This window comes from Chanodichthys erythropterus, chromosome 19 (assembly GCF_024489055.1).
Source record: "Chanodichthys erythropterus isolate Z2021 chromosome 19, ASM2448905v1, whole genome shotgun sequence".
NCBI lineage: Eukaryota > Metazoa > Chordata > Actinopteri > Cypriniformes > Xenocyprididae > Chanodichthys > Chanodichthys erythropterus.
The window spans coordinates 33,515-102,545 of NC_090239.1; the positions used below are offsets into that span (position 1 = coordinate 33,515).

The window sequence follows — 69,031 nt, forward strand, 5'->3', positions numbered from 1 at the left end:
TTATTTTTAGTATTAAACATGAAAATTATTAAAATGAATTAAATTAATTAAAAAAATGAAACATTATAAAACTGACCAAGATCAGTTAAAACCATTAGAATCCTTTTCATGAGTTGCAATATCAAGCAGCATAACAAGCTTTTTTGTACAGCCTAAAACAACTGGAACAGATGACACCGGAAGAGTTACACATTCAACTTACAAAAGGCCATGCCTGCTCTTACTTTAAAAATAAAGACCAAATGGGCTAAATGACAGGGTTTCTTAGGATGTGACAGAGCAGAGAATATCTAATTTAATAACTCTAGGCCATTTTATGTGAGTTCTTCCGTTTATATGTAGCACAGTGTTGAAGACAAGTAAATCACAGCAGCACAATGATATATTCAGAGCCCTGTGAGGATCATGTGATGCAGGAAATCAGATGAGAATGATCTGTACCTAAGCAAGCATGGAGTAGCTGACTTTAGATCAACACTGAGCAATTAGTCAGGAAAAAAATGTCTCTTTACACAAACTCTGTTGGAGTAGCAATAAGGGAGTTAATGACGTGTGTGTTGGTTCAGTACAAAAACATTCAAAAACCCTCATTGAGTCATTTAGAAACTTTAATAAAATCATTTGGGTTATGATGCTGAACCTGCTTTGCTTTGATTTATTTCTGAATATGCCTAGAGTCAAAGCTAATCTCTTCAGGAGCTCAAAGATAGTAATAAACAGACTGCAGATTAAATGCATTTCAGGGACAGGGGTTTTTCCTGTGTTTTAAAAAATCTTGTCCATTTGCAATAAACTGAAAGTTAGACAAACAGTGAGATAAAATATCTGTCTGTTCACTAACTTTGGGCATGGAGTAGCCACTAACACACCAAGCAGTGGCATGGCATTTGCCACACACACACAGGAATGTGAAGTGTTTGCAGCAAAAATCTATTCTGAGCAAAAAGACAAACAGAGAGTCACTGTGAATGTATAACAGAGGAAAAAACAGCAAAGCCACTGAAAAGGAGGCAGATATATAAATGCCTTGACATGTCTGAGAGAACTGAAGAAGAACTGCAATTATAAGCAGAACAAAATAATGTTGATGCATAAAAAAACATTTGTGGTTTTCATACAGTCTGATCCGTGTCATTGCTTTTGGCTGCTTTTGAGTTTTTAATTCTTTTAGTTAAAACTTTATAAAAAGGACTGTTTTAGTCCAAAGAAAACTCTTGTAAAAGCAGGTGAATCAGTAGTATTGTTTATATGCTCAGTCAAGCTCAGGTACATGTGGCTATTTTCTCTCTCCAGTTCCCTCATTCTCAGACGCGGTCGTGAGGTTTGAGATCCCTTACTGTACAGCTGAGGACAAATGTGGGAATGGAATGAGAGTAAAACTGGACTGTAGCTCTCACAGTTGTTCTTTGTGAATCATTACAGCGTGATTGGATCTGGATTGGATATGTTCCAGAATTGGATATGTACAGTTACTGTCTTTCATGAATTATTCCCCTTAGTTGTAAATGAGTCATGGATTCAGGTCTCACACGGTTGCAAGTACTCTGAGTCTGTGCCAGAATAACAGCTGCTTTTTTGTTAACATTCCCATCAACCATAAATGAAGTTCCTGAACATAAGTTAGGAAGGAGCGAGTCCATCTAATCTAATCTTTCAGTCGACAGCCAGAGTATAGCAGCTCCTTCCCTCTCTTCAGCCTCTGCTGTTCCAGCATCCCTCCACCTCCCTAAACTCCACCTTCATCTCAGGTACCTTGCCCTAATCATATCCTATATTTAGTCGCTATATAACAGAGCAGAGCAGAGCTGAAGCTGCTTCATCGAGCCCCTCATCAAGGGACAGCAAACCAAATAAGTTTAACCTAAAATCTTAAAGATTACATGGGCAAACAAAGTTGTTAAACCAAGGTTTCTGCATTTCACTTCACTAGCTTTGTTTTGTAATCTTGATTTTACTTTTAACTCAACATTGTGTAACAATAAATATTGTGACTTTTCTAACAAATTGCTTGTGATCTTCATGTGTGTGTTTTGGATAAAAGCATTTGTTAATAAATAAATGTAAAAGTATCAATGGTCATTAAAAACAAGGAGTACAGATAAAATGATCACTTCATCACAATCATCACTTCGAAATGTTACTTTTTTTCTTTTCTTCTTTAATTACACATAAATGGATACAGGCAGCATTTGGAAAAATACAATTTGCCTGAACGACAATACTCTCAATGCAAAAAATGAAAACATGCATTAGTTAACTATTTCTACCTGATTTAACGCATAAACCTTAGTTTTGTTGATGTAACCTAAAAAAATGAGTTGATTCAGTAATGTTAAATAATATTTTGGACAAGCATAAAATCATATTAATTTTTTTTGGTGCACTGACTCATTCTTCTCAAAGGAGTTTATATTACAGCTCTCTTCTTATCTGATGTGGTGGTCTATCTGCAGGGTGGAGCTTAATGGCCTCATTTTACTTGCAAGGAAAAAAGGGGCCTCTGAGACTGTGGAGAGCGGTTGGGCTCATCTATATTTGCTTTGACCATATACACATGCTCCACCCTCTGCACACAGCCCACACAAACCACGCAGTTCCTTTAGACCTCATGAAGCTTAAAATGTCTTTGAGCTATAAATTCCTCAATGCAAGATGCACACATATTTTGTCACATAAGCTATAGATCAAAAGCAAAAGTTTGAGATTGTGTATGCTGTACCTAAGCTGGCATCTCCACACACTTGAGTTGAGTGAATGGAGGCATGGGGCCATTCTTCTGAGAGCTGCCTCACTGTGTGTGGGTGGGAGGGTGAGGTCAGTTTGAGTAAATCGTCTGTACCACATACAGGAGGGGTTCTGCGTTAATGAGCATGTTAGAGTTTCACTGGCGCTCTAAATAGCAGACGGCACAGTAATAAACGCAACAGCTGATTAGCTGCTGCTACAGCAAGCAGGTTCTTCCTCCTCGAAGGCAGCACGATGCTAAGTGATAGCACATGACTGGAAGAGACCCAGGAGTATGAGAGACCTAGAGCACAGATACAAGAAAAAGAGTTTGGTTAGAGCAGTGCCATACTACTGAGTGTTTCAGGGCCATCACTGAGGTTTATGTGTATTCCTGGACTGTAGACACTAATTAGTACTTGCAGATTTAGATGCAACTTAAAAACTCTGTGTAGAAAACAGTTCCTGCATTTTTGGATTCATGGATTCTTTTGCAACAGCACTGAAAGAGATCTTTGTTCACATGTGCCTTGACATAAATTATGTTTAGGCTTTCAGCTATCAATAAAAGTAACTAAAGCAACTGTTTATTATTTGCTTGATAAAATCTTTAAAACATAGAAAACAAAGAATTTAGGGTAAGGTAAGAAACACTTTACTAACCCCGTAAAGGACATTTTAAAGTTGTATTACGAGAGACGACATGTTCCTCTAAACGAATTGACCTAAAAGAGTTTGTATATAATTCAGAAATTACTCATTTTAGTTTAATTACTACTTTTTTCTAACAACGATCCCTTGTCAAATAAGACAAATCTATGAAAAAGAGGGGGTGAAATACTGCATGAGTGCATTTAAATCCTTGTGTCTTTGATCATTTTAAAGTTCTTTTATTCGTTTTTAAGTTGTTAAATGGGTTAGCACAGTCTTACCTTTCTGATCTGCTGACAGTCCATCAACCTGCAAGAGCTCTTAGGTCTGCTAATTTGAAGCTCTTGGTGGATCGTAGATCTAGGCTCAAGACTAGGGCAGATCGAGCATTTTCTATAGCTGCTCCAAGACTCTGGAACTGCTCCTACTCTGTCCATTTTTAAATCCAGGTTAAAAACCTTTTTATTTGATATGTCTTATAATATATGACTGTTGATGTCTTGTAGTTTTTATTTGTGACTTTGTTTTATTTTGTTATTTTTTGTACAGCACATTGGTCAACGGTAGTTGTGTTTAATTGTGCTTTATAAATAAATTGAAATTGAAAAATTGATATCTCAGCAGCAGGTAAGAGGAAAAAATATTTGAACACAAAAGTAGCTCAGAAACATCTGTTAGCTCATTTCCCCCAAAACAAACACACATACAGTATATACAGTAGAAAAGACCTCAAACACCTGCTGTGTCCTTCAACTCGATTCTCTTTTCTACTTGTCAAATAAACCATGCATTTTTACCCAAAAAATTAACATGGGCACATCACTTTTGACTTATTAGCCATCAATACAAATTAAAAAAATGTCATCGTTCAGTACTGCTTAAGAAGTTGTCATTCATTTTTCGCATAACATTTCAATCGTGTCACGAACAACTTCCTAAATCTCACCAGTCATCTTCATGCAGTGTGTGTAGTATCATAAGAATGTTCTCTCTTCGATCAGGCTCACTGATTTATCGATCAACATTTCTTTGTTTTCAGCAAACTTGTAGCCGAACAGAGTCATGGTGGGGCCGCATACTTTCTGCACCAGCTGAACCAGCTTGAAGGGAATGCTGAACCTCCATTTCTCCACCTGTTCAGAAGAGTTTTTCTGGGTGGAATAAACTCCACTGACCTCCTTAGATGCCTGAGTGTTTTTTAGGATCCACTCTTCCACCGTTGCAGTGAAGGGAATGCCTATAAAGCCGTACATCTCTGCAGCTTTGGCCATGGGGAATCGTGCGATGTCCTCATAGCGCACTAGCATGTAGCGTCCGCGAAGCCACGGTGGCTGCTTGAGTCCGATCTCAGCAGACATGCGGATGTTGTCGCAGTTTCCTTTGAGTTTTCTCACTTCATCCTCGTCCACTGGAAGTTCTTCGTCCACGGCCCACCTCTTCCAGATCTTGTACTTGCTGGAGAAGGCAACCATTCGTGAGGCGAGAACGGCGCGAGGGTCCCTGACCAGCTGGATGAACTTCATGTCGAGTCTGGGATCCTCAGCCAGCGGCCGAAGCGTCTCCAGCTGCCGCACACGGACGGACTTAATCGCGTGATGCTCCTTCTGCATGCAGGACTGAGAGGCCAGCGTCAGGTTGAGCGGCCCGCAGCGCCGCTCACGGCAATGGTAACGCTCAAACACTTTTCTAACAAACGGTGTGCAGACGGATTCTTCACACAGCGACTGGCTAGATTCACGGCGGAAGAGCTCAGCGGTCACATGATCCTCCGGCGGTGGCTCGATGAAGCTCTCCAGCAGGGAAAAGTTACAGAGCAACAGCTGATGCAGAACGTCTCGATACGCCGGTCCAGCTACTGTGGCGTTCGTCCCGCCAGTCTCGACCGATAACATGCGCTCCACGTGCCACAGCGGCTCGAACAGATAAAACATATTTGATCCCTGCTGGTTAAAAAATTCACCAACGAAAGAGGAGCCTGTGCGAGTCGTAGCCAGCAGAAGGATGTGTTTTCGTCCTCCCGCTGAAGACGCAGCCAAGACGCTCTCCTGGATGGACCACGTTGAATTCACCATATGATGATTCATGTGTTGTTCGGACGAGACGTCGGCCGAGTCATTGTGTTGCGGAGCAGACAGGAGAGACGGGCTGAGCAGGGCCAGCGGGGTCAGCGGGGTCAGCTTATCAGACACCCTGAAGAAGAAGACACAAGAATAGTTAGTTGCTATTAGTGCTAAAAGGTCAGTTCGCCCAAAAATGTTAATTCTGTCATCATTTACTCTCCCCCATGTCCTAGCTGAGAGATAGGGGACTAAGTCGTACAGATATTTTGAAAGATATTGTGAGGGGTTTTTGTCTATACCAGGGATCTCCAAACTCGCTCCTGGAGGGCCACTGTCCTGCAGAGTTTAGCTCCACTCCAATTAAACACACCTGAACCAGCTTATCATGGTCAAACTAGGCATACTAGAAACTTCCAGGCAGGTACATTGAGGCACACTGGAGCTAAACTCTGCAGGACAATTTGCCCTCCAGTTTGGAGACCCCTGGTCTATACAATAAAACCAATTTTGTTTGGTTTCCAGTGGCCTTCAAAATATCTTATTTTGTGTTCCACAGAAGAAAGAAAGTCAAACAGTTTTGGAACCACATGAAAGTGAGTAAATTAAGAGACAGAATGATCATTTTTGGGTGAACTACCCCTTTGTCTCATCTTTTCTCAAAGAAGCAATTTCTCCAGCAACAGAAATTGAAAATGAATAAGACCATTTTTGATTTTTCATTTTTGATGTTATCTGGCTGTTAAAGGAGAGTGAGAGAAGTACATACTTTGAAATAATGTTGTTTTCCTTTTCTATGATGACCAGAGCCACAATAAAGATGACAGATATGGTATATTTAATGCGCATTCTTGTGTGTGATTGTGTTCAGCTGGTGTTTCACTCTCAGATCATTCCTTCATCTTTTTCCTCCGATTTGGCTCTGAAATAAAACACACAACACGTGACTTATGACAAACACAGAAACACCACGCTCACCTTGAGTTATTCCCACACTGATATGAGTATTTTCCAAATTTATAACATGAGCTTAATCATTAATTCATCTAAACCTGGTGAGACACAGTCTTGTTGTAGTTCTGGACAGTCCATGTGTGTGTTTTGCTTGTCAGTAGTTACTGTAGGTAACTGATTTTTGGCAAGTTTGTCTCTCCAGACATTGACTATAGTTTATATAGGAGGAGTAGCATTCATTTACATATGCTTTATTACAGATGGAAGTCAAATGTAAAGTATGCATGAGTTATGCTTCACAATCTGACATCTTACAACAGGTTTGGTTTTCATAAATGAGCTAATTAAATTTTGCCTCGAGGCAGAAAGAGTCTATCAAATGGAAGAAAGCTACATTTTATATTTTATGAGGAAAATGTCAGTGGAGTTTAGAGTTTAGGATGTGTAATGATGCTGTGGGGTGCTGTGGGTGATTGCCAGGGCGTCGCTATGTAGTTGCTAAGTTGTTCCGAGTGGATTCAACTGCAATGCAATGGTGTTACAATAGTAGGGTGACCATATGCGCCATTCTCCCAGGACGCGTCCCATCCAGGATTTCTAAATTGCCTAAAATGGCTGGAGCCTTTGCCTCTTTAATTGTGAAAGTGGTCATATCGATGTGCCCCCGTAATGCGATTTAGGAACGCGATTTCTACACGGAGGCCTGTGCAAGCCACTGTTCTTATTGACATTCTTAATGCAATGCATTAAATGTTGTTGTATTTGCAATGCTTTGACCGTTCTCTGTAGATCCAGCCTTCTTGCAAGCCACGATCGGTTGATTATGTATAATGCATGCTATTGGTCACATTATTTTTCAGTCGTTACCTTCCGCAAATATGAAAACAAAACCAAAACTGGGACATTTTATGCAACTTAGAAATCCTGGACAGGACGCGTCCTGGGAGAATGGCACATATGGTCACCCTATACAATAGGCCTCAATTTACTGTGCAAAATTTGAGATGTTTTCACTGCATAAAACGGTGTGAGAAGACTTACACTCCTAAGGGTGCTCTGGAAGCCAATGACAAAAAAGTATTATTAATAATAGTGACTCTTGTTTTAGTAAAAACCACTAATTAACCTGACTGTGAATCAAGCACAAAAACTGATACCAAAGCAGAGGATGTTGGGTTGTGCTTAAATTAAAAACTTAAACTTATTACATTACATTAACAGCAACTGTGATGGAAATGTTGCCTGATGTGAAATGGACTGAATACACCTCTAACATCTGAGTTGGCTCTTTGTTGCTTCATGCAGGTGGTTGTGTTGACATAAGAATTATCTATAAGTCTTTACATTTCATGTCTCTACACATATATAGAGTAAATTTGTAATTATACTTGTGAAACAAAAAATGTTTGGCAGCAGAGTTCACCATATATCATCCCAGACACATTAACTCAAAACTTAAAGGTTCAGAGAGAGTAAATCTGAAGCAGGACAAAGGGACTGTTGGCAAAAGAGACGGCGGGAGAAAACTCCAGAACTGTCCTGCTTTTGTATGGGAGCACATGGCCATGAGAGCGAATCAGAAGAGGGAGAGACTTAGGAGCGCTGATTAGCATCACGCAAACAGGCATACACAAAACATGTACAAGATTACGCACTGAGACGTTACTCCCCCATGCTTAAATGTACAAATCCACTCAGTTGTAAATAAGTAACTTTAACCCAAAGGACTAAACACTCTAGATAAAGCAGCAGCCACCACATTTTCAGAGCATTTTAATTTAGGTTGGGTTGTATTCCTGGATTATATTAGAAACCAACTGTTAGTTAACTTTTGGTTGGTATTGTACCTCCTGGACAAAAATATATGTGGGTTGTGGCAAAGTCCCTTTCATGGAAAGCTTGTTCCCTCGTCTGCCATATTTGCCTCCGGGCAGCTGTTTCAGGCATTCAAGATCAAGTCCTATCTATCTGAATCCTTAAATCTCAAAAACTGTTCGCCAAACTCACAATATTTCAAATCAGCAACAAAATCTATGCCAACTATCCCATGAATGTTGCTTCTTACACTCTAATAGCATTTTAAAAAAAGATTTCAATGATACCATGTTATCATAAAAAATAAAATTTTCATACCGTTTCATCTCTAGTTATGATGCACTACAAGATCAACTATAGGTATGTGTTTTTACAGTATAATATGCTAAGAATTTTTTTCCATAAAGAACTATATTCTTTAATTCTGTTCTTTTCTCTGACATTAAATGGTGATTTATAGGCCTACAAAAACTATTTCAGCTGTAAAACATTTTGAATAGCTGTTAATATGAGAGTTATGATACATTATTTGAGATATATAAGTATTGTATAACATGAGTAGCTCTCAGCCACTTTCATTTTTAAAAAGTAGCGCTCAAATGAAAAAAGGCTGGAGACCCCTGATCTGAGAACAGGACGAGGGCCGTGAGAACGAGGCGAGACCAGTGTTCATGAGCCACAGAGTTTTCATGGACGATCTTCAAGAGCATAAAAGGACGAGCGACGACAGTGAAGGATGAGAGAGGAACAGGCCTGGACTTTATGTTATGTTTTGTTTATGTGTGTGCGGCAGTCGTCCGTGAGGGGTTACAATAATGTTACATATTACATATTACATATTACATACACTGTTAGCCCGGATAAGTTGAATTTACTTAAAAAATTTGAGGAAACTGGTTGCCCTAAAAAAATTAAGTAATGATTAAGTAATGTGAACTTAATAATTCGAGTTCATTTAACTTAAAATGTTTTGTAATATTAATTATTTTGTAGTTATTACAACTAGTATATTTAAGTTCAATGTACTAAGCAAGTTAACTTGCCACCAATCAAAATTCATCCATGCCTCCCATCATGAATTGCTGCATGAATAAATTATGAGCTGAATTGTCTTAGTAATTTTCTTTATTCTCACTATTTAAATTTTGCTGTTTTTCTGTGACTTTTTAGTAGCTTGTTTTCTAATGTTCAGAGTTGATCAGTTTATCAGAACATGTTGCTTGTCACCGTTGTTGAGATTCACAGGCTGATTCTTGATGTCTGTGTGTGCCTAATATATATATATATATATATATATATATATATATTTTTTTTTTTTTTTTTTTTTTTTTTTTGTGATAAGGACAACTTTAAAAAAAAATAAAAAAAATTGTATTGTAGAAGTTGATCCTCCACTGTAGAATCACAGTGCTGCTGTAATCAATAATGTAAATCTAACTCAGAGATTGGGCTCTAAATGAGTTCAGTGATTCAGATCAAATAATGATTATGTGAAAACATAACCAACATCACCTAATCATCTTTTAACTTTGCTTGTTTGGTTGGTATTAATGCAGTTAAAACTGCCCAAACAAAATCTAATATTAAAAAGTCAAGGGTCAAGAGCTCAACTAAAACAAACCCTGACCTCGATGATGGTAACTTAAAAATTGTGATTTTCTCCTTTGGTGAAAAACTATAAAAAGGTAAATGTTAGGAAAAAATGTCTGTAGAACAGCCAAAACAAATGTTCCAACTGCTCATCAACAGCTCCTTGAATTCACACACACCACGACAAAATGGCGTCATTACCTGCCGCAAACCAGTGTGTAGGAGGCGTGGCCAGGAGAAAAACTTCATAATTTAAGTGCATTTAACTTACATTTATTAACACATTCAAATACACCCACAAATTAGTAGAATATACTTATATTTTATAAGTAATGCAACCAAACTTAAATATTTTAAGTATATTGTAATTATATTTTTAAGTAAATATAAAATCCGGGCTAAGAGTGTACATGTTACATATGTTACAATAATGTAGTCAAGCCAAAGGCTGATTATATTAATTACCATTATGTGTCCGATGTTGTAGAGAGCGATAAAACGCATTACCATTCTCATACATCGACTTAGACGAGCCGGTATAATTCACTCTTACACTTCTTCTGAATCAGTTTCTGGTTCAAACATATATGGCTGAATTAAACCAGTATTTCCACCTGCCATTGTACAGCGTTTACTACAGTAAAGTTGAACGAGCGGATTGGGTATTCTGAGCGGAGGCGCTCTAAATGAAGCAAGGGTGAAGAATTACATTCAAGCTATTTTAAGGAATTCATTATTTTTTCATGTATTTTTTCAATATGTCGTTTTGTTGATCAAAGATGAGTTTTAAGGGAGAAAATTACTGACTACAGGGGAACTTTAAAGAAGTCAGCTATTAACAGTAGGTTAAATTCCTCTAAAGATCCCGGACAATCACTGTATTTTAGGACTGACATTAGCACAACAATACATAAAAACAAACAGCAACAATAAAAGTAAAACAGTATTCGAATTATGTATAGTAAGGCTATGTCCTTAACTAATGAGTCAGGGTTGATAGATGACAAAACTTTCAAACCTATTCAAATATTTCAGACTTCACCTTTAAGAATTTGAACATTAGATAACAGGCATTCAGTCATAACCTGTGATATATGTGACCCTGTAAAAGTCGGCTTGTTGGAGATAATTACACAGCGAGATAAGAGGCTGGAAGAGAAGGTGTCCATCCAGCAGATGGTGGTTAGGAAGCAAGTTCTGTCTTGCATTATTAAAGTGAGCCACAAACGAGACTCCGGAAACTTTTTACATCACCACCAAAACTCAGATTTAAAGAAATCAGTGTATGTATTTATCTGAGTGTGTGCTCATTTTCTCACACTGTCTCTTCTACTCTTTTGATCTCTAGCCATCTATTCAAAGTACAAACTAATTGTAAGCTGCACCATAAAACCATAAATGATCATTGACTGACATGAAGTAAAATCACCTCAAATCTCTGGTGCATTTCTCTGATCATCTCACATTAGTGTCACATTCCACACAGACAGACTGAGACTGACAGCAAACAGCAGCAGAATCGCACAGACAGGTACTTGATCAGCACCAGAAAATAATCATTTAAGGATCTGTGATAAAAACATGATCCGCTTCAGACTCATTTCACCAAATCTCCAGTAAATGCAGAGATTGTTGGTGAAGGACCTTCCGCCAAATCAATGTGCATTCACTGATATACAACGATAAAATAATAATGATTATTGCGAAATAATGTTCTAGTGATGCACATTTAAAAAAACAGATGCGTTACAGCATCAGTCAAAATCACAGATGAGGGTTACACTGATTCGGTTACAATATCATCGTGTCAGACCATTATATCAGACAATGACAGACAAATACAAAGTCATTCATGATCATTTTAAACGACACAGTCAAACAGAATAAAAAAAGCATCTGCAGATGATACTGTACCATTAGGTTTCCTCGTTCACTTGATGGAGAAAAAAAAAACAGTATCCTACAATCCAGATCACGGTGTGTAAAATTCAATGTTCAGTCGTTTTAAAACATTCGAATCCATCATGCAATAATTATTCACGGCCGGCATTGTAACATATTGAAACTATTACATAAAGGAATGACCTAAAGAAAAGGACAGAAATTGATCGGGAATACAAATAAAACTCTCACATATATGCTACTATAAGCGGATCGAAATGCATTTAGTTTTAAACGCAAAACGGGTTCTCAGAGACAGAGATGCGATTCACATCCAGCGCGAGCGCGTCTGACTCCAGATCCAGAGACACAGAAACACTGAACAGCGCCGAGCGTCACGTGAGCCATGACGTCAGCGAGTCTCCAAGCGCAACAATCTGACAAACAACACTTATTGATTTATTTTATTAGCTTCTTACAGGAGCACCGAAACATTTCAAAAGTCTAATCATAATGACAGCTGGGTATTTTCATAATTGTTTCAACAAGATGAACTAGATCTGTTGTTTACAGAAAAACAACAGGTTTCATTATTACATTAGCCTCAATGTTAATGAGTAAACAATTGTATTTAGCCCTATTGTGTCTTTATCATAGAATACAAAGATTCATTAAAAACTAAATGTGTAATGGAATTTAAAGATTATTTAGTAATGATGTTAGAATATAGGCTACATATATATGGCTCTAAGCTTTGTCGATTAATGACTGGTGTAAAGAAAGACAATTTTAAAATAGATTACATTTTTTTACTTGCTAAGAGTTAGATCCATAAATCAAAAGGAAAGCAGTGAAAACACGGGGCATTTGTAAATAATTTCTAATAAATTATTTGAATTGATGTTCATTCTTAACCGCATCAGACCAGTGCTCTATTTATTTGTTTCTTCTAAATGTTGGACGTCCGAACTTCAAGACCCATAGTGCACTGCGTGGCTGTCGCGGTCGTGTGACGTCACGCAGGAAGGTTCAGGAAGGTGTTTAGTGTGTGTTACATCAGTGGTGAAGACGCATCTCAAAGGTGAAATTAGAAAACAAACCAAGCGGTGAGTTTTACTTTTAAACGTAATGTTTAACAATAATTAAAGTGTAAACGTTGTACTACAGGATTGTTTTACATACGAGCCGCTGGACTCCAACATTCGTACTATTGAACATGAGTTTGTAGTTGAGTAAAATCATTCTGTTCTCCTGTCTGACGTTTATACAGAATGCCAACTGTAGTGACTCTGTATCTTTGTTTATAAGGAATGAGTGTTAGCTGTAATGCGTGTTTTCACAGGAAGTGATGCTGGTTTCACGGCTGTCATGCCTGCGGTCAGTCTCTGCTGCCGGGCTGCGGTCAGTCCTGGGTCAGACTCCTCTAACCCTGCGCAGCTCAGCCCTCATGAAGTCCTGCCCGCCCCTGATGAGACCGCAGCAGGTACCAACCAGACACCGGCATCCCATCAGGTCTAGCAGTCTTAAGCCAGTAATGCGTGTTTTGTTTTATATGTGATGCTGTTTTCGATCAGGGTTATTCCACCAAGACCAGACTGGGGTTCCGCCGGAGCAAGACTTCCAAAGAGCAACTTAAGGATGCAGCGTTCGAACCTGCTACTGACACGGCAATTAAAAGTGAATTCTGTTAAGATGTTCTTCTATAATGTTTTCTCCACCTTTATGTCTTATTATTGCTCATGTTCAGCCCTGGTATTAGCATCTGTCTCAGGCGATCTGACCGCTGTAACACACTGGCATTATTACCATGATGAAGAGAGGGCTGATGTCGTTAGGCTCGTTAGAGATGAGGCATATGAGGTTAGAAATAGGCTGAATCCCAAATGGCACACTTCTACGCACTTTCGGTCTTGTGGATTTACAATGGCTGCCATGAGCGCGTGTCCATTAAGTCCATGAGACCGTAGAGTGTCCCATTCATCATTTTAGGTCTCAGAAGGGTGTTTGCAAGCGCCCTCGATGCACAACTTCAGTTGAGCCCGTAAGTTTGCGAGCTACGCAGAGGACTTTACCTGGCAGTCAAAGCAGCATTACGTCATGAAGGTGTGAACTCAGAGGAAGACCTTGAGGGTTTGGGATTCAGCCGTTAGTGTGCTGCCGTGAGCTATAGTAATCTGGCTACAGCATTTACACACAGCAACAAAACACCCACAGAAAATTTTCTAAAATGGAAGTAAAGTGCCAAACGAGTGTTGAATAATGATAAAAGTATTTATATATTAAATAAATATAATCATTTACACTCTGTTATTATTGCATCTTGTTAATGTACAACAATACTGAGGTGCAAATAGTATGTATCTGCCAATATAAAGTATAGATAGCATCTACTATTTACACTTGTTGCAAAAAACTTTTACATGCTACTTTTACATGGTAGATAGAATATATCACTATTTTAGCATCTATAGCTGTTTGCACTTACTGTAAATAGGATCTATCGCTAAGAAATGATGCTAATTCCACTTAGCGTAAATACCCACTGCCATATTTTTCTTCTTAAATTATTATATTATTTTATATTTTTTGCCCGTGGGATACCATGAAAATGAATAGCCTGTCAGTTCAATAACCTACCGTTCTACCAGTTTTCACCTGTAAGAAAAACGTGTATTGACTTGGAATTATGCAGACATCGTTTTGTTGGGTGCTTTTGCCATGGTGAATCGTAATATCGGAGCTCCATTGATCAGGGCTCGTGGTGAACGCGCTTAATTCAGAGTCAACCTACTCAGACTTGATTGAACTAACTCAATTCAGCTGTTCTGAAACCGAAAACTCAGAGTTCAAGTTTTAACTTGGAGTTGGTTGAACCGCCGTATGGAAACGGGCCCCTGGATTGGCTGGTTCAGGTGTGTTTGATTCAGGTTTGTGTGTTGGAGCAGGTCTGTGGTCCTCTGCTTGTTTGTCAGCAGATAGTGCAATGCCGTGATCACTCCGATCTCTGGTCGAGAGTCGAGAGGTGAAAGGTGTCTGACCCGATGACTCTTTATCACTCCTTCCCTTGACTGCAGCGCCACCTGTGGTTTGAGTGATTCAATCACAAAATGTTTTCGCTGCTGTTCACTCCTGTATTATTAAGCGCTTGTGATTGGATCAGCTGAGACGGATGTTAATGCCAGTCTGGGCTGCATTTGCCAAAAGCATCCTGAGCCTAAGGAGATCGCAGAACCACAGACACCAGTAGTCTATATGATCAGTTGAGCTCAAGATGTTTTTGAGAAACCCCTGAACTTCATGTAGCGAATGAATGCTTCAATCCTGAATCCTTCAAACTCTAAATTAGAGATTTAAAGATTTAAAAAATAAGATTACATTTTGACCCCTTCTACAAAATACCCCAGAGCAACTCAGAATGGCATTATAGATGATGTTTGTGAGTGTCCTGCTTGAATTCCTCTCCTTTACAGTTGACAACATGGGCAGGATCATCCTGGCAGGAGGCGCCGCCGTCGGATTGGGAGCTTTATGTTATTACGGCTTCGGGATGTCCAATGAGATGGGAGCCATAGAGAAAGCAGTGTAAGAGTCAGCCAAAATGCATAAAAAGTGTTCTGTATTTAGTTGTAATCTGTGTTGTGTAAACGGCTCCTGAATGACATAATGATCTCATTATGCCAGCAGAAAAAAATGATCTGAGTAACAATGAACTTCTCTCTGAATCATTGACTCGTGTTTCTTTTGTAGCCAGAGCGCGAGCAGAAGCGCTTTGCTCTTGATGAAAACTGAAGCTGTGTGTTTTTTACAGGATCTGGCCACAGTATGTGAAGGACAGGATCCACTCCACATACATGTATTTCGCAGGCAGCGTGGGCCTGACGGCACTGTCCGCTGTGGCCGTCAGCAGAACGCCGGCGCTCATGGGACTCATGATGAGGGGCTCCTGGCTGGTACACAAGAGATCACATGAATAAACAAGCATGTTTTAGTGCTTTAAATACATTTTACATGACAGTGATTCTTATTGGTAGAACATACTATAAGTTGTACTATAATTATATACTGTACCTGATCCAGCTTGTAGTTTAACATTCATATTGAGAGGGATATAAATTTTTTTTTAAAAATTGCATTTCCTGAATTTTGCTGGACTCTCGATCAGTGCTGTGACAAACTTATTAATGGTCCGCAGGCTATTGGTGCGACATTCGCTGCTATGATTGGCGCAGGAATGCTGGTGAGGTCGATCTCATACGAAAACAGTCCCATGCCGAAACACCTGGCCTGGGCGTTACACGCAGGTAAAGTGCTGTCACAGTTCAGTCAGAAACTTTGTGAGGCCAGAGATGATCAGATGCTTTAACTGACCCCTAGAGGGCACTGTAGTCTGTTGATGTTCTGCGGGGTTTGCTTTCCTTTAGTGGAGCACTGCAGAACATTTCAGAAGGCAGATACATGCTCTCACATGAAACTTATCACTCCTTGAGTCACATGCTGCTTATGAAGTCGTGTTCCCCTGTGTGCAGGAGTAATGGGAGCCGTCATTGCTCCATTGACTCTGTTGGGTGGACCATTGATGATTCGAGCAGCCTGGTACACAGCGGGCATTGTGGGAGGTTTGTCGACGGTGGCCATGTGTGCGCCCAGTGAGAAGTTCCTCAGCATGGGCGGGCCGCTCGCCGTGGGGTTCGGAGTGGTGTTCGCCTCTTCTCTCGGTATGACTCACTTACGGTCCGCCTCAGATTTTGAGTCTTTTTACTAAGAGACTTTGCAGGGATTTTAACTCTTTGCCTCTTCCTTCCGAAGGCTCCATGTTCCTGCCGCCCACTTCAGCGTTCGGGGCCGGTCTCTACTCCGTGGCTGTTTATGGAGGTCTGGTGCTGTTCAGCATGTTTCTGCTGTACGACACACAGAAAATCATCAAGCGTGCCGAGACGCACCCTCTTTATGGCGTTCAGAAATATGACCCCATTAATGCGTAAGTCTTTTCTGTGGGTTAGGGAAAGAAAATGTCTCTTTCACATGTACAGTATGACTGTCCACATGCTGCCTTCTGTAAACTACTGTGACGTACTCTTCCTCTGTGCTCTGACAGATGCTTGGGCATTTACATGGACACTCTCAACATCTTCATACGGCTGGTGATGATTCTAGCCAATGGCGGCGGAAACAGAAGGAAGTAGATTTAAGGAGACAAAGACATGAGACTGGACTGGAGAAGATGATGTTGCTAAATAAAGTGTTGCTCATTTATTTTGCATTTGTTTAAAAGCAGAAAAAAACATTTGGATTATTTTCAGCTGAAAGTGTTTCAGACAAAAAAAGGGCAGAGAGTCAATGTTTCTTATCAGATGAGGGTGAATGCAGATCTTCACTCAGTTCCACTTTGGTGTAATTATAACAACAAACATTTTTGTCTATTTATTTTACAGATGATCTCACAGCAGACCAGAGTTATTGCACAGAGAATGTTTGTGTCACTGTGATTCTTGTGTTCTTACAGTTTGACACTCGTGGTTCAATAAACTTTATTTGCATCTACATTTTACCACATCTTAATTGTACAGTTTATTTGCTTTTCAACAGACATCAAGCACTAATTTACCAACATTACACAGGACTGTTTTTAGCTTTGGCTCAGTGATATCTAAAGACATTAGAAATATCACTGAACTCTAGAGCAGAATGATGTTGAATGAGCGGCTGATATTGAATCGCCCGTCAGCACAGACCTGAATTCAGACATGCTCTCAAACATTCATCTCATGTTCTGATAATTTGCCCTTTCACTGGTTTCTTTGAGTTGAATTCAGTGGTATCATTTTACACATCGATTATGGTCAGTGATCCAGATTATGAAGATGAGACGGACTGTTATTTTTCAGACAGGTCCGTGCAGCAGCTGTGATAGTGAAGCCCTGTCCGTGATGTTTGTGTCCTGCCGTTACGAGAGGATCTGGGCATCGACAGGCATTCTTGTTTTATTTGTGCTCTGACCAGCGGCAGATGACAGCGAGATTAGAGAGTAATCCACGTGTCTGCCATCTGTATTCTGATGCTGATTAAATCCTGAAAGGAGGCCATTGCCAGCGGATGGGAACATCAGCACTGGAACAGGTGCAACTTGCTTAAAAACTCAAAAATTAGGAAATATTCAATAGTGACTACAGGTCACATTCACTGCCAAAACACTTAATATGAAGTGATTGTCAGTAAAAAGAAAATGGGAGTAGCCTCAAAAACAGATGCCTATCAAGCTTTTGGCAGCTGGTGGATTTGTGTGATCATGTGATCATGCTGTTGCTTTGACAGCTGTAGACCAGCAGAGGGTGTCATGCAATATTACATGCTGAAGCTCAGAGGAAACACACTTTTTGCCTTCACAAGCTTGTCCGAAGATCCTGCTTTCCGCCACTGAAGATGCAATTACACTTAAGATTTTTCACAGTGGAATGCACAATATGTAACATAATACAGATAAACATATATAAACTAAGCAAAAAAAGAAGCTTAATTTTTTCAGGATACTGTATTAAATAATTTTGTAAAATCCAAATAAGTTTTATATATCTTCATTGAAAAGTTTAGAAACCGTTCTTAAGACACTAACGGTTTACAGGTGGTAGACGATTGAGGTCACAGTTCCAATAACTTGGGACACTTTATGCTCCTAATGTGTGAGCAAATTCCAATGTGTTGCCATACTTGGCCTTCATGTCACTTTAATTCACTTTCAGTTTTCAACTGTAATGCTGACTGTATGTCCCTGTTTGCTCAGTATGACTGAAGATGCAAAAGCAAACAAAGTATCTGTATTTTTGAAAAACACTGACCAAACCTTCATTACCGAAACCGTCCCTGATCTCCGTTGTGCTGAAAGGTTAGGGTTCATCTCAATTTGGGGATCAAAGGTAACTCTGAAGTTATCCTGTCATAACTTCAAGATTAGAGGTTGTTCATGTGCAGCATTTCAAGTCTTCAACTCATATTTATAAACTCTGAAAGCATGTGAAGCCAATTCACAAAAGATGAGAATTTGAGATTACAACAACCAAAGTGTTCCTTTACAAATAGTTAATGAGACAAAAGTCACATGCAAAAGTAGCACGAAGGGTAATTAGCAGACCACATGTTTCCCCAGTCATATAGGATGGCAGTTGCTCTGCAAAGAAGTGCACATGCAATCATAAATAAAACAAACAAAATTTCACTACAAACTCCAAAGTAAAACAATCTCAAAAATAAACCACTGCACAGAGTTAACCATATATAAGAAAATGGGAACCTGTATGTAGGTCCAAAACAAAACAGAACAAAGAGAAAACAACTATATAAAAACAAACCACACAGTCTCACAATAAATTCAATCACATTTCCACTTTCCATCATGCAAGGCCCAATTTTTACATTAAAATAATCTCTTAAAACAACCATTAAGACACCAATGCTCTCAATGCAGTTTTTTCAAATTGCTTACACAATAAAAGTGGTACTTGATGCCCAATCAGTGAAACATTCACTCATGTACCGAATCTTCAGACCAAGACTGCAAAACTACAAGCACATTACGTGCTTTAAACTCAGTTTGTTATTGTCATTCCAATTTTTTTTTTTTTTTTGCTAAACTTTAAACACAGTTTTCTATACATAACACAAAAACAACAGTTTTTGTGGTTACTTTGGGAAACGCTTCCATTTAAATACCACATTTATTTCCTGATTACCTACACCCAACAATCATGTGTGAAAACTCACTAAGAAATAGTTTTTCTTCAACATGCATGTCTCCAATCTTTTTGATCTGTTTTGATGTGGTCGTGTTCCCAACAACCACCCCTAATATTAAATAAACTATGTGACCCGAGTCGTTAGTTTCATGGGATTTTGGAAGGAGACTTAAAAGTTTACAATAGGTTTTTCAGACCACATTTAATTTAAGAAGTTTAATACGAGTGTTCGAGGAAGCTATTTTGATACGAACTGTTTCTAGAAGAGGAAGCTTGGATGGGATATTTGTAAAAAGTTGTCACTTGTTCAAAAGAGCAATGTCCTTATTTCTGATTATTTGTTTTTCTGATTCAGAATGAAGTTTTCCTCCAACATGTAATTGCATTTAAATTGCTTTCTTTTTTTAAGCTCTTAAAATTCTAGGTTAATGCTCACTAATTTGTTCACTAAGAAATAAATTATTCACAAAGAAGTAAATTATTTTTACCCTGTTGCATTTCTGTTTATAGTGTAAATATATATGTATGTATGTTAGGGTTAGCATACATTATTTATATATATATATATATGTGTGTGTGTGTGTGTGTGTGTATATACTGTATGCATGTATGTATTCTATTTTTATGTTTTGTGATGGTTGTTCGTGAGTCTCTTGTTTGTCCTGAGCAGTTAAACTGAGCTCTGTTCTTCAGAAAAATCCTCCAGATCCTGCAGATTCTTCAGTTTTCCAGCATCTTCTGCATATTTGAACCCTTTACAACAGTGACTGAATGATTTGAGATCCATCTTTTCACATTGAGGACAACTGAGGGACTCCAACACAACTATTAAAAAGGTTCAAACATTCACTGATGCACTTTCATTGCTGTTTGCAGCTTTAATGGAATTTTTTTCGGGTTCATTGAGATATATTGTTTAAAATGTTACTTTTCAAAGGGTGTGTACTCATTTACACTGTATAAAGCTGAGCAATTCTCGTGACCGTTCTGCGTTCAGTCAAATGTGTGACGTGTGAACTACTTAAAACCCCAATGTACGTCACATTCACCCCTTAAAATAACTCAGGGAGATGTTACAAATGTACACTTCATAGGAAAATGATGGATGTATTGAAGGTTCTGTCCTTCCATTTCTTTTAGTTCTGAAGGTACAGAACAGATTGTCTAAATCTACATAAGCCTCAATTATATCTCTAGGTAAAAAGCAGGTATTATGGAGTCTGACCTTAAAATGAATGTTAAGTTTAAAAATGAAAATTTGGCACTGTGTTCCTAACCCCTGCTCCTTTCTTCTTCGAGTCTTGGTGATGGTTAGATGTGTTTGTTGTTCTAGGTCCGTCTTTGAGTCGTGAGCTGCAGTGAGTCACAGGATTACGGAGGCTGCTTCTCCTGCGCTCAGACGTGTTTAAAGACGTCTTCAGATGGGCAGCGGCTGCATCTCTCACCATATGATCCTTCAGTCGGTTCACACTTTTCTGCAGGATGAAGAGTATGAGGGAAAAACAGACTGTAATTCTTCTCATGTCACTGTGGATGTCTATGGGTGAGTTACTGAGTGTTTTACTGGTTAGAGACGAGACTGTAGTCTTTGTGTAATCAGCTTCAGAACTGTGACTGTCTCAATAATCCTTTAAGTATAATGTGAGTGTTCGCAGGAGAGCAGAGCTGTGCTACTTGGTTATTTGTCCTTCAATATACACATTTAACTTAAAACTTGAAACAATTTACAGTAAAACTATTGTTTTATTTTTAGAGCAGTTATCTAAAATGCATGTAATTCTCACTAAGAATTGAATTTGAATAACTGAATTTCACATGCATTGGTCCAAATGATTTCTGTGTCAGTGATTTCGCTGAATGCTTTTGTCAGTCTACCAAAGATGTCACAACCAACACTTTATTTCATTCTGATGTTTCATGTTCAAAAAGCTTGATGTGTATTTCCATGTTATTTGATGCTGAGTTCGAAGTATCTGTGTTTTCAGGGAAATCTGACTTCGCACCGTATTTCTATGATAACGGAGCTGGCAGCAGGAATGGAAACATGGCACTTTTCAGTATCGCTGAAGACACATCTGTTGGTTAGCACTCAAATGCACCTCACTTCTGTGATGACACACTGATATCATGCCGTCAGACTAACAGAAAACATAAGAACATCAAATGCTGTATGCTGGCGTACGCACAGACCGAATGTGTCATATTGAACTGATCACAGAACAGAGATATAATGAGCCAAATCTCTGATCATGCTGAATTCATTTTTGTTGTGTGCCGAAATTCATTTCTCAGATATTCAGCTAATTTTGATGCAATATGAGTGACAAAGAATTGCTTCCAGTGCGTTTCTGGTTTTAGGTCATCTCAGTGTTGAGGAGCACATACTGTATGTACACATACTTTGAGATCATTTGTTCATATTTGACTCGTTCTTCCACAGGGACTCATGTGTACACGCTGAACGGCTCCGATCCGGAAGGGGAACCCGTGACCTACGGCTTGACCTTTGATAAGGGCTCCAGAGAGTGTTTCAGTGTTGAGCCCAAATCAGGGAATGTGACTCTCATTGAAGATCTGGACAGAGAGGTGAGTGTACATGTTATTAAAATGGCACATTATATGGACATAAATCAGGAAAAATACCAGCTGAAGTCTGATATTTGTGTTAATAATGAAACTTTTGATTGTTAAGGTTCAGGATGAGATCGTGGCATTTGTGACCATCACAGATGGCAGAAACAAGGTGATAAAACATGATTGCAACACATTTAAATTACAGGCTCGCTTCTTAAAGCAGAAGTGTGTTGTTGTTTGTATGTTCTGCTAGTGGCGTGTCATCGAATGAGTCAGTCATTGGTAGTTTGTAAGGAGTGAAACATTGTAAGGTGTGTTTGACTTCATGTGGCACTGCACAGACCGACCGTATCATGACAAATCAGACAAATTAGTGCATAATAAAACCAATTGCACGTAATGTCTTACACTAGAGTAACTGTTAATTAATAAATAATACTTATAATAGCTTATTAAGTGAATAATTGAACATCATTAATTTGTTTTATTCATAACTAAAATATTTGGGCATTTAACACTTTTTTTTAACACACAGTTATATTAAAGATGATTGTGAATACATGCAGGGTTAGAGCAAATGCGTGTATGAACTAAGCAGTATCAGGCTAAGCGGGTATCTTTATGCTATGCTAGTACATAAGCTAACTAATACAGACATAAATGGTCATTATAACGTAGTTGAAACAGCATTTATCATAACATGATTTTGTAGGAATTGTAAACAGGTGCTAAGAAGAGGACCAATTAAAAACAATTTGAACCAATGGGAGCACATGGATTCCTAACGGAGACCCAATTTTTGGGTAGTTTGTCACTACACCAGCATCTGACTGGAAGCAGTGCATGTTGGGTAGAAATTTTGTCCAACTTGAGAAGACGGCACTTCCACATTTCCACTGTGATGAATGCCATCAAAACAGCAGTGTCTCGCTCAGGCTGCATGACCTCCGATGATGACGATTGGCCAGATTCGTTGGATGACAACAATGACACATTTTTATGTTTATTCTGACACCTTCAGGGGAAGTTGAACAAACTCAGGGTTATAGGATTAGTTTCAAGTTGACAATACCAAACCACTCCAATCCGGCTTTGTTGGTACCATGATGCTGATCATCAACTTCCTCTGTCAACTCAGGCTTTGATCCTGAGTTTGTGGAGCGTTTGCACATGAATCTGTGACATCAGTGGCAAACAGCCAATCACATGCTTTGCAGCATGATAAACTGTGATTCACTTCTCGCGAGAGAGTCAACGCGATTCAAAACTCTTTTGCTGCAAATGAAGAATTTAAACACATTTACACTAATGGAAAATACTTGTCTGTGCAAGAGGACAAATAAAAAAAACGATCTTTCTCTATCAGGGCAAATGAAAGTTGTGAAGTTAGTTTATATAGTTGATATATTGCGAAAGAGACATACTTGTAAGGTCACATCATAGTTAAAGTTTATTTACAGCTTATTTATATTACATATGATCTGTATATATTAATATTCATCAAAACTAAATGCTTAATAATAACGGTTAAACTAAAATTGCATGTGTGTAATGGATTAATAATATAGATCATATAATAATTATAGAAATCATATATAAATAATATAATAATTTTTTTTGTTTTGTTTTTGCTGCTATAGTGTCTTTAATTTGGAGGAAGAGAAACTGGGGGAGTGACTTTATTGCGTTGGATTTGTCAGTGTCAGTTTGCTCACATCTGATTGGTCCAATTTCAGTTGGAGATCTCTAACCCAGAACATATCCTGCCCCGGAGCAGGTTAGCTGTGGAGCATAAGTTACTATGGCGATGAACACCGCTAAAAGCAAAGTCACTTTCATGGTACCTAAAACACAGAATTGGTGCAAACTAATCTGAAACTTAGCCAGCGAATCTGGCTTCATGGTACAGGCCCCAGATCTGCTAATTCTCACAAATCCATATTTTCATACAAGTAAAATAATTTTAATGTAATCTTAATGTTGTGTCAAGTTTATTAACATAAAACTGATGAAAATGACATTCAGGTGCAGTACAGAATCTAATGAATGAAAAGTGTTGCTACATGTAAATGTCTGAAACAAGTTTGGAAAATGCAACAATTACTGCATGTAATCCAGTTCATCTGCGACGTCACGTTTTGGACTCCAAACCCTGACTAGAAGCAGCAAATCGATCAGTTGAAGTCAAACACACCTTGTGACTCTGTGACGCTTTCACAACATTGATTAGTGTGAGGAACTTCTGACTCAACCAGTGACGTGAGCTCGTTTAGTGTTAATGCCAATGTGATCTGCTGACTGGAATCTGTTTGGCTGCAGGAATGTTTGGGAAATAATCATTAATTTAGGATTTTGTTTAATGCTGCTAGTGGTGCCAAAATTACACACTTCACCTTTAAGAAGAGGTATAAATAGCCTTTGACACTGGATTTCAATTATAGTTGTTCATTAATTATTATTTAGTACCATAGTCCTCTGTATTATGTGTGTTGTGTTTAATGTGCTTTAGTGTACATTTTTGACAATGAATGTGCAAATTGTCAGGTCAAATTTACTTTATACCTCGTTTCTCCAGGTTGTAGAAAATGTGCGAGTGTTTATCACAGATGTTAATGACGAAAAGCCTGAGTTTTTAAATCGACCATACATAGTGGATGTCCCCGAGGTAAGAATGAAAAGCAGTTTGGAAACGAATGGATGCGTGTCATAATAAACAGTCTGCATTATTGGCGAATCTCTTCTAATGACGTGTTTGAATGTCTGTGATCTGCGTTGAAGGACGCCGCCTCGGGCAGCAGCATCTACAGGGTTCAGGCCGTCGACAGAGACCTCGGCTCTGGAGGAAGTGTCTCCTACTACCTGCAGGTTAGACCAAACAACTTCCTGTGGCATCAGTGGTCACTCTTTTAAAAATCTGATTTAGTCCCTTTCTCAAGGGAATGAGTTTAAAATAATAACCACTGAACATATTTTAATCTCTAAGATGTCATAAGCTTTGTGTGCTAATACCAGTGTTAACATTTATACTCTGTGTCTGTAGAGGACAGTCATGTGGGATGCTGCAGAGACACTGACACACACACACACACACACACACACACACACATCGCCTGTCGAACAGACGTGACACCAAAGTACCATCAGAAAATGTGCTGCTACTGGATTAAATTTCAATTACATTTAGGCAGGTTGAGGGCTTAGCCTGGCTTACCTCTGCGCTCGGCCACATGTCGCTCTGATTCATGAGGCATCTGAGGTCGGACATTTCTGAACATTTCCCACACCAAAGTGAGCCGAGCATCTGGCCTCTAAGTGCATGTTTCTCAGAGGAAACGTGAACGTCTATTATTCTTATACTTTTTTTAAAACTACATGTTTCATCATTTCTGATATAATTATTCTACATGCAGCTTTCATGAGCTCAAATTAATTGAATGAATTCAGGAAATATTTGTACTTTTACAAATCCATTAGTCACCCTTCTGGAAGAAGTGCCCTGTTAACATCACACAGGCCCATACTCGAAAAAAAAGACCGCAAAGTTTATGAGGATTTGGAAGAGTATATTTGGCACAGAAATACTCCGTCATACACCCAACTCGTGCTTTGAAACTTTGGCCGTGTTGAGCATGAGAATCCAACTCTTTAACAGTGTAAATAAGTCAGAATGCATGAAATAGCATTACACATGCGTGACAACCAAGCTCGTAACGTCTGAGAGTCATCTTTTGGAACAGATCGGTCTGAAACGGTTGAGGTTCGGACAGAAGAGATTGTAATTTTGAGAGATGTGTTATATATTTCAGGAAAGAAATCTTCATCAGTTGTCATTTCGTTTGCAGTCCAGCAGTAAGTTCACCATCGACGGTCACAGTGGCGTTCTGCGCATCAGACCTGGTGAATCTCTGGATTACGAACTGTCCAGGACTCATTTTGTCACTGTTGTTGCAAAGGTGAGCAACAAAATCCTCTCTGTTCTTTGTAATAGTTTGGGGAGTTTGCTTTGATCTTTCACTAATGCCTTTATGTTGTAAAATGAAGTCCAAAGATAAGAAGAATTTTCTCTTGTGGCCGTTTAAATCAGTGACTATCTGAACATCGTGCTGTGCATCTATTTCAGGATGGAGGTGGTAAATATCACGGGAAATACCAGGTTATGACCTCAACAGCCATCGTAACCATCAATGTCATCGACACCCAAGATTGTCCTCCAGTGTTTGTTGGTACTCCGTATTTTGGATTTGTCTATGAAGTCTCTGTACCAGTAAGTATGAGACTATTTCATATACATTTCATATATATGTATGTTTGTGTATTTCTAAAATCCATGAGCTTTTATGACAATGTTCTGTCTTTTTTTCTGTTTTGTGTCCAGGGTTCAGAGATATTCACTGTTTTTGCCAAGGACGGGGACCAGAACAGCCCCAATCCCATCCATTACTCCATTCTGAACGGTCAGCTGCATTATTGCTTCAGTGCTCATTTAAATTTCTGAACTGGAGAGCTAAACATCTGCCTTCATGTCATCTAGCTCAATTTATCTACCAAGTTCAGTCTTAATAATGTTAGATTGTGCTAAACTAAGAGCTTCATTAAATCTGTTGTACAGCGTCTGTCTCTTCTTCTGTTCACTAAAGGCAGCGACGGCTTCTTTAGCATCAACAGCACCAGTGGGTGTATCAGCCTGACATCATTTCCTGTACAGCTGAGGAATGAGTTATATGAATTAAAAGTCAAGGTTGGCTATAATTATAATATGAATATCAGTAAAGATTGAGTGTCTATTTATAAGTAGTATCATGCATGACATAAGACTTGCTTCATTTTAAACCAAGGCTTCGGAGGTTGGACCTGACAACCAGATAATTGACTACGCCATCACCACAGTCAGTATTCGTGTGGTGGACCTGAACAACCACCCACCCACATTCTACGGCGAGAACGGCCCACAGAACCGGTTTGAGCTGACCATGTACGAACACCCGCCGGAGGGAGAGATTCTCCGAGGTCTGAAGATCACAGTCAACGACTCTGACCAGGTGCACACACTGAACATGATCACACATTAAACTTTTGCCTCGTTTCATTGCATTCACCAGCAGTCGCCACCATTCATACATGCATTTCATTTAGAAAATATCCCTGCGTTCCAGTCTACATTCTGATCATAAATGCAGAGCTATAAATAGTAAATGTGTGAGAACTGTAAAGTGAGGGCTGTTCTTCCAGTGTGAATCGCACAATTCAAGTCCGTTTTGCTTAAATTGAGAGTGGATGACGGCCCACAGATTGCTCTGCTTTCAGAAAATTAATGTTGTAGATTTACAACACGTTACACAAATCAAAATGACAGTGATGCTCAACATTCACACTTTAAATCTGTTACTGAAAGGCCAATTTAAACCTAACAATAAACTTTTGCCATTTTGTAAAGTTTAAGACAATTTTTTATTTAATATTTAAGATATTGTGATTGATCATATTATGTTGGGAAAAGATATGTCATCAGGTTTCATCTGTACACACGCACACACACTCTCTCTTTTTTAGCCTAATACACTTTTATCTTTTAACACTTATACATAAACTGTTTCCTGTGGATGTTTTAAGTAGTTTTTCTCTATTAATGTACCATATCCTATGATCTCTCCCATGTCATCCAGGGAGCGAATGCTAAATTTCGACTGCTGCTGGTGGGACCCCGAGTTCTCCGTGTGGTTCCTCAGACGGTTCTCAATGAAGCCCAAGTCACCATCATTGTGGAAAACTCAACCGCAATCGACTACGAAAAATACCAGTTCTTAACATTCAAGGTCTGATCCTGATCTTATGTTTGCAGTGTGTCATCTCATGGTGTTTTATGCTGAGAAGTGCGTATGCTGTTTTTCAGCTGTTAGCAGTTGAGATCGACACTCCAGAGCGCTTCAGTGCCACCGCGGATATTCTGATCAATCTTTTGGACACAAACGACAACATTCCAAAGTTCTCCTCGGAGTTTTACATTGCCAGGATCCCTGAAAATTCACCCGGAGGCTCCAACGTCGTCTCAGTGACCGTAAGCATCTTTGTGAAATGATGTTCAACCAAGACATGAACACTAAGTGCTAAATTTAGGCAGAGTTGTCTGCTCCTTTGCTTATATTTGTAGAGAAATGAGCTTTCCAGAACAAATGCTCCGGTTCATAATCTTACAGCAGGGGAATATTTCTCAGCTGCAGGTCTTACATTGAGTGGTTTGGTGCGTTACGTGTGGAGCACTGATGTGTGTTTGCTGTTTTTACAGGCAACAGACCCCGACTCAGGACTTTGGGGGGAAGTGAAATACTCCATCTACGGCTCTGGCGCTGATCTGTGAGTACAGAGAAATACTGTAGCTGCTCCGTCAATACTGAACATCATGGCTTCGAATAAGTGATTCTGCCACTTAGGCAGAGCCATACTGAGCTCCAGTAACAGAGATGTTCTGCCTTTAACAACATAGCATTTTGTTCAGTCATCTGTTTGGATTGAGCTTTAATTAATTACAGACGTCACTCTTCAAACAGCTGCTTGAGATTTTTGCACAAAAGATATCTAAAATGATGGATTCGATGGCAAATCTAACTCAAACAGAATGGGACCAAATTCCAGCATCTGCGATTTAGTGTGTGACGTTAGTTTTGTCAGGTCAAAAAGTGTCACATAAACACAAGCGAGGACCCAAACACAGGCGAGAGTGAGGGATCTAAGGCCTGTAAAGGACTAAAGGACAAGTACAAAACGGCTTACAGACAGACTCCGGTGAGGGAGCAGGCTAATCTTGTTATGGGATTGGAGAAATAAAAATAGCATCTCCACACCCCGCGAGTGAGTCAGGGCCCAATTAGCGAGCGATTTGACAGCTGGAGGTAGAACACATACGGGTAATGCAAAACCTGTAAATTTATGCCTTGATTCTTCCCCAATGCAGGAGGCAAATTATAATGGTGTGAAAAATAGCAGGTTTCTGGCTGACTGTTAATTTTCACACTCACAAGAAAAAAAAGCAGCTGCTTGAAATCCAGACTTGATGAAGTTCTTATAATGGTTTTAATATCAGGCACAGGCCCGCATGTTTATTTTGATTTTAAAACAGCCAGTGAATGGAGCTTCTGTGTTTTATTCCATCATTACCGCACTGAAACATGTCTCGTCCTGTGCAGGATGGTATTCATTGGACACTTCTCATGCTAGACACATGAGTTAAACATCATTTGCGATGTTAACCACATCATATTTTTAAATAAAGTCTTGTGTCTGTTTCAGATTTCTCATTCACCCCACATCTGGCATCATTTACACGCAGCCCTGGGCCTCTTTAGATGCTGAAGTCAAGTCAAAATATAATTTCTATGTAAAAGCTGAAGACACTGAGGGGAAATACAGCCTTGCAGAGGTTTTTGTCACTGTGCTCGACCAAAATGACCATCCGCCAGAGTTCAACCAGAACTTCCTGGAAAAGACCATGATTATTGGAGCACCAGTGCAAATACAGGTTTGTGGGCTTGTAGTTTTTGTTCTTTAACAAAATTTGCCAATAATAAAAAGCCAAATCTCTCATTGCGCCTGACGGCATGAACTCCACAACCTGCTTGAAGTTTTGCATCTGTGAGCAATTCAGCTGAACAAGACTGTCACTACTGGTGTGAATATAAATGAGATGATTTGGATTTGATTCTGGTTTGTGTTCAGGCTGTGGATGAGGACGCAGAGGAACCCAATAACATCATTGAATATTCCATCATGAAGGCAGATCCAGACAACATCTTTGACATCAACACATCCACAGGAGAGATTAAGCTCAAACCGTACATCAAGTCTATGGAGATCGTGCAGAACATCACCAGACAGAAGGACTGCAGGTGGTCTGTGGTGGTTCAAGCCCGTGATCGAGGCTCTCCGTCCTTCAGCACCACAGCCGTTGTCAAAATCGACATCACAGAGGCGGTGAGACGAGGGTCGCTGTATGCGTTTAAAACAGCTTTGAATGATTATTTTTCCATTTGTGTTTGTGAAAATACCATATTACTACCACGTGCAGCACTTTGGGTTATGATGTGAATACCTTGGCATAGGAATATGGATTGTGTATAGTTTATAAACAACTGTTTTATTCAGTAGTGAACTGTGACTTCTGAACCGTGGCCCCTCATCCCCTTCCCTCGTCGGGAAAAAAGTAAACTCAGCCTAAAATCAGCCTAGCTATGTCCTTTTCTATAATACTGCATTTTACTTCTAACAAGAAATGCCACATACAAACATAAGAGTTAGCATGAGCGTTCTCACCCAAATGAAGCAAAAATTAATAAATTGCAGATCCTCATTTCAAATAAGTGCATCATCACACAATCGGTGTGCATTTCAGCGGAATATGGTGACAACTGCCACAAAAACAACTAAATTTAATGTAAGCCGACGCATGTCACTTCCGCATCATCAGTGAACAGCGACCCATCACCACAAACATGCAATGCTGATAATAAACATATCATTAGACTGGGACAGTTAAACTAATGATTTGGGATAAATGTAACCATTATGCAGAATTACAGTAAATGTGCATGTTAGTAAGTTACAAAATTTACAGATTGACCAGAAGTTTTCTCAAGTAAAGCTTAACATAAGTAAAACAGTGGCAGCGGTGGCCAGAATGAAATCAGTCACATAATCTATTAAATTTTAAATAACTTACCCAAACAGCAAACAGCTCTGGCAGCAGAGCTTTAGCTTCTTGTCATCTGTGGTTGAAATGCTTTTAAAAGCTTTGGCTTTCTGCACAAAAGTTAGCTCTTCCTTTGCAGATTAACTCCAGCTTTTCTTTAAAAGTTAGTATTGAAAATGGTGTTGATAATACATTAGCAATGATGTCCTCCTCATTAATGTTATGGTTTCCATAGCAATATTATCAGCGTTTTTTCCCGATCGCGTTCCCAGCAGCGGGCGGAACGCGTCATAACGTTCGTGATAACAAGGCACACCCATTTAGAGGAACGATATGATTGGTCAATTTTCCTGTCATTCGAAATCTGTCTCTCATTGATTGGCCCTCTGTAACCTCACAGCTGGACCACCAATCACAGAGCTGAAAACGTTAGGCTTTAGAATTCCAAATATGGAGAAAACGGACGTCTACACAACACAACTGAATAGACCGATTTGAGTTTATTGTCAAATTATAAATTCCTAAAATAAAATTAGAACCGATGACTTTTTTTATTAAAAAAGAATTAACTTTTGAAACAATTATTTAAAAGTTTGTACAATTTATTTTTTTACAACAGTTTAGGCCCTCTGGTTTTATTGTACCATGGTACAGCCACAGTACTTTTTCATGGTGTGTACATTATTTACATCCCTTTTTTTCTTTATTTTTTGTAGAATAGTCTCAAAGGGCCCATGGCTGCCTTTCTCATGCAGAGCCGGGACAATCCACTGAAAGCTCTGGGCCTGGCGGTCGGCATCATTTCTGTTATGGTGTTGGTGACAGTTATGATCTCCACGGTTATGTTCTTTCGCAACACAAAATCCAATAGGATCACGCCAGCACGTCGCATCATACGCAGGAGGCCCAAAGAACAGCGGCACTGGACCTTCAGGTCAGCGTTTGGACAGAGCGACCCTAACGCTGGCCGATTCCTCGATGACGATGATGACACGAGTGGCAACAGCAGCTCCAGACCCAAGCCTCCTCCACCCAGCGCTCCTGTCCTGCCTCCTGCGCCTCCAGCCGGCTCCAGGCCGAGCGAGCGCGTGCGGGCCGTGCCCACGGTGTCCGGCGCTCTGGCCTCTAAAATCCCCAGTCGCAGCTCCAGCTGCAGGACGAGCAAAAGCACAGATGGCCATGAGAGATCCGGCCACAACAAAGACGGCAGTGGCATGAGCTCCGCTCTTGTGTCTGAGCTGAAAATGAGAATAGAACAGAAAATTATTGAGGCAAATCAAGGTTATTATTACTGACACACTGACGCATTGGACATGTTCTACATGTGTGAACCAAACATTTGATGTTACAAACAGCTGTTTGTGAAGAATGTTTCTTTGTGTGTGAAAAAGTGTTTTTAAAGTGGCCATCTGGTTCATCTAAAGTGTTTCTGTTTTTCAAAATGGCATACAGTCATAATTATATGATCTGGCTTGTTTTCTTGCAAGAAAAAAAAAATCATAAAAAAACCTTGCCAATGCTGGTCTATGCACATGTGTTTGTAAACAGAAAACAGCTAATTAAGTGCTGTTTATTTCAGTAATGTACACCTCAAGTCCTGCTGTGCTTCTTCCAGTTTATGCATTAGTTCTAGTGATGCCAAATGCCACTGTAATCTCATAATTAGCACCATACTGCCATCTTTAGGTTTCAATACATTTAGTCTAAGCAGTCTAATCATTAATACCCAAAACAGCCCTTTCTGTCCATCGTTTTCAATAGATGTGCTGTATGTAGATGTGTCCTACTGTCTGACTATTTCTTCTTTGAACAACTTTTGCCTTGAGGATCTTCGGTGAAAGTCTACTGACTGTACGGACATCGGAAACCAGACTCTCTCATTTGTAGTTATTGCTGTCAAACCTTTTTATTATTATTTTTATTGTTTTTATTCTTTTGTAAAGACAGTTTTTTCACTGATATTTTGGAAGTGATTTAAGAGCAGATGAAAATACATGTGCTATTTGTACGGCATATCAAAATGTCAAGTGTGTTTATCATGTAAACTCTGTGCTATAAATCCATTTAGAAATAAAACATTTTTAAAGTGTTATTTAAAAAAGAAAAAAAAAATGAAAAGAGATTTTTTTTCTACTATTCAGTTTTGCAGCAATAGTAATGTTGAAGAGTAAAATTGGAGCAGTACAGAAGCTACTTGCTGAAATATTTTTCATGTTGTTTTAGATAATTCAAATATTAATTTTAATTATGTGTGTGTGTGTGTGGGGGGGGGGCATTCATGACCAAACAAAACAGCTCCAAACACTCTATAAGATTTACTAGAATTATGGCAATCTGACTAATTGTCATTCATGTATATAAAAAAAAGAAAAGAAAAAAGATCCACTTTACGATAAACAGAATGAATCCACCTCACCTTTAATGTTTGACATTTATTTCACAAACATTTAAAACAATGCACATACTGTGAAATCAATGAATACAACACTTCCAATGAAACACTCCCACTGAAAATGGAAGAAGACAAAAGTGCATTCAGTGAATTTTTGCTTCTATTCAATCCACAAAAGAAAATATCACAAACTTTTTAATATAACTGCGCGCTGCTGTTCCGTTTCTGTGTTTTCTGCTCTGAGCTCCTCTTCATCCTCACCTCAGCAGAGTCTCCACAAAGAACTTCATCACTTGGCGCCTGCAGGCCATCAAACGTCTCCTGCTTGTGTCTGTTGTACAGGTCAGCGCAGCGCTCGCAGCAGTGTGTTCTGGTGTCGCTCGTGCACACGCACATCCCAGCAGGCACTGCCAGCACCATGCCACAAACAACGACAACAATGTGGATGAGTCTTGCTCTCTGCTCCGGTGGGTTCACATCGCTGCCCGTCACGAACACAACGCACTGGCCGTCTCGCGGTGGCTGGTTCCTCGCTGTCACGCACACTTCATATTTCGTAAGCGGGAGCAGGTCACTGACAGAGTAGCTGTTGGTTCCTGGACCCACGTGAATGGCGTCTTTCTTAGATGCATCGTAACGGCCAAAATAAACCGTGAACCAGGTTTCTGCAGGTTTCTCAGTCAGTGCAAACCACTCGATGGTGATGCCATAGATGGTCTGCTTGGCTATGTGCATGTCTATATACACGCTTTCATCAACCGATGCCAGCGGGAAGGCGGGTGAGGGCGGGAAAGTGGAGTTGTGGTCTAGGACGACATCGAGCTGGACGCTGACAGAGGAGTTGCCGATGAAATTGTTGGCAGCGCAGGTGTAAACGCCTCGATCGGCCACATGAACAGCCGGAATAATCAGCGCAGAGCTGATGGTGTCGTCGCTCATCCAAGTCTGAGAAACTGCAGAAAAGACGAGAGGGAGGTCAGAATGAACAGGATGATCACCACAACATGATTAGCTTCAAAGATAAAAGAGTAAATCAAACAAGCTACTACTTGAAGAAGGTATCAAATGGACAGCCATTAGGCAAAGTGCTGACCTGTAAAAGCTCTGATGCGTTTCAGACTGTAGCTCCAGCGGACGACCGCTTCAGGTCTGGACTTCACCAAGCACCTCAGGGTGACCTTTGACCCCAGAGGGAGGGTGACGTCAGTTTGAGGACTGGAGGTTTCTGGCTTCAAGCATGTCTTCAACTCCACCTGATGAAAGAACTTTCCTGCTTTGGATTCAGGCCCTGAACACGTCATATACGAGTTCATCAGGATCATCGGTGGGCTGATAGAGTCGATGAATTCAACAAAGCCTTTGAGTCTGCAGTCACAAAGCCATCGATTTTCATGCAGTGCTAGAACGACGTCAGCCCGTTCCTCTTTGACGGCGGCTCTCTGCGTTTGGATGCGGGGCCAGTTGAGGAAGACGTCTCTGGAAATGATGGTAAGCTGATTGAAGGATAAATCGAAATAGGTTAGTTTGGGCAGGTGCCGCAGGGCATATTCTGGGAGCACGTCTATTTGGTTGTGCTTCAGGTCCAAAATGTCAAGGTTGGGAGTGTCCCGGAAAGCTGCCCATGGTATTGAACGCAGTTTGTTGCCCTGCATGCGTAACTCTGTCAGGTTGTGCAGTCCCTCCAGGCTTCTAATATTCATCAGCGTTATATTGTTAAAATTCAGCCATAGGAAGGTTAAGGCACTGACTGTAGCGAATGCCGCTTGAGGGATTTCAGCTAGGTGTGACTGTTCAATACGGATTTTGATGGAATTCTCAGGAATGTTTTGCGGGATCCTTCCTAAGGGAAGCTCCATACAGAGCAAAGATCTGCATGTTAGCAGGAAAAAAAGGAGACATTTTTGTCTGCGTTTACAGGAAATTAACATTAATACACATAAAAGACAAGTTCTGCCCTAGATAAGTTGAATCGAGCTACACATTGAGTTACTGGGTCATTTATAGGGTGTTTCTACCAGCCTAAACCAACATCTGTTCTAAAGGACTGACTCACCTTCCGAAGGCCTCGTCCGTACAGGAGCATCCGGTCACACACACGGATCCGGCAGAACCGAGCCGCTGGCAGAAGAAAAGTGCAGACAGCACCGTGTGAAAGACGGCCATAGTGTTTTGAAGACGCTCGAGGAGCGGTTTATCCATGGTCCTGCTTCACTTAAGCTCATTACACTTAATCTATCCTGACGCAGTTGATCAGGGAGTAAATGATGCTTAGACACAATGCTATATTTTTTCACAGGTTCTAATCAGCAGTAAATAATGAATATGATCAAATTTAATGGCTTATTCGCTTTTGTTCAGTTTCTGTGCAGTAATGAATTACTGAAAACTGTTTTAAGAAAACAAGATAAAACAAGTGTTAAGAAATATTAATTCTCTATATCCATCTCTCTGTCATGTAAATAGCTTTAATACAGAATTACATTTGGGATCTCTGACATTAAATAGGCAGATGCTCCAAGACACGCGGCTCTGATGACTGACGGCAGATCACTGGTTCAGTGGAGGAAATCCTATTATCCTTAAAGGTCAAACTTCATCGGAAGTTTCTAAATATTGCTTTGAGCATTCACACAAACTGGGAATAGAACAGCTAATGTGCTTGGATGTGTTTACAGGTGCATCAAGAGGAACAAATCAGAAATCAAGAACCATATATATATAAAAAAAATGGTTTTATTCAGTCATATTCTTAAACACAAATATTTTTGTACATACAGACAACATATTCCTGATAGGACAGATTGTAAGTTTGAGGGTTAAAGTGGAAAACACTCACCCCAGTACATTGGGGTGACAATATAACAGTTCACAAGTTCACATATACATATAATTAAATAGAGTAAATTATGGCGTGCTGTCCGGGGAGAGGGCTCCAAGCTCAGGATTTTGGCCCGAACCCAGAGTACTCCCCCCGGATGTGGTAATAATAGAAGTGAGGAGATGGAGTGGTGGAGGGATGCTGATGAACTGTCAATGAACAGAGGTGAGTCTGCAGTATATATACCTCTTGTTGTTGATTGATTAGCTGAAAGCTTTCCACTTGTGCGAATTAGGTTAATTATCTGCACCTGCTCCTCCTGAATTTAGTTAATAAAACAACATTATAAAGAAAAAACAAGTAAAAAGTAAAAGTCTCGTACATGATTAAGCATGTACATCACTAACCCTCTCCTGACGGTCCAACCTGAAAATCTTAAATATTAGACAAATGGGTATTACGTGTTGTATAAAGATATCGCACAGTATTCAATATACATAAACTCATCAGTGATAAACATTTCATTGGAAAAGTGCATGACAAAAATAAAAAATAAAGACATTATTTCATTCTTGCGTGATCATTTTCCCTTTTTGAACACTGAACTTGAGGTGATTTGTTCCCTTTCGGGGCTGAGAAAGGTCAACATGCTTTCAAGCACATGAAACTGAGAGTCTCGATCAGGGCGAACGCGGCCCTGCGCTGGTCTGTCAGCAGAAGTACTCGTTTGGTTGTCCCTCGTTCCGGGCCGTGGCCTCCGAGTCCACGCTGGAGCGGGCCGACAGCAGGCGGTTGGATTCGTCGGGGTTGAGTCTGCTGAGGTATTCACCCTCCAGGCCTTTAGCTTTGGTGCCTGGAGACAGAGTCTCAAACGTCACATACGAGTCTTGAATGTCTTTGGACTTCCGGCCCAGCAGTTTCTGCAGCCTCCTCTTCAGCGCCCCGCAGCAGACGATGAGGGTCAGTGGAACCGCGATGACACAGGCGACCGTGATCACGACCACGTTAATGAGCTTCTGTGTGCCGCTGGCGCTGGCCGCCTCGTCCGTGGAGAAGATCACACACTGCTCTTTCTTAGGGATAAGGCCTTTCACACACACACACGCTATGTACTTGGTTTTGGGCACGAGGCCTTCGATGGTGATGCGATTCTTGCCCGGCCCAACATTAATGCGGCGCATATCTCGCTCACCGAAGACAGCGTACAGAACGCTGAAGGACGTGGTGTTGGTCGCGGTGGGCGCTCGCCAGTTTAGTGACACTGTGTGGTCGGTGTCGCCGATCACTTTGACCGATCGAACCACTCTGCGCTCCGGGCCCTGCTGCAGAGAAGAAGCATTGGCCTCAAGGTTACTCAACACATCTTTCTGAAGCTCGCCGACACCACTGTCAGCTTCTGCGGCAGCCGCAGGTGCCGCTGAGGCCTTCGCTTTTGAAACATCGTCAGAAACACTGTAGCTTTCGATCTTGATGGACGGCATGTCTTTCGGCCCGTTCAGAGGCTCAATAATGGGCACAGCGGCCGATGTGGCGGGCGGCACATATCTGGCGACGAGCTTCTCTTGATATGCCGCACGACCAAATCCACCATTCTTCTTTCCGTGGCTTCTTTTGGCGACCGCTTCGTCGATTTGCCATGTATCAGAAATGACAAGTGAGATGATGGCATCGGCACTCCCAACAAAGTTAGTGGCTCTGCAAACATATTTTCCTGAATCTCGGTAAGAAACAGCAGGAACGCTGAGAATGGACCAGATGATGCCCTCTTTAGAGACTTCCTGTTGAACTATAAGAAAAAATAAAAAACATTCACTTTAGTCTGGGTTCTGACATTGCATTTGCATTTAGCTGTGCAAATACAACAATTTCACTTGCATGTTTGCATATTTGCATCTCTCTTATTGTACAAGCAGAAGATTTCATTTATTTATTTGTTTAGCAGATGCTGGTTTTATTTAGCAGAAACGAGAAGCCAAGGCTGACATGTACACATATACATGACACGTACCAGTGCCGTTCATGGGCTTGCCGTCGGCCCGGGACCAGGACAGCTCCGGGATGGGCACTCCGATGGTCCCACAGCGCAGCAGGACATTGTTTCCGATGGAGCTACGGACCCTGGCGACGGCCGTGTGCACACGGGGAATCTGACACTTGCGGAGTTCTATGTCGGAAAAGAGGACTCCCGACAGGCTCTCCGGTTCGGCACAGCGCAGACCTGTGTCGATGAACGCCACCGAGGAGGAAGGAAACTTCTGAAACTGCACCAAATCAAACAGACGACAGTCGCACTGCCAGGGGTTGTCATGAAGACCTGCGTGAAGAACAGACACTTCTGTCAATGTTTTTCTATTCGTTAATGACTACGAATCTACAACCGAATTCAAATGGTTTAAGTGCAGAAACAAACTCACCCAGTATCATTTTGGAATTCTCTGTATCCTGGGGAGGTTTCAGAGAGAACCATGAAGTCAGAACCTCCGCCGGGACGGTAGCCAGACTGTTGCTGGACAGATCCAGATAAGTCAAGTTTCTGATGTAAATGGTTGCTTCAGCTGGGATGCTGCTGATTTTATTGTTGTGCAAATCCAGAAGCCGAAGGCTGGGCATGTCTGTCAAACATTCCCATGGAAAGGAAGTGAGAACATTCCCATCCATCCGTAACTCATCCAAGGCATAAAGTCCACGGAAACTGTCCACGCTGAGGGAGGAAAGCGAGTTGAACGATATCCAGAGGTACTCCAGGCTATTGAGGTAAAGAAAGGTTTCGCTGGCCACGCGGCTGATGGCCGTTTTCTCAATGCGGAGTTTGGAGGTGTCCGAGGGAAAGTTGTTTGGGATGTCAGTGAGGTCGGGGTCATTACACAGGACGCTCCTATAAAAACAAAGTAAAGTGTCCATCTGTTGATATGTTTATGACAGTCACGTCATTATGATCAAACACAATAAGAATTATCTACTTTGCAATTATAGTCGTCAACACTGCTATAATTTGGTGCTATGCTGTTCAGTATTCTGCATTTACTTTTATTGTGAATTATCATCATCATCACACTGTGTGCAATGAATGCCAGAGGTCTGAAACACTGCGAATAACAAGTAGAGAAGATTAAAAAGCACACGCGCGTTAATCCAATGACTAAATAAAGAGCAGGGGCAAACTGGCTTGCAGAAAATGCTCCATCTGAAAACTTTCTACAGTAACATATCAGTTCAGTTAATGACAGATCCATGTGAAATCTTACCTGGACTTGGAGCCGTCGCTCAGTTTGTGGTAGAAGCAGCTGCATTGAGCAGGACAGGAGCTGCAGAGAGACGGAAGGCAACACAGCACCAGCGCAAAACCCCAGAACGCGCGGCCGGGCATCTTCTGTGCTGCGGCGCTGGACGGGCTTCTGAGGCGCTTATTCATGCAGCATCTCTGTGTCGCTCAAGCACTTTCTACTCGCTCTGCTCTGAATCCCCAGATAAAAGGGATAGAGCAGATTAGAGGAAGGACTTGGGGTATTTTCATTTACACGATTATTCCTTCCTGGAAGCCCATAGGCTGTGCGGTTGTCTTTTGTATATACACAGAACAGACACTTCTTCTTCTGATTGGAGGGTTAATTTTAGACCTGGGATTGGACAGCAGTTTGTGAATTCACAGCATCGTATTGGTGAACGGCTTTGTTTTACTTTATTTTCACCACACATCTCGAGCAAACCATACAGTGTTGAGAAAATGTTGTATGTTTTATGATGTTGCTTTTCTAAGATTATTTAAATTGAAAATATTTTGTAATACATCTATTAAATGGGAAAACATGATACATGCAAAAGATTAATGTTGATAGTTTGACCTTCGAATTCAAATCAATGCATCAAAACAAAATTCAAGCATTTCTGCAGGAATTATATTGAAATATAATATTTTTGCAGAATATTTACAATGAAATTAAATAATAACTATTCCAAACACAACTCATTGCAATTTCAGATGAAAGCCGACCCAGGTGTCCTATTTTTAGTCTCAATTACAGTAGTAAATAAAAATCCTATAATAGGTGTCTTTAACTACTATGTATTTACATCAAGAAATAAGTACAATGTACTTATTGTGTTCATATTGTATTGTAAAACACTTTTCTGCTATTGAGGTGGGATACAGGTAAGGTTGTGGTTTAAGGGTGTGTTAAAGTGTAAGGGATGGGAAAACAGTGTAATTATAAATGTAATTACAGTAATTAATTACAGATGTAATTACATGCAGGTATTTTTAAAATACAAATACAACATAAAAACATGTATGTACACAATAAGTGCATTGTATCAAATTGTTTAATTGAAATGTAAGTACACAGTAGTTAAGGCCACCTAATATAAAGTGGGACCCCTTTTTTTGTCATTTTTTGATAAACCAGGATGGCTTCAGAATGATTTTGTTTGAAAACATGGATCAAAGAAGACACATGGGGAAAGAAGAGTGTCAGAGAGAGGGAGGACTAGAACACTCACAGCGCTGTACATCCATCCATCCATCGATTCCATACATTTTCCAAAGCGCTTGTCCTATGTAGGGTCGTGAGGAGGCTGGAGTCTTTCCCAGCATCTCGGATCGTAGGCAGGAAAACACCCTGGACAGATGGCCGGTCCATCACAGGGACGACACACTCGCACACAATCATATTCACACTCAACCCTACAGGCAAACATACATTCTCCAATTCAGCTGTCCTGTTTGTGTTTCGATTGTGGGATAAACCCAGAGGAAACCATTGGAGAGAACAGACAAACTCCACACAGAAGGACTCCTGACACAGCCGTGACTCCAATACTGCAGGATTATACTATATACACTATATTGCCAAAAGTATTGGGACGCCCGTCCAAATCACTGAATTCAGGTGTTCAATCACTGTCATGGCCACAGGTGTATAAAATCAAGCGCTAGGCATGCAGACTGCTTCTACAAACATTTGTGAAAGAGTGGGTCGCTCTCAGGAGCTCAGTGAACTCAAGCGTGGTACCGTGATAGTCCATTTGTGAAAATTCCTCACTACTAAATATTCCACGGTCAGCTGTTAGTGGTATCATAACAAAGTGGAAGCAACTGGGAACAACAGCAACTCAGTCACGAAGTGGTCGGCCACATAAAATCACAGAGCGGGGTCAGCGCATGCTGAGGCACACAGTGCGCAGAAGCCAACTTTCTGCAGAGTCAATACCTACAGACCTTCAGATTAGCTCAAGAACAGTGTGTAGAGAGCTTCATGGAATGGGTTTCCATGGCCGAGCAGCTGATCCAAGCCTCACATCACCAAGAGCAATGCAAAGCGTGGGATGCAGTGGTGTAAAGCACGCCGTCACTGGACTCTAGAGCAGTGGAGGCGAGTTCTCTGGAGTGACCAATCACACTTCTCTGTCTGGCAATCTGATGGACGAGTCTGGGTTTGGCGGCTCCAGGAGAACGCTGTTCAGGGGTTGGGCTTGACCCTTGTGGAGGTTTGGTGTGGAGGAACTTGACTGGCCTCAACCCGACAGAACACCTTTGGGATGAATTAGAGCGGAGACTTCACATCATGAGCCAACATCACTTGTCTTTCCTTGTCTTTATCTGTATTGTCCTTAAAGGCAATTCTTTTTATAGACAGCAGTATACATACATGTCCATACAGCAACACAAAACACATTGGATAACACACATTTATACTCATTTAAAACTCATTTAACTCATTTAAAAACATAATGGCAGCCGGTATGAAGGAGTTTTTGTATCTGTTGGTTTTACACAGAGGGAGTTTAAATCTCCGACCCGATGGAAGCAGTTGGAATTCAGTGCGCAATGGATGAGTAATATCAGAAAGGACTAGCTGGCCCTTCCTTGTCACCCTCTGTTCATAGATTTGGGTAATGGTCCTTAGATCAGCTCCAACAATTTTACTGCACATTTTTACGATACTGATCAACTTACTCCGATTCCTAACATTTAAATGACCATACCAGCAAATAACTGAGAAACTTAAAACAGATTCAATGAAACAAGAGTAAAACATTCTTATAAAAGAAACATCCATTTTAAAAGTTCTAAGTTTCCTCAAAAAATACAGACACTGAAGAGCTTTGCCTCTGATACTATCAGTATTTGCATCAAATTTTAGTTTGTCATCAATTATAGTCCCTAAATATTTATACTGTTTAACCACGTCTACCTGGTGGCCCTTAATGACAACAGCTAGCACAGGTACAGAGTTCTTCTTACGAAAATCAATAGACATCTCTTTGGTTTTGGAAGCATTAATATTTAAAAAAAGAATTCTCACACCATTGAATAAAATGATCAACCACTGGACCATGATTCCCGTCTGACTCATTGAGAAGAGACACAATTTTAGAGTCATCTGCGAATTTAATAATGTGTCTTCCTTCGAAAACACTCCGACAGTCGTCAGTGTACAAAGAAAACAAAAGAGGGGATAAAACACAACCCTGAGGTGTGAAAGTGGATGATGACACTGCATTAGACAACACACCATTAACACACACTCTTTGAACTCTGTTGGTTAAAAAATCCACCAGCCAACGCACAATGGTCGAGTCTACATGAAAATATTCAATAAGTTTTTTAGCCAGAATATGAGGCTGAACACAATTAAAAGCAGAGGAAAAATCAACAAAAAGCAGGCGTACATAATTATTAGTGCCTTCCAAATGATTTAAAATCATATTTAATAGGGTACAAGTGGCATCTTCCACTCCTGATTTATAAGCAAACTGCATTGGATCAAGGACTGACTGGGTTAGAGCTAAAATTTTCCCCCTTAGTAATTTTTCAAAAGATTTCATTACCATGGAAGTAAGTGCAAGAGGCCTAAAATCATTAAGAGGAAGAGGATTTCTTTTTTTCGCAATTGACACTACTATAGAATTTTTCCAGAGACAAGGGACTTTTGAAAGTTTCAAGGATTTATTAAAAATAAATGAATAAATCTCCAAAAGCTGCTCAGCACAAGCCCTCAACATTCTGCCACCAATAAGATCAGGACCCGGACTCTTCTTAACCTCAACCTGGCTAAAACATCTACGTACGTCAGCTTCACAAATCTGAAATCTATCATTATCTACACTCTCTAGATTTCCAAGATAAAACACTTCAGCGGTAAAATCATGAGTATCAAAACGTGTGTAAAAAGAGTTAAAATTCTCTGCTAGTTCAGAGATCCTTTCGTCCTCGGTTTAGTTCCAATAATAGACTTCACTCCATCCCAGGCTACGTGAGATCTCCCATTAGTAAACATAGTTTCTATCTTATCCTTATACTGCAATTTTGCTAATTTTACTTCTTTTTTCACTAGTTTATGGGCCTTCCCAGAAGAGTTGAAGCTGTTACAGCTGCAAAGGGTGGGCCAACTCCATATTAAACCCTATGGATTAGGAATGGGATGTCATTGAAGTTCATTTGCACGTAAAGGCAGGCGTCCCAAAACTTTTGGCAATATAGTGTATATATTGCCACAAGTGTAGTGTTAGTAATGCAGACTGTATGAAGAGTTTTGAAAAAGTGTCTTCAGTATTGAACAATGCTTGTTAGCAATTAAGAAAAACTGAAGCGTAGTGTATATGTCATTTGGAACACCTGGTGGCAGTATAGAGCAAATTCTTACTGTCTCAGACTGAAGCACAGACATTCATGTGTATATTTATATGAATATATTATATTTTGCAAAGTGTCTGCAAAAATATTTTTTATAGTATGATAAATATATAATACCCTATATTTGTTCCACTGCACTGTGACATCCAGTCCTGTCAAGACAAAGAAATGAGGAGCTTTTTCCCTGTAGAATAATAATGGAAATCCACATCATTCTTCACATTTAATCTCTGAATAAACTCACTCTTATTAAACAGATCAGAGTGTAGAGAGCTAGTTTCTGATTTCTCAGGTTCACTCAGAATTGTACATTTTAATTCATTAATTTAGTACAAACTCTTATCCAAAGCAACAGAGGAAAACAACAGGGGAAAGTACAAGTGCTGCACTGAAATGCGTTTTGTTCTGCATTCCTTGGAGAGTGTCAGCTAAAAGAATTTAGCGAGATTACAGTGAACCCATTTCAAGTTTTGTACAACGTACGTATATTATTTCCCAATGGTATTAACGTCTGAAATCTGAGAACAAAGAAGTAGTTTCCTAATCGCAACCTTTGATTTGAATTCAGCAGCAAGCTGCTCCAAAGTCTCGTGTGGCTTTAAAAGTTTGTCTTCACTTAAAAATCATTTAAAAATACAGACAGTTGTTGATTGGTTCTGACACTTACTTGACCTCAAGCAAAAAGGTTTAGGTTAGGGTTAGGGATGTAGACTAAAATGTCTGCATAACATTTCTTTTCATTATGGTGAAAATAAAACTTGGAAGATTTGAATTTCATTAAAATCTTACTCTTCACATCTTATTTTATATGATAAGTGATAATTTAACACATGGTTCTCTAACTTTTCATGCCTCCTTTAAACCTTTTTAAAATATTACAAATAAATCACAATGAGTTTGTGTGTGTATATATATATAACTCATTGTGATTTATTTTGGAAGAACAGTATATCTATTGGGCATCTGGTGGTTGTTTGAGCCTGTACTGTTTGGCTTGTAAAGCGTTAGAGAAGTGTGTGTTTGTATCCGGTCTGTGTTTGATCTCCATGCGCAGTTCGGACAGAATGAGCGCTGCAGCTCTTATTTCACAAACTTCTGCGGTATTAAAACATTAAAACATTCCTGCGGGGATTTCAGAGGCTTTAAAATCTCACACGCGCTTTCACAAGGAAAGAAACACACATATAAAGTCTCGCATTGTAAAGCTGCGGTCAGCAGTGAGAAACATTTGAAAATGGCTTCATACGCGTTACCGGAGGGATTCAGTGATTTTGACATGTTCGCCTTCGGGTCCGCGCTGCTGGTCGGCGGTGAGTGATGCTGATCAATCAATCAATCAATGAGTCCATTCATCCATGCTGGAGAATCCTTCAACGGTGAATGTATTGACAGGGATAACTGCATGATGCACTTCAGGACTGCCATTGTGTTTGATTGAGTAATGATGGCTGATCGATCGATTAATGAGGGCTGGTTGATCTGTAGACTCATAGTCCAATGCTAGTTGATTGTTTGTTTATAAAGTTCACAAAACCTGTGCATAGTTTTAAATCTATAAATAAAAGAAAGTTAAGTAAATAAACTTAGTTTCTAAGTGCTATGTTACAGTGATGGTATCTGATCAGGGTGATTATTGGTGCTTCTTCATTAGTGTGGACTTGTAACTCTTCTAACAGCATTATATATATATTGTTTTGCTGTGCACAGCGGTATGAATTCTGTACAGTCTGAATATCTGAATATTTTCTTGTAGGCCTTCTCGGCTTCTTCCTTAATTTTATCTCGGCCATGGCGTTCCTGCGAGTGCGAGAGATGCAGATTCCCAATAACTTCTTCATCTTTAACCTGGCAGTGGCTGATCTGAGCCTCAATATTAACGGTTTAGTGGCTGCTTACGCCAGCTATCTGAGGTGAGACTGAATTAAATCTACTGCATGAATTCAGAATCGAAACTTTCCAAAGTTTCATTTGCTTCTAAAAGTTAGAAAATCAGTTTGCACAAAGTACAAATAAAAAGTAGGCCTAATTATATTTATGATGAATATTTCTCTTCCACCTTCTCAGGACTCAGGATGATGATATTTTTAAATATAAAATTTTAGGACATGAAAATTAGAAATGTCAAATCTCTCTCTCTCTATATATATATATAAACCTGTGTGTGTTTGTGTTTTTTCTGAACCCTTTGACCTCTGAAAGATACTGGCCGTTCGGGTCCGAAGGCTGTCAGATTCACGCTTTTCAGGGAATGGTATCGATTCTCGCCGCCATCAGTTTTCTGGGTGCCATTGCTTGGGACAGATATCATCAGTACTGTACTAGTGAGTGAAAACAGAACATCCTCCATCCATAAAAATGTTACCTAATTATCCTTCAGTGTTCAGTGCCCTCGGTTCTTTTTTAAGCCTTGCGTTCAGTTTTTCTGATGGTTTAGTGGGTTTAATTGGTAGATGAGTTAGTGGAGTTTGTTTCCAGAGCAGAAGATGTTCTGGAGCACATCTGGAACTATCAGCGCCCTCATCTGGATTCTGGCCGTGTTCTGGGCGGCTCTTCCGCTGCCTGCCATTGGCTGGGGAGTGTTTGACTTTGAGCCAATGAGAACCTGCTGCACACTCGACTACACCATCGGAGACAGGTATCGCCTCACACTCCTGACTGACGCGCTTCACCGCGGTTAGCGCAGCTCAAAGCGAAACACAACATACCTGAAAACTGCAGCACATTACTAATAACGTTTAGAAAATTACTGACAAATACTGTGAGTTTGTCCAGCCTGGAACTGATGAGTTGAATATCTGTGGTGACGTAAATGTGCATGCAAGAGTAACTCGCTGTTTTCCTCTCTGCTGTCATCTTCAGGAATTACATCAGCTACATGCTGACCATCACTGTACTGTATCTGGCCTTCCCTGTTCTCATCTTGCAGTCGTCCTACAATGCCATCTATGCATACTTCAAAAAGACACACCACTTTAAGGTACAGTACGATTTCTAGGAAAAGGCTTTTATACAAATGCATTCATTCTAGTTTTAAAGAATGACAGTTTTTATAGCCTACTCCATAGATCCTCTCACCATTCTGAGCCTGAAGCTCTCAGTCTTGCGTTGAAAGGATGCTGGTATAGTTTCTCGTGATGACAGTGAGTGCATGTGAAGCGGCTCTTTCTCTCCGTCCTGTAGTTTAACACAGGTTTACCGCTGAAGGCGCTGCTGTTCTGCTGGGGACCTTATGTTGTGATGTGCACATACGCCTGCTTCGAGAACGTCAGTCTCATCTCACCCAAGCTCAGGATGGTAAGATAACCATAATCAAACGCTGACGATCATTAGCTTGATAAAACTTCACATTAGTTCAGAATCTCAGTCGTCTACCTGTGGATCCTCCAGGTCCTCCCGGTGCTCGCAAAGACGTCTCCGATCTTCCACGCCGTCCTGTACGCGTACGGTAACGAATTCTACCGCGGAGGAATCTGGCAGTTCCTCACGGGACAGAAACCTGCGGACAAAAAGAAATGAGAGTCAAAGAGCTTCAGCTGTTTCGTCCGTCCATGTAATGCCGTATTGAGAAGAATCTACAAGAGTTTACACATGATGATGTTTATGTCAAATTAGTGCCTAACACATTTATTTGTCCAGAATTTCCCTGAATTATTAATTGAAGACTGACGTACAGTCTGAAGCCTTATTTCAGTAGTCTGAAGTGTGAGAGATGAGAATCCATTCAGGACACAGTCGTTTAGTGATTTCATTGTTGTTGTCTTAATATCTCTGTTGACTAAAGCATCTGAGTCCAGTATTCATGTGTGAATCTATGAAGAAAGAGGATTTTTCTAACCAAAACTGAATGAACCGCTAACAACAAAAGGGCCTTTCTTTGTTAATCCACAGAATAAACGTGAGGCACAAGACCGTCGTCACAGGTTCTTCAGATGCTTATTAAAACTCAACTAGTATCACCGAAGAGCTTGTTGACATCAGAGGGTCATTTCCTTCTACATTAGTTTATCTGGTTTCCTGTCAGCTGACTCACTGAACGCTCTCATTGTCAGTCCAGATGGTAAAATTATGCAAATGCTTTTATTCAAGTCCATGCACCGCATGTTCATTCCCACAGGTTCAGAGATCTTCAGGATCTTTTCAGTCAGCAGCTCAGGTCTCTAAACTCTGGGCTAATAATCAACATGCACATTTAGGATTAGGAGTTCTCCAGGCTTTTGTAATCTTCAGTAATTCCTCTGCACAAGGAGCTGCTCTCATATCAGTAGATTTGGGTTTCTGACGTGCGTTTGGAGCCCAAAGCGGATCAGGACATTAATACGGCCGGTCAAAGGGCAACTCTCAGACCTGCTGACCTACAGGTCTCTGAAACCACCGTGTTCCTCAGAAACACACCAGTGCACCAGTTCAGTCGTTCATTAGCTTTTTCCCTTCATTGTCTTTATTCTACTTTTAAAGCAAGTCAGTGTTGTGTTTACATCTTGTATTTACGTGTTTTAACATGAGTTGAAAGAACAAAACTGAACATAGCTAAAAAAAAAACAGAAGAACACTGTTCAGATCAGTAGCATGCAGATATTTTGGGATAAAGTAGAGTTTCATGGGAATGCTTTGTCTTTTTTTCTGGATATTTGCTCTTTAAGCCGTTCTAAAGATATTTAAAGGTTTTCAAAACAGTGATTAAGCTCAAGCAGGGCACAGATTCAACTCTATTTGTGGACAGACACTAGTTCACACGGCTCCTCGTCTCTGCGGATACAGACGCTTTCTATCTCAGTCTTTAAGGTGCCGTTGACCCCATAAGCAGGATTGACTCCTGGACTCTTCTCAGAAACAGCCTCTGAAATAGACGTGAAGAGCGAAAACACTTCAAAGAAACTTTCACACGGTCATGAAGCTCGAGATTAGATCACAATGCTGAAGATTTTCCCTGAACGTTTGACCAGTTTCTCTAAGCAAACCTGACAGACACGTCCAATCACAATACAGATTCAAGACTACATTTACATTTAATCATTCAGCAGACGCTTTTATTCAAAGCCACAGAGAAATAGAAGCAGTTAAACAAACAAAAGGGCAACAATATGTACAGTAAGTGATGTGTATTATAAAAAAAGAGTAGAAAGTGCTAATGGGTCAAGGGTTGACAAAGATTTCTTGAAAATGGATAAAGACTCAACTGCTCGATTTCTTAATAACTGATGTGATTCAATATTGCAGTAATGATCTGGTCAGTGTCTTATGATTGATCGTTCAAATGTAAGATCTAAAAGAAACACCATCAGTGAAGAGAAAAAGCTCTGAAGTTAGGTAAGATGCCATAATAATGCCACATCTGCTCGTGTGGTTTCTGTAAAAGAGTCAGTTTTATTTGGGTAAATGTTACGACACAGTTTTCTTGCAGATGTGTTTCATGGTATCTGAGGACGAAGGTCGGTTTGTTTAATCATTAGTTCCTGCTGTGCTCCAAACATACTGAAATGAAAAGACAACGTGAGAAGAACACATTCATACAAAACGACAATCTACTCCAGTGTTTGCCATATGAGTCACTATAACACATGTACTTAATATGGTTATACATGTGGCCCTGCTTACACTTCCCAAAATTAAATGCCATTCCAAATGAAAGTTTTGGAGAATGTTCATTTAATTGTACCATTCCTGACAGATAATGAAATAAGTATATCACTCCCGAAACCTGTTTTTCTGTAATACATGTGAACCCAGTGAAATATAATTGTAATCCTGAGCGGTTTTGATTTAGAAGATTTAAGTGTGATTGGTTGAGATTATTTTGCAGCAAGGCAGATAATATAATTCTGAGCAAACTGAGACACATGAAGAAACTCACCTGTGACGCTCGTTCATCTGAACACGTGATTGCTTGTGTCCCGTTATTTCCTGACAGAAACCGCCATCTAGCGGCCGAACTGGGCACTGCACCACTGAAGACGGATATGATCGCTGTTCATGAAAGACAGGCTCACTCAAATATCACATCTTAACTTTATTTAGTTATAGATCATTATCGAGTATTTGTCTTATTGTTAAATCACCACCGTTACGAAGAACTCTCAATAGTTATGCTTATCAATCTTTATTATTGTCGGAACAGGCCTATCATAGATCAGAGGGCTGTTTCATAAAACAAGATTAGAAAACAAGCCAGGCTTACTTTACTTAGTCAGACTTGTTGTCAGTGAATTCTGTTTCACAAAACAAACTTAAATGAGTTCAAACTCAGTTACTCTGGCAACTTATGCTGGGAAACTAGCCTGGTCTGGAGCAGGCTAACTGTCAGGCTAAGCTGAGCTCCTCTAACACTGACCAATAGGAACGCAATGATATTACAGCTGACTCTCTCACATACAATTATTTGACTTTATTTACATATATATATATATATACACACTATATATATATATTGGTGTAAGTTTAAGACATTTTTATTATTTTAATATTTTATTAAAAGGTAAGTATGGTGAAAAACAAAATATTTGAAGAGAAGTCATTTCTTAAAAATTAAGTGTTATATATCCCACTGAATCATTCTCAGACTTAATACTGACAACAATGGAAGCACTTGGGAGAGAACTGTCAGGAGACTTATTTCTTAGCACAGAAGAGTACAAGAGGATTACCATATCATTGTTTTAAGTGTGAAAATATAGCAAAAGTAACACAGAAATTCAAAATCAATAAACCTGTGACAAGGCCCCTGAAACAATCAGGCCTTCATTTGTAAGCTTTCATTAAGTTGAGTGATTTTTTTTGCTAGACAAAGAGCAGGAGAAATACCAAGTGAGTGTTTCAGCCAGCAAAAGCTATGAAACGAGTGACAGAGTAAGATGTGGCCTGCTGAAGTGGCATACATGGTTGTTGTCCACACTGAAACTACCCACTGTAGTCAAAGCATAATAAAGTCAGCTAGCCCATATTTAATCTATACTCTGGTCTCATATATATATATATATATATATATATATGATTAGGAAACTTTTTGCTATTGAAATGATTGGGGAAAAGTGATTAAAAAGTGATTAAAAGTGAGTAATCAACCTGAATTTATATATATATAGGTTTTCCTTTCTTACTGGCTAAATGTTTTGTGCCCAATATTTAATTAGATTGTTTTAAAATATATGAATACATTTCTCTCTGGTTTTGTTTGGCAGTAGTACTCTTTATGGTTATTAGAAGAGCAGAAATTAAAATCACAAAATTAAAAATTAAAATTAATATGCACAGACTAAATTTTAGATGAATCTAAACTCAGTAATTGTCCCAAAGTATAGTGATTTACCCCATTACAATAGTCCATTTACAGTTACTATCATAAAAATACACTTACTTGTAGGTTTGAAAGTGTACATAAGGCACATTTAATGTCCAACATCAAATATTTTAGCGAAATGTATATTTTAGAATTATTGCATTCCGTCTGTTTAGCGCGCATGCGCGCAGCAGCGCTCGTTCACTGTGAAGTTTAGCCGCAAAATGGAAATATTTGCATGACTTTTTAACATTTACAGATGGAGAATAAACTTGTGAAAAGTAAGTTATGCACTGAGGAAAACACCATGTCTCAAACGCATAAAATAGCACAAAATGTATGCCGTTTCCTATGGTGGATCGATTTGATCCATGATCGACCTTTAGGGCTGCTTAAGAAAACTGTGCACGCGAAATTATCTTGACTAGGTGAACCTGGATCGAATTAGCGGGACTGCGTGAACTTTAATTACCTTTTATGAAACTGTTTTAGCCCAAACTCAATTGTTAGGTTAATTCAAGTCAGGTTTTGGAGTTTAATCCTCGCTTTTCTTAGCATCTTTTATGAAACAGCCCTCTGTAATGATGTGTCAGTAGTTTGAGAGGAGGCTCGTGCAGGAACAGAAACGGTTTATATTAAACGTCCAGTAGATGTCAGTGTCGCGCCGCGGTTTAGCGCTGAAACCACGAGAGATCTGAATAACGGAGAACACTGCGCTGCATGATTTATTATTCGATTTCCAAAAGTTGATATCACCTTCTTATTGTCCTCAATCTTTTCTGTGAATTCAAATATTTAAATAATAGTTGATGATTATATTTATTCGTCCTAATAATGGCGGCTAACCAGCTAACACACTTTCACAGAAATACAGTCGCATTAAAAGAAACTATAATAATTATCATTGTGTGTGTGTGTGTGTGTGTGTGTGTGTGTGTGTGTGTGTGTGTGTTATGAGGACACACATTTGTGACATTGGTTTTACACTGGTATTTACAACGTAATAAAATGGCTTTAAAAACAAACTCAACAAAAAGGTTTAATAAAAATGTAAAAATGCAGGAGGTTTTCTGAGATGGTTAGGGTTAGTTAGGAGAGAATATAGGCATATTCCCCGTTTATAGTTAATAGTCTACATTATAAGAAAATAATAAGAAATATAGCTGCGAGCAGCGATGGCGGGCCCAAGCCCGGTGGCACCGCCACCCCGGTGGCTTCAGGGCAACTGTGCACAGCGGGCAATAGGCACTTAAAACGGTTAAACATCAAAGGACTATGTCAAATTCACTCCACATTTACTGCACTACAAGGTGCCGCTATAGACCCCTTCCTCCCTGCCCATTTTCAAAGGATTACATGTGCCAAGTTTTAACATTATTCTGATGAATTTTGAAGCAAATCAGGTAAAAATAAGAGGGTGATCTCAATGTATGCTGAAAGTGACACATTTTCTGCTTCCAGTTGGTGGCGCTATGACTTTGAATCACAATAGTCAAATCCATGTGATCAGCCTTGTACAACGAAGACTAAGCCAAAGTTTCATCAAAATCAATTAATGTATGCAGAAGTTATAACATTTTGTTTCCCTTTTCTTGCCATAAATTCGTTGCCTCGCCACGGCCAAACCGTTTGAGATATCCAAAATCCGTTTGCAATTAAACAACTTCAATGTGTTAGCAACAAGTTAAAAAAAGCTTGGTGTAAATTGGATAAACCCTGTAGGAGTAGTAGTATAAAATTCATAGCCTGTTTTTTCAAAAAATTAACATTCAAACCAAAATAGCTGACTTCCTGTTGGTCGGAGCTAATGAATGTAAATTAGAAAATTGTCCGGCTTGATGAGAATAATATGTGTACCGAGTTTGGTGACTGTAGGAAAAACTAACCCCCCCACTTTTGTCAAAAGGTGGCGCTACTGAGCCCCTCCACCACGCCCATTTCTATGGCTTTGTCCATGTCTACTGGTTGACAATATTGATGTGTGTGTCGAGTTTCATGCAATTTGAAGCATGTTAAGAGCCTCAAAAACACTCAAGAATATTATTACAATTTGACCTGTTGCCATGGCAACAATATTTCAAATATCAAAAATCCTGTCATAGGTCTACATCTGCTGTGTATTGACATTACACTGATGAAGTTTGAAGCAAATCAGGTAAAAATAAGAGGGTGATCTCAAAACATTTCAAAAAGTGATACACTTCCTGCTGCCAGTTGGTGGCGCTATAACTTTGACTCACAATTGTCACATCCATGTGATCAGACTCCTATAACGAACACACTCGTGAAGTTTCATAAAGATCAATATATGTATTAAGACGTTATAACACATTTCCTGTTTCCTTTTTCTCGCCATAAATTCGTTGCCTCGCCACGGCCAAACCGTTCGAGATATCAAAAATCCCCTGGCAATTTTTAATCATCAGTGTCTTGACTTCATGCTGACCGAGTTTGGTGGCGATCGGATTAATCGTCTAGGAGGAGTATATCAAATTCCAGAGCATGCGTTTTTCAAACAACCCTTAATAGCTGACTTCCTGTTGGCATGGCGATTAACTTAGAGCGCGAAAGTTGTTCGGCCCGATGAGGTCTATATGTGTACCGAGTTTCATACTAATACGTGCAAGCATGTTTAATATATGGACCAAATTTTCAGACTTTTTTCAAGGGGGCGCTGTCGAGCCCCCCTGCCACGCCCGGGTACCAGCCTCTCCGGCGTCCTAATGGCCGCGGATTCCAATGTGTGTGCCAATTTTCAAGAGTTTTTGAGCATGTTAAGGCCCCCAAAAAGCCCCGGAAGACGGAAAAAAAAAAAAAAAATAATAATAATAATAATCCTTAGAAGAACAAGAGGGCCCTGCGCGAATTTTCGCTTGGGCCCTAATTAATAAGCAAACGCTTAATAGTCTCATTATATCCTGATCTGACCTGACCTGAATGTGTGATTCTTGTTTCATACATTTATTATTTGTCCATTTTATAGATTCAGATTATCAGTCATTTAAACACGAGTTTACGACGAGCTTGTTGCACTTCTGTTCTTGATATTATTTATTTTGGGTTCATTTTAAGTCAGCCATATAGTAGCCTAATTTTTAAAAAATGGTTGAGTTAAATAAAACTGCCCAGCAAGTTGGCCAAACATTTAACCCAACCACTGGGTTTGTCCATTTTCGACCCAACATTCTTAAAATGTTTGGAGAACAGACTAAGAGCTGATCTGGAGTGAGTTAGGGCTCGTCCTCGAGAACTAGGTTTTGTTTTGTTTTGTTTTTTGTCATGTGATGATGACTGTGATTGGTCAGCGGACGTCCGTTTTTAGAACGAGCAGACGGACGCAGCTGGCTGGTGACCAGAGGGGACGCGCCGCAGACCCTTGGAGAGAAAACAGACAGAAGAAATGAGAGGAAACTGATATTGGCACACCTCTTAATTTGTGCCCACAGCAATCTACTATTTCTGATGGAAAGAAAAACTGATGCGAATGACCACAGGTGACAGTTACTGCGCGCACACGAGAGCGCAAACTCATGCGCGCGTAACAGGAATGTAAATGGCAAAAAAGGCTCAGTAGAAATGGAAAGCTCAGGATTGTACCCGTGAACAGAAAAGACTAGCACGTCACCCATCAGAGGCGTGAAAGCAGCCAACAGACCGGACGCTGCCGAACCAAAGCGAACCGAGCGCGCGCGCCGGACACCAGGAAAGTTCGTGCGTAAAAGCCAGAAGCGCCGCTGCACATGAAGGGAATAAAATTACATTCTGAAGGACAGATCTCTTGACGGAAACGGGCATTTTGACAGTCATGGAATCGGCCGGGTCTGCCGGGTTGGCTCAATCAGCCGCCCTAAAGTTGTCCGAAATGGGCGAAAGAACTAAACAGCTTGGCAGCGCAATGCAAGACCCCGAGCGGCAGAGACGGATCATTCTGGTGATTGTTTGCGTCGCTCTTCTGCTGGACAACATGCTTTATATGGTGATCGTCCCGATCATTCCCGATTATCTCGCAGATTTAGAGAACAAGCAAGTGTTGCACACCCATGCCAACTCTTCACTGAGCAGAGCAACCAGGGAAAACCTGGACGTACAGATAGGGGTGTTATTTGCGTCCAAGGCCATTCTGCAACTCATGGTGAACCCCTTCACGGGAACTTTCATTGACCGCGTTGGATATGACATCCCGCTGCTGATCGGGCTTCTGGTCATGTTCGTTTCGACGTGTATATTCGCTTTCGCTGATAACTACGGGACGCTGTTCTTCGCGCGCAGCCTGCAGGGTCTCGGCTCGGCGTTTGCCGACACGTCTGGGATCGCGATGATCGCGGACAAATACACGGAGGAAGCGGAGAGGAGTCGCGCGCTTGGCATCGCGCTCGCCTTCATCTCGTTCGGGAGTCTCGTGGCGCCTCCGTTCGGCGGCATCCTGTATGAGTTCGCAGGTAAACGGGTCCCGTTCATAGTCCTGGCCTCCGTGTGCCTGGCAGACAGCGTTCTGGTCTTGACTGTAATCAAACCTTTTTCTAACAGGACGCGCGAGAACATGCCGGTCGGGACGCCCATTTACCGGCTCATGATTGACCCGTACATCGCCGTGGTGGCGGGCGCTCTGACCGTCTGTAACATCCCGCTGGCGTTCCTCGAGCCCACCATCGCCAACTGGATGGAGAGCACGATGAACGCCTCGGAGTGGGAGATGGGTCTCATCTGGCTGCCCGCGTTCTTCCCTCACGTGTTGGGCGTTTATGTCACTGTCCGGCTGGCCGCAAAGTACCCGGACCTGCAGTGGTTCTACGGCGCCCTCGGTATGGTCATAATTGGGGCCAGCTCCTGCACCGTGCCCGCTTGCAAAACCTTCGGCCAGCTAATGTTTCCCCTGTGCGGCATCTGCTTCGGCATCGCGCTGGTGGACACGGCACTGCTGCCCACTCTGGCCTTCCTGGTGGACGTGCGTCACGTGTCCGTCTATGGAAGCGTTTATGCCATCGCAGACATCTCGTACTGTGTCGCCTACGCTATGGGGCCTGTCGTAGCAGGTCAGATCGTGCACAACCTGGGCTTCGTTCAGCTGAACCTCGGCATGGGGCTGGTCAATGTGCTTTACGCGCCGGCCCTGCTGCTGCTCCGCCACGTGTGCCAGCTGAAGCCGTCCTACTCGGAGAGAAACGTGCTGCTGGAGGAAGGACCGACGGGACTGTACGACACCATCCAGATGGAGGAGCGCAAACTCAAGCGAAAGGGCTTGTGCGTCACGACGACTAACGCGCTTCCCGTGGACGAGAACGGGTTCTTCGAGCGCTCCAAATCCTACTCGGAGGAGGAATCGTCCGGACCCGAGTTCACTTAACCCTGCAGAGGCGCGTCTGACACGACGCGTTTATTTTAGTGAGCCAGAGATGATATCGCAAACAGTCAGAGTCTGATGTGCAATATTTATTCCTCACTCGTGACTGTGTCGCTCAGAGAAGTGTTCTGCTTACCTCGTCTTTTATGATCTAAATAGAAGCTACTGGGCTCTGAGCGACAGTGTCTCCATAGTGTGTAGAAGATGTGAGTAGATGAAGTGCGTGATGTAACTGAACAAAACCCAAATAAAAACATGCTCATATTTCCGTACACATGCCTTTTTATTGACTGACTGAATCAATCAATATGACAATGAATGAACTTATTTAATATCTTCATATTCTTAAAATTCTTCAAAAGGATTCTGGTAAAATATATTTTAATGAAGATTTTGAATTCGTGTGAGTTTCATTATTTCGATTTGAAACGAAATATATAATTGTGATCTGTCAGTGAGACCAGATGAGACTAATTTAAAGCCAAAATAAATCCAAAATAGCCGACTATTTACCTCATATATATTTTCCACACGACTAAAAATACAAATAGATTCATCGTTCATCATCGACCATGATGAAAACAAACTGCATTAATTAGTATGTGTCTGTTATTAATTGCATATAAACAAAATCAGAAAATCTTGCTATACAAAAAGCATAAAATATTTTGTCATATAAAACCTAAATGGTCGGAAGGGATGAAAGAGCAGCAGCTGGAAACACCTGCAGGAGCATCAGTGTGTGTGACGGGCGCGGATGGGCGGAGTCACGAGTCACGGACACACGGACACTGTCCGCGCGCGACGGACCGACTGAGAGACAGTTGAAGCGCCGCTGGAGCGACAGACGCGTGACAGGACAGGTGAGCGCGCTCATTCCTCTCTGTACAACTTCTGTACAAAAGTTTATAAGGGAAGGATTTGTATTTGAATTCATGTATTTGTACTTTTTTGTACACCTGACTTCAGCTGCCATTGCTTATTCTATGAATTGAAGTTTTCTTTTTTCCTTTTTTTTTAATTGAGCACAGAAAGCAGTGAAGTTGTGCATGTTTTAGCCCGATGTCAGTGTTTTATCATCACAGCAGCCGATCGTTCAGTAAAGAGCCTCTGCTTTAGTCAAATTCTCCTCAGTTTTCTACTCAATCAATTAAAACTGAAACGAAATTCAGTTTAAAACATTCTAATTACTCCCACTTCTGATGAACTTTATGAACGCGTTCAGGTCCATCCATCACACAAAAACAATCGTTGCAATCTGTAATAGAAATTTGTCTAATTATTATCTGAACATTTTCATGGGGATGTTGCATTTGGTTATTCCTAAAATAGTTGAAATGTAACGATGTCTCTGGCTAAATGCGGGTGATCGACAGTCTCCACTGGAGGAATCGCACATCTGCTGATCCAGGAGCTGATGATGCCCGTCCTGAAGAGAGAAGCAGCAGAAGATCGCAGCGACTGCAGTGTAAGCGAACGAATATGGAGTCAGTTTATCATCATTATTATTATTGCTGCTGTTTGTTGTCGTTAAAAACAAAAAAGGACAAATGAAGTCCTCTTCTGTGTCGAGCTGTTGATAACATCCTGACCTGTTTTCAGCAGTTCTTCAGTGGTTTTTGTTGAAGGACCTGAAACATGAATCTCAGACACACATCATGCAGATGGATTTCAGTATCGTTGATTCCTTCTGATTCTAAACAACATTTTCATAGTTGTCAGACTAATGTTTATTGATCACAGTAGAGTTTTGTTTCTGTTTCTGTCCTATTTCTGACAGAATAATTATACAAATGGTTACAAAATGTACATTTTCTACTATTTTAAAGCAGGTAAATCTAAAGCAAGAAACTCTCAAATGCTATAAATAATAAATCTGAATAATTCTGTTTCTGAATTATATTGGTTAATCAAAATAGCATTTTTGACCAGCAGGAAATTCTTTTACAATCTTTTCTTCATTTGTCTTAAAGCTATTCCCATCAATTATTAAAGAGAGAGATGAAAACATCAGAGAGACGCTTAACAATTCCTCATTCATTAATGTTGTTGCCCCGCAGGGCAGATCCGCTGGGCTGAAAACATCGCATGTAATGTCCATCTCTTCAGATCTGTTTCTGCTGGATTGTGATGAATAGCTTTCATGATTCTTCTCTTCTTCAGATGCTGCCCAAAGTCCCCGTTCCAGACCTGCAGCTCACGCTGGACGCCTACCTGAGATCCGTGCAACACCTCGTGTCCGAGACGCAGCTCCGGAAAACCAAAGCCATAGTGGAGACCTTCGGCAAACCTGGAGGTGTTGGGGAAAAACTGCAAAAACAGCTGCTAGAGAAGAGAGAAAAGACTGAGAACTGGGTACAAACGCAAACACGCCTTACAGAGCTTCAGACTTCATTCAGCATCAGAGAATGACACTGATCTATAACTCACTGCGGCACCACCCATTCATTATGAAAGTCCTATTAAAACTGAAAAATAACCAGTAACTGATCTGTGGCTATTGATCCGGAAACATCATGGCTTTTAATGTGGCAGCAGCACTTGATAGATAATAGCACTTTATTAAAATAATATTGTGGGGTTTTTTTCTTCCTCTTTCAATGTTCAGGCCTGAACTGAGGTTAATTAATGTTCAGGAAGTGACGTGCGAGGTGATGTTCTGCTGTGTTTGTCTCAGGTGTACGACATCTGGCTGGAAGACATGTATCTGAAGAACAGACTCGCGCTGCCCGTGAACTCCAGTCCTGCGCTGGTTTTCCCCAAACAATCCTTCAGAGACGTTAAAGACTCTTTCGTGTGAGTAAATAAAGAGTGCAAATTAATTCACGCACACAAAACGCTAATGAAATTCACGCAGCATCTGTTTCCTCGCGGCCGTCGAGCGCTGCATCTCCTCCATCTCTGTTTCTACCGCGTTTAAAGGTTGTTGTTCTGTGTTTGTACAGAATACAGAATCACTCCTCAACTCACAGTAGTCGACATACAGCATGTTTAACAGCGTTATATTAGCGGCAACGAGTGTTTCAGTGGGTCAGTGTGTGTGAGAGAGAGAGCTGAACATGAGAAGAAACACGAGTTTAAGAAACAGCCACTGATCTGACCTCCATTTCCAGGTGTTTCTGCTGGTCTTCAGTGAGGCTTTCTAACTCACACACACACACACACACACGCACACACTCATGTTTGTTTTTGTGAAATGTGGGGACATTCCATAGACATAATGGTTTTTATACTGTACAAACCATATTTACTATCCCCCTACACTACCCCTAACCCTAAACCTAACCATCACAGGAAACTGTGCACACTTTTACTTTCTCACAAAAACTCATTCTGTGTGATTTATAAGCCTTTTGAAAAGTGGGGACATGCTGAATGTCCTCATATTTCACCTTTTTTTGTAATACCCATGTCATACCCATGTCATTATACACATTTATGTCCTGATATTTCACAAAAACAAGTACACACACACACACACACACACACAGGTGGTCAGTAATGAGGGAGTCTGGTGATTTGGGCTGAAGGTTTGGAAGGGTACGGTGTCTCCATCTCTGTCTCGTCTGTCATAAAAACAGATGTTAAACTGATGTTTGTCTCTTGTGTTTGTCCAGGTTTGCTGCTCGTCTCATTCTCGGTGTTTCTCAGTACAAGACTATGGTGGACGGGTAAATCGGCGTCACTGAATTCACTGACGGGGTTCGTCTGCGACAGTAGAACGTGACGAGCGTTGTGTGTGTTGCAGGAAGACTCTGCGGGCGGACGTCGCTCGCGGTCAGAAGGCCGACACTCCGCTCTGTATGGATCAGTACAAGCGTCTCTTCAGCTCTTACAGACGGGCCGGACCGGAACTGGACACGCTCATCACAGTGGACGGCTCGTCTGACAGCGGACACGTCATTGTGGCGTGTAAAAATCAGGTGTGTGGTTTTTTGCTGTTACACCAGCAGTCGTGTTTGTCGGGTGAGATGATCGCTTTGTTACAGTCGAGAAAAGGCCATATCTGGTCCTGATTCTACCAGAATCACACTCGCAGGATATCTGCGGTCACCTTCATCTGATCCAGCTAATCACGGTCGAAACGGAGGCTGGAGAGGCTCTTAAATTAACTGCAGGTCCATCGACAGACGCTCTTCAGCATCACAGCGACTCTCTCGCCTGCAGACGTCAAGCTGGGCGAACGAGCGCTGCGGTCTTGAGGGTCCTTTACCTGGAAACGAGTCAGGAAGCGTCTCTAATGAGGTCCGGTCTGAAAACTCAATAACCCAATCAGAGCTGTGGAGCCGCGGGGAGCCGCTGTGTGTGTTCGTCCCGCTGAGCTCACGACTGCACTAAACCAGCACAGAAATCACTGAACAAACAATAAAACGCTGCTAGTTAGCTAACATTACATCCTATAAAACACAATAAGAATTGTTTTTTTACAGTTTTTTTCAGTTGCTAACAAGCATTGTTCAATACCGAAACCACATTTTCAAAACTCTTCACACAGTCAGCATTAGCAGCATGAACAGATTATCTCACCTACAAAACTCACTCAGACCAACATGACACTCTTTCAGAAAACACACACTTCATTCACAACACACTGACCTGAAACATTACATGATTGATGAACTTTTCTTTTTTTAAGTTTCAATGATTTTCCACATAAATCAGTTCTTCATATAGAATACTGTAACACAATTTCACTTTACTGAAAGCATTTGTAACCCGAATGAATCCGAAATTAATCAAAATTTCATTTCTTATATGAATATAGTACTTGAAAATTGTAACCAAAAGGAGAAAAAAAAGAGGGAAAAACTCCAGGGCTGCAATGATAATAAAAAAAGAATAAACAAAATGCATCCTACACATTACTGTAAAACATGTGCTGTTGTTCATTACAGTAAATTACAGTGATGATTATAGTCTGCTCTCTCTCTCTCCTGCACTGGAGCGGGTGGAATCTCAGCTAAAATTGCAATTGGCTTGTAATGATTATTTTTTTTAATTTTTGGCTTTAAAATTGAGAATATTTTAAAATGATTACTGCATAAATGCTTGGAATTTGCCATCATTCCGTTTTGAATGTGTTTTTAATCATTTTGAATGCAGTGTATCAGCATTAGAAAAATGTGCTGAAAATACAGTATTTTGCGTGTTGTGGAGTACGAATGGGAAAAGAGTTCCTGAATTTTGAAAAGTGTGGTCACTGAATGCATTTTGTCTGAAAGCAATGAAAAACGGTTCACAGTTTGGTCTGCATTGACTTCTGTTTCGCAGACTGTGTGAAGAGTTTTGAAAATGTGGTTTCGGTATTGAACAATGCTTGTTAGCAACTGAAAAAAAACTGTAATTAGCATATAGGGAGCATTTATGTAAGAGCTGATTTGTGATGTCATTCAAAGCTCAGTACAATACAATCCCTCTCCAGTAGGTTAAACTCGTGCGTCTCGTTCATGTTCTCAGTTCTTCAAGCTGAATCTGACAGAAGGATCCTGCAGACTGAACGAGGCTGACGTTGAGGCTCAGCTGCAGTGGATCTACGAGCAAACGCTGAACGCCGAGCAGAAGCAGCCGGCCGTGGGTCTGCTGACCTCCGACGGCCGGACAGACTGGGCTGCAGCCAGAGACCAGCTGCTCAAAGGTCCAGCGCAACACACACGGACACGGTGGTAATAGCTAGAAAGACAGAGTAACCCTCAGGTCTCTTAGCCAAATTTCACAGTTAACCAGAAGGTGAAATCAGGTTTCCCATGATCCTGTGCGTGACAGACATGCATTTCAACTTGTGTCAAATCTGACAACAGATCCAGTGAACAGAGAGTCGGTGGAGCTGATGGAGCGCTGTGTGTGTGTCGTCTGTCTGGACGATCCCACGGGACTCGAGCCCGGCGACGCTAACAGAGCTGTACTGATGCTGCACGGCGGAGGTCCTGATAAAAATGGGGCAAACCGCTGGTACGACAAACCCCTGCAGGTAAAACAATAAATGAAAGATACTCTAAAGATGCTGTGTGTGAAGTTTCAGAGGTGTTGCGGTGTTTCAGTTTAACGTCCTTTAACACTGCGAGTCTGTTGGGTTGAATTGAGAAACTTTGGCTCATTTTGCAGTTCTGTTTGTTAACACAAAAGCTGCATGAAAGCACTGCTGATGTCACGGAAGTGTGTTTTGTTTCAGTTCGTGGTCGGTGCCGACGGTGTGTGTGGGGTCGTGTGCGAGCACTCGCCGTTCGAGGGGATCGTCCTGGTGCAGTGCACCGAACACGTCCTGAAACACATGTGCGTCATCCACACCATGAACCAGCTGATCACACACTTCACAAACTCAAGCTCTTTCTGCTAACTAAAGGATGAAGTTACTTTTTGAAGCTCTGGGCAAATTTGAGAAGATTCTCTTTTGACTTTCTTCTCAGAGCTATTTATAATAATTATGTTTAAAATATGTTCCAGCCAGACGATGCAACAACAACTGCACACACAGTCAGAATGTGAGCTGGATTAGCTCATTATATGAATGAACCGACCTCTCGTCCCTGCAGACGGAGCAGCTCCTGGAAGCCGAGCTCCGGTCGGAGCACGTCTGAACTTCCTCATCCACGCAGATTAATGTGGAAATGTTCCGCTCGGATCCAAAGCGCGCTGGCCTCGGCCGCAGATCACCTGCGAAGGTGAGACTGAAAACTCACAGGAGAAAATCGAGTTGCAGGTTTTACAATGCAGTGACTTCAGCGCGGGTTTGACTGACACCACGAATGATCTTCATTCCCCCTCTAGACTCGGGAGGAATCTCGACATGAGTGTTTTCACATTCACAGCTCATGGGAAGGAGTTGATCAAGCATCAGAAGATGAGTCCAGACGCGTACATACAGCTGGCTCTACAGCTGGCCTTCTACAGGTGCAGACGCCGTCACCCGTTTCGCACTCTCTTTGCTGGATTTGCTGGATCATCTTGTTTTATCTGTGCAGATGTCACAGAAGGCCCGTCTCCACCTACGAGAGCGCTTCTCTCCGTCGCTTCCGGCAGGGACGCGTGGACAACATCCGCTCGGCCACTCCGGAGGCTTTGGCATTCGCCAAGGCCATGACAGACGGCAGAACATCCATTCAGGTTACACGTTTTTCCTTCCGTTACGACATCGTCTCTCCTTTATTTTCTGCCATGAACACAACAAAACAATGAATATCTGGCATTAAACTCACACACTTTATTCCAGGACACCGAGAAGATGGAGAAACTGCGAGCAGCTATAGAAGCTCAGACACGAATCACAGCTCTGGTAAGGGAATACAGGTGTCTGACGTCAGTCCCGTCCCTTCATGTGTGTGCTGACCAGTGCTGGGCAAAGTTACTAAGATACGATATTGCGTTACTTCTTAGTCAAGTAACTAATTGTTAATTTATATGTAAAGTAATGTGTTACAATACTATTGCATTACTTTTTCTCCTCTGGGCTTGGCTTGCTTGTTTGTTTTTTAATAAAAAAACTGAAAGCCAACGGTGAAATGAATAAGGAAAAGCAGATTCACACCTGTAGAGTGGAGCTGACGATCCGTTTCACTGGTCTGCAGGCCGTCGCAGGGATGGGGATGGACAATCACTTACTAGGACTACATGAAATGGCCAAGGAGATGAAAATGGAGACGCCAGACATCTTCTCTGATGAAACGTACCACATCTGTAACCACTTCATCCTGTCCACCAGTCAGGTAAGACCACTGACTGATCAGAACCAAGCATTTCAGGTCGTTTATCAGTGCTGGTTTGCAATATGCTGTATGATGTTCATCCTTCCAGGTTCCCACGACAGAGGAGATGTTTTGTTGCTACGGTCCAGTGGTTCCCAGCGGTTACGGCGTGTGCTACAACCCGCGGCCCGATCGCATACTGTTCTGTGTGTCCAGTTTCAGAGAGAGTAAAGAAACCTGTTCAGGGCTGTTTGTGAGGGCGCTGGACGAGGGACTGCAGGATATGATGCGTCTGTGCACGAAACACACAGATCACAGCAACAGAGCAAAATAACATCACAGTCTGAGTCGAGTCAGCTTCATTTCTAGAGCGCTGTATACGGTACAGTTCGTTTATAGATCGCTGTATCTACAGTACAGAGTGTTTCAAAGCAGCTTCACAGTGATAAACAGGGAAATAACAGAATGCAAACAGAGCTCAGTCCTGCTGAAAGACAACGGATTCAGCTGAATGACTGTAATGTGAATGTTCCTCACAGCTATGTGTTGGAAATACTTCATGTCTTTAACCAGACACAAGTGTTAGGTACGACTGAAGGAAACGCTGATGAAAATTACTGTCTGTGAACTAAATTAATGGACATTAGATTTTAATTTATTATATTTATTATGCAATAATAAAATAGCTATTTTATTACAACAATAACCAGTACTGTAAATTATTACTGTAAAATTAGTCCATTTAAAAAATTAATTAGATTATATTTCCATTATATTAATATAATAAAACTAAAGAATGTTCACCCTATACTTTCTGAATCAAAATCTCTCTGACTGGAGTTACAAATAAAATTATGTCAAAAATGGTCTATTTCATACATATACTACTGAATATACTGGCATGTGTACATACATACCATATCTATCTATATATAATATCAGCATGTTTACATTAATATAGATTTTAAAATAGATAAAAGCTAAGTTTACATGTTATTCGGTAGTCTGTAAAGTACACTTTAGAAGTATACTGCTAATATCACTACGATTAGTCAAACACACACTTACACATAATACAGTAAAATATACTTCATGTACTGTAATAAATGATACACTTCAAGAACTTAAACATACTTAATCTCAAAGATAACTGCATATGAATGTGAAGAAGATCCAGTGTTTTTATTACTGTGTGTGGATGTTCTGTCTATGTATTTGGTCTGTGTAGTATCTGTAGATGTCTGTATATAAATGTGCCATAAATTCAGTTAAAGTTCAATATGTTAAACACTGTGAAGTAGATTATAAATATTAGAGACATATGCACTAATAATCATCATCAATATGTTCAATATGTATCTGTTCCTGTGAGTAAATACTGTTCTGGTTTGTTATTTATGGTATGTTGATGTCTGATGGATTCCTTCTTTACTGTATTTGTGACAATATGTCAGCTGAATAAAAAGTCAGTGCGCATAAAAATTATTTTTGTAAGTTCTATGCATTTTACTCATGTATAATGTTTGCCGCTGTATGTTACTGTATTATTGTGTGTTGGGTTAACAACTGATGAAGATTCAGAGCTGTCAGTCATATGAGACAATAAATAAATAAAAAAAAATTAAATTTAAATGAATAAACTGGATTTTATTGCCTAACTGATAAAGGTCTGAAGTGTCACTAGACAATAACACGTTCACTTACAGAGAGAAACTTCTAGAAAATCTCTCTCTCTCACACACACACACACACACACACACACACACACGAAACACTGAAGACATTAGTGGAAGTCAATACATTTCTGATCATCCAAAAGTAACAAGTCTTTATTATTACACAGCTGTAACTCAGAAAATCAAGCAGAATTTTGCATATCTAGTTTAGTTTAGCTTAAGATCTAAGCGTGTTGAATGTCATATGAACCCGGTAGCTTGTACATGCCGTTTTGTTTCCAGACGGACCGGTGAACCGCATCAGCCAATCAGATTGCAGCTGGTGATTTCAGCAAGCGCCTGTCATTCCAGCGTGTGATCCGCTGATTTTTGGATGAACTGCTGCTATTAAAGTCTTTCCTGCTGAAGATCAGCGTTTATTCAATATCTGTGTAACACAAGCAAGTTTAAAGTTTAATCTATGAAACTGATCAACATATTTTCCTCATGTTCACTTTTAAAAATAAAGGTTAAAAAAAGGTTGTTTTCACAGTGCCGTCTGATTGGCCGTGGCGGTGGTGTTGCAACAATCTATAGAGGTAATCTTAATGTTACTCAGAGAACAAACTATAGGTTTAATTCATTTGAAATTCTTATATCTGAGAGTGTAATATTTAGCATACGTAAAAAGTCGCTACTATCTCTTGCTTTGGCTACCGTTTATAGACCTCGAGGGCCTAATGCTGATTTCCTAAAAGAGTTTGCAGACTTTCTCTCAGATCTATTGGTCAACGTCGATAAAGCGCTGATTGTTGGAGATTTTAACATTCATGTTGACAATACAAATGATGCGTTAGGGGCTGCGTTTACTGATTTACGAAACTCATTTGGGGTCGAACAAAACGTCACTGGACCCACTCACCGTTTTAATCATACTCTAGATTTAATTATATCACATGGAATCAATAACCCTAACCCTAACCCGATATAGAAATTCTACCACAAAGTGATGACGTCTCTGATCACTACCTAGTAACATGCGTACTGCATACTCATGATATTTGTCAAATAGCTCCGCAATATCGACTAGGCAGAACAACTCTCCCGACAACTATAGATAAACTCACAAATAATCTGCTGTCTCAGCTGCTCATCGTACAAACACACAAATGATCTCGAGAAAATGACTAGCAGTATGTGCACCATTTTCACTAGTACGTTAGATACTGTTGCACCGATGAGATTAAAAAAGGTTAGAGAGAAAAATACTGTACCTTGGTACAACAGTATTACTCGCGCTATCAAAAAAGAAACTCGTAATCTAGAACGCAAATGGAGACAAACTCGTTTAGAGATCTTCAGAATCGCGTGGAAAGACAGTTCGTCCTGCTATAGAAAGACTCTAAAAGCAGCCAGAGCTGAGCATCTCCGCAAACTCATAGAAAACAACCAAAACAATCCACGGTTCTTGTTTAGTACAGTGGCTAGATTAACAAATAAACAGACATCACCAGAACCAAACATTTCATTACAATTTAGTAGTGATGACTTTATGAATTTCTTTACTGAGAAAATCGAAAGTATCAGAAATACAATTGTAAATGTAGGGTTAGACCAGGTACAGTTGGTACACTTTTTGCTTTCACCGTTACCACACCAAAATTATGGGACTGAAAAGAAGTGAAACGAAGTGATTTTTCATATGACATTTCTTTTACTTGTCTACTAAAATATTATTAATAATTAACATCCATAAGTAGGTCATATTTTTCACAATTAGCTCATAAACACAAGAAGCTTTTTTGTTCCAACTGTACCCATGTTGAAAACAGTCAGGAACAGTTGAAACACCCATCCGGAATGCTGTAAAGCTGCCTAACCAATTCACTGCAAATGTAAAATACCTTTAAAAATGAGAATTTCACAGTTTTTATTTCCATTTAGTATTTTATTTTATTATTTTGTTTAGTTAAAAGTAGTCCATTTGAAAAAAAAATTCCAGTAAGGGCAAACAGTGATACAATATTTAATTTTAGGGCATAAATTTAATATTTACAGTTGAAAAGTTGAGTAACAGTAAAAAACATTGAACAATTGCAAACAGCAATAATAAAACAGATGAAATCTATTAATTTTAATAGATTACAGTTTTTTACAGATGCTAGGACACATTTCTCAATACTTAGGTCACTTTTGCAAAACTCTTCACACAGTGAGCACAACAGAAGTCCATGTGGGCTAAACTGAGGATCAATTATCATTGCTTTGGCACAAAATGCATTCAATGACTACATCTCTCAAATTTCAACTTCTTTTCTCACTCAGACACAACAGCTGCCAAAACTCTTTGCAAGTACAGGCCAATTTGAAACATACTGTTTTCAAAACTGTTAAACTTATGTTCAAAACAATAACATAATACAAATCTGAATAAGACAGAAATATGCTGTATTTCTACAGTAATATAGTTATGAAATATATTCTAAATCTCAAAAATCAAATACTATCAAAGCAGTTAGATGAAACTGAACACCTACACAAGCATTCGTTTTTCACTTTCATTACCATCCATTGAAAAGGGGAAACTTAGGAATAATTTTGTTCTGTAATGTAAACATGGACCATGTAACATGTACTGCGGTGAATTATAAGCAGTAGAGAGTGTCATTCTTGTTTTATAAAGAAATCTTAAAAAAGAAAACATTGTATAATGCTAACTGATGTTAGTGTTTTTAGGTCAGTGTTTTCTGACTGACAAAGTGTGTTTGCTGGGTGAAAACCTTTGCTAGTGTTCTGGAAGAATGAGTTGATTTGAGACATGAATGAAGCGTTTTGGTAGATTTAGTGCATTTTGAATGTGAAATTAACCTCTGTTCCAAGATGAAAGTTGGTTTGGAGAACTGTGTGAAGTGTTTTGAAAAAGTGACCTAAGTATTGAGAAATGTGTCCTAGCGTCTGTAAAAAACTGTAATAGATCTTAATAGAACTGACATCGTGCAACTAAACTGTGTGGTGGTGTGGGTATGTGTCTCAACTGTACCCCGCTGACATTTCTCTAGATTTTACGATGACCTTGTATGACACAAAGTCATGCAATATGTCAGTGTTTAGAGCACAAAATAAGGTTTAAGACAATGTAAGTTAATTTTAACAGTCATGTAAGGATGAGAAGCTATTCAATGTGGAAGCGACGTGGTGAAGTGAAAAAATTACCTTAGAAAAAAACTTTCGCGAATATCTTTGGACTGGAGAAGCACATGTACTTCAAATATCATACGATTGAAGAGGGCGCTAATACGCATGTGCTAAGAAATTTTCACAGATCAGACTTGTTGCGAACGCAAGTTATTTAAGGTGTTTCAACTGTACCCTATAACCAACTGTACCTGGTCTACCCTACAACCTTTAACAGATTTTTATGATTCAGCCTCAATTATCGCCCCTCAAGAACAGTTGCAGTGCTTTACAACTATAGGACAGGAAGAGCTAAATAGACTTATTACTGTGTCTAAACCAACAACATGTTTATTAGATCCAATACCCACTAAACTACTGAAAGAACTGTTACCTGTAGCAGAAGAGCCTCT

General features: G+C 40.4%; 8 protein-coding genes across 14 annotated transcripts; 5 read left to right on the top strand and 3 right to left on the bottom strand.

Moving 5' to 3' along the window:
- Window positions 1-2,151: 2,151 nt before the first annotated feature.
- On the bottom strand, window positions 2,152-12,008 carry chst3b (carbohydrate (chondroitin 6) sulfotransferase 3b). 2 transcript variants are annotated; one of them, XM_067369555.1, is made up of 4 exons: window positions 11,706-12,008; window positions 6,202-6,354; window positions 4,322-5,565; window positions 2,152-3,028 (listed from the first exon to the last, which is right to left on the bottom strand). In XM_067369555.1, exons 2-3 carry the CDS (start codon window positions 6,279-6,281, stop codon window positions 4,350-4,352), a joined length of 1,296 nt encoding a protein of 431 aa, XP_067225656.1. In that variant the 5' UTR covers window positions 6,282-6,354; window positions 11,706-12,008; the 3' UTR covers window positions 2,152-3,028; window positions 4,322-4,349. The 2 variants fall into 2 exon arrangements, with proteins under 2 accessions (XP_067225656.1, XP_067225655.1); XM_067369554.1 differs by having other exon boundaries at window positions 2,152-5,565.
- A 642-nt stretch (window positions 12,009-12,650) lies between these two features.
- Window positions 12,651-17,239, top strand: ghitm (growth hormone inducible transmembrane protein). Its single transcript, XM_067369192.1, has 9 exons — window positions 12,651-12,778; window positions 13,015-13,155; window positions 13,247-13,349; window positions 15,143-15,254; window positions 15,481-15,622; window positions 15,865-15,973; window positions 16,199-16,387; window positions 16,479-16,650; window positions 16,768-17,239. The coding sequence occupies exons 2-9, from the start codon at window positions 13,021-13,023 to the stop codon at window positions 16,853-16,855; spliced, it is 1,050 nt and encodes a 349-aa protein (XP_067225293.1). The 5' UTR covers window positions 12,651-12,778; window positions 13,015-13,020; the 3' UTR covers window positions 16,856-17,239.
- A 3,254-nt stretch (window positions 17,240-20,493) lies between these two features.
- On the top strand, window positions 20,494-32,660 carry LOC137007947 (cadherin-related family member 1a). Of its 3 annotated transcripts, none has more exons than XM_067369664.1 (18): window positions 20,494-20,596; window positions 20,733-20,942; window positions 21,385-21,480; window positions 21,840-21,985; window positions 22,092-22,142; window positions 24,549-24,638; window positions 24,752-24,838; window positions 25,780-25,926; window positions 26,094-26,237; window positions 26,349-26,427; window positions 26,611-26,711; window positions 26,809-27,012; window positions 27,637-27,786; window positions 27,864-28,028; window positions 28,257-28,324; window positions 29,258-29,486; window positions 29,684-29,938; window positions 31,370-32,660. In XM_067369664.1, the coding sequence occupies exons 2-18, from the start codon at window positions 20,882-20,884 to the stop codon at window positions 31,946-31,948; spliced, it is 2,652 nt and encodes an 883-aa protein (XP_067225765.1). In that variant the 5' UTR covers window positions 20,494-20,596; window positions 20,733-20,881; the 3' UTR covers window positions 31,949-32,660. The 3 variants fall into 3 exon arrangements, with proteins under 3 accessions (XP_067225765.1, XP_067225767.1, XP_067225766.1); XM_067369666.1 differs by having other exon boundaries at window positions 25,816-25,926; XM_067369665.1 differs by having other exon boundaries at window positions 20,510-20,607.
- A 580-nt stretch (window positions 32,661-33,240) lies between these two features.
- LOC137008281 (leucine-rich repeat, immunoglobulin-like domain and transmembrane domain-containing protein 2) lies at window positions 33,241-35,148 on the bottom strand. The gene is made up of 3 exons (XM_067370247.1): window positions 35,099-35,148; window positions 34,139-34,914; window positions 33,241-33,998 (listed from the first exon to the last, which is right to left on the bottom strand). Exons 2-3 carry the CDS (start codon window positions 34,899-34,901, stop codon window positions 33,241-33,243), a joined length of 1,521 nt encoding a protein of 506 aa, XP_067226348.1. The 5' UTR covers window positions 34,902-34,914; window positions 35,099-35,148.
- Window positions 35,149-35,841: 693 nt separating this feature from the next.
- Window positions 35,842-44,914, bottom strand: lrit1b (leucine-rich repeat, immunoglobulin-like and transmembrane domains 1b). 2 transcript variants are annotated; one of them, XM_067369667.1, is made up of 6 exons: window positions 44,750-44,914; window positions 40,361-41,391; window positions 39,109-39,318; window positions 38,278-38,738; window positions 37,872-38,177; window positions 35,842-37,649 (listed from the first exon to the last, which is right to left on the bottom strand). In XM_067369667.1, exons 3-6 carry the CDS (start codon window positions 39,273-39,275, stop codon window positions 36,574-36,576), a joined length of 2,010 nt encoding a protein of 669 aa, XP_067225768.1. In that variant the 5' UTR covers window positions 39,276-39,318; window positions 40,361-41,391; window positions 44,750-44,914; the 3' UTR covers window positions 35,842-36,573. The 2 variants fall into 2 exon arrangements, with proteins under 2 accessions (XP_067225768.1, XP_067225769.1); XM_067369668.1 differs by lacking the exons at window positions 40,361-41,391; window positions 44,750-44,914 and having other exon boundaries at window positions 39,109-39,705.
- Window positions 43,929-49,099, top strand: rgrb (retinal G protein coupled receptor b). Of its 2 annotated transcripts, none has more exons than XM_067369670.1 (7): window positions 43,929-43,975; window positions 45,250-45,406; window positions 45,696-45,817; window positions 45,972-46,131; window positions 46,356-46,473; window positions 46,677-46,790; window positions 46,884-49,099. In XM_067369670.1, exons 2-7 carry the CDS (start codon window positions 45,285-45,287, stop codon window positions 47,010-47,012), a joined length of 765 nt encoding a protein of 254 aa, XP_067225771.1. In that variant the 5' UTR covers window positions 43,929-43,975; window positions 45,250-45,284; the 3' UTR covers window positions 47,013-49,099. The 2 variants fall into 2 exon arrangements, with proteins under 2 accessions (XP_067225771.1, XP_067225770.1); XM_067369669.1 differs by lacking the exon at window positions 43,929-43,975 and adding an exon at window positions 44,224-44,806.
- Window positions 49,100-54,429: 5,330 nt separating this feature from the next.
- Window positions 54,430-56,308, top strand: slc18a3b (solute carrier family 18 member 3b). Its single transcript, XM_067369974.1, has one exon. It carries the CDS (start codon window positions 54,575-54,577, stop codon window positions 56,111-56,113), a length of 1,539 nt encoding a protein of 512 aa, XP_067226075.1. The 5' UTR covers window positions 54,430-54,574; the 3' UTR covers window positions 56,114-56,308.
- A 1,132-nt stretch (window positions 56,309-57,440) lies between these two features.
- Window positions 57,441-64,676, top strand: LOC137007999 (choline O-acetyltransferase-like). Of its 2 annotated transcripts, none has more exons than XM_067369773.1 (14): window positions 57,441-57,578; window positions 58,274-58,465; window positions 58,788-58,906; window positions 59,728-59,781; window positions 59,859-60,033; window positions 61,568-61,745; window positions 61,909-62,078; window positions 62,280-62,380; window positions 62,641-62,769; window positions 62,876-62,998; window positions 63,070-63,211; window positions 63,318-63,380; window positions 63,673-63,810; window positions 63,899-64,676. In XM_067369773.1, exons 1-14 carry the CDS (start codon window positions 57,528-57,530, stop codon window positions 64,121-64,123), a joined length of 1,860 nt encoding a protein of 619 aa, XP_067225874.1. In that variant the 5' UTR covers window positions 57,441-57,527; the 3' UTR covers window positions 64,124-64,676. The 2 variants fall into 2 exon arrangements, with proteins under 2 accessions (XP_067225874.1, XP_067225875.1); XM_067369774.1 differs by having other exon boundaries at window positions 63,079-63,211.
- Window positions 64,677-69,031: the final 4,355 nt, after the last annotated feature.

Coding starts and splice junctions, on each gene's coding strand:
- LOC137007947 (XM_067369664.1), top strand. CDS start 20,882: ATGAAGAGTATGAGGGAAAAACAGACTGTAATTCTTCTCATGTCACTG. Junction 25,927..26,093: donor TTGTCACTGTTGTTGCAAAG/GTGAGCAACAAA, acceptor CATCTATTTCAG/GATGGAGGTGGTAAATATCA. Junction 29,487..29,683: donor GAGCACCAGTGCAAATACAG/GTTTGTGGGCTT, acceptor GTTTGTGTTCAG/GCTGTGGATGAGGACGCAGA.
- slc18a3b (XM_067369974.1), top strand. CDS start 54,575: ATGGAATCGGCCGGGTCTGCCGGGTTGGCTCAATCAGCCGCCCTAAAG.
- chst3b (XM_067369555.1), bottom strand. CDS start 6,281: ATGCGCATTAAATATACCATATCTGTCATCTTTATTGTGGCTCTGGTC. Junction 5,566..6,201: donor GAAAACAACATTATTTCAAA/GTATGTACTTCT, acceptor CTTCTTCTTCAG/GGTGTCTGATAAGCTGACCC.
- ghitm (XM_067369192.1), top strand. CDS start 13,021: ATGCTGGTTTCACGGCTGTCATGCCTGCGGTCAGTCTCTGCTGCCGGG. Junction 13,156..13,246: donor CCCTGATGAGACCGCAGCAG/GTACCAACCAGA, acceptor GTTTTCGATCAG/GGTTATTCCACCAAGACCAG. Junction 13,350..15,142: donor TACTGACACGGCAATTAAAA/GTGAATTCTGTT, acceptor TCTCCTTTACAG/TTGACAACATGGGCAGGATC.
- LOC137008281 (XM_067370247.1), bottom strand. CDS start 34,901: ATGGAGCTTCCCTTAGGAAGGATCCCGCAAAACATTCCTGAGAATTCC. Junction 33,999..34,138: donor ACGCATCAGAGCTTTTACAG/GTCAGCACTTTG, acceptor TCTTTTCTGCAG/TTTCTCAGACTTGGATGAGC.
- LOC137007999 (XM_067369773.1), top strand. CDS start 57,528: ATGATGCCCGTCCTGAAGAGAGAAGCAGCAGAAGATCGCAGCGACTGC. Junction 58,907..59,727: donor GACGTTAAAGACTCTTTCGT/GTGAGTAAATAA, acceptor GTGTTTGTCCAG/GTTTGCTGCTCGTCTCATTC. Junction 62,999..63,069: donor CTACAGCTGGCCTTCTACAG/GTGCAGACGCCG, acceptor TTATCTGTGCAG/ATGTCACAGAAGGCCCGTCT.
- lrit1b (XM_067369667.1), bottom strand. CDS start 39,275: ATGAATAAGCGCCTCAGAAGCCCGTCCAGCGCCGCAGCACAGAAGATG. Junction 38,739..39,108: donor AGCGACGGCTCCAAGTCCAG/GTAAGATTTCAC, acceptor TTGTTTTTATAG/GAGCGTCCTGTGTAATGACC. Junction 38,178..38,277: donor GAATTCCAAAATGATACTGG/GTGAGTTTGTTT, acceptor TTCTTCACGCAG/GTCTTCATGACAACCCCTGG.
- rgrb (XM_067369669.1), top strand. CDS start 44,731: ATGGCTTCATACGCGTTACCGGAGGGATTCAGTGATTTTGACATGTTC. Junction 46,132..46,355: donor GACTACACCATCGGAGACAG/GTATCGCCTCAC, acceptor TGTCATCTTCAG/GAATTACATCAGCTACATGC. Junction 46,791..46,883: donor TCTCACCCAAGCTCAGGATG/GTAAGATAACCA, acceptor TGGATCCTCCAG/GTCCTCCCGGTGCTCGCAAA.